At 36.0% G+C, this 72,089-nt stretch overlaps 2 protein-coding genes and 1 long non-coding RNA gene across 3 annotated transcripts in view; 2 read left to right on the top strand and 1 right to left on the bottom strand.

The window, feature by feature from the left end:
• The window catches only part of LOC123524002 (ATPase ASNA1 homolog), a 14,099-nt gene extending 12,211 nt beyond the window's left edge, over positions 1 to 1,888 (top strand). Inside the window, exon 8 of the mRNA XM_045301855.2 lies at positions 609 to 1,888. Within this exon, the coding sequence (XP_045157790.1) occupies positions 609 to 737 (129 nt within the window). The 3' untranslated portion in view covers positions 738 to 1,888. The remainder of the gene's footprint in view (positions 1 to 608) is intronic.
• A 2-nt stretch (positions 1,889 to 1,890) lies between these two features.
• LOC128555787 (uncharacterized) lies at positions 1,891 to 9,034 on the top strand. Its single transcript, XR_008370358.1, has 2 exons — positions 1,891 to 5,198; positions 6,186 to 9,034. It is a non-coding gene; the product is annotated as an uncharacterized LOC128555787 (long non-coding RNA).
• Positions 9,035 to 12,669: 3,635 nt separating this feature from the next.
• Positions 12,670 to 69,479, bottom strand: LOC123524003 (protein O-linked-mannose beta-1,2-N-acetylglucosaminyltransferase 1-like). Its single transcript, XM_053539839.1, has 20 exons — positions 69,343 to 69,479; positions 67,774 to 67,927; positions 51,638 to 51,731; positions 42,224 to 42,366; positions 37,103 to 37,168; positions 32,346 to 32,459; positions 31,358 to 31,484; positions 30,784 to 30,882; positions 30,107 to 30,237; positions 29,773 to 29,843; positions 28,975 to 29,050; positions 26,854 to 26,912; positions 25,672 to 25,744; positions 23,093 to 23,218; positions 21,848 to 22,038; positions 19,642 to 19,753; positions 19,180 to 19,251; positions 17,781 to 17,822; positions 17,236 to 17,303; positions 12,670 to 15,290 (listed from the first exon to the last, which is right to left on the bottom strand). The coding sequence occupies exons 2-20, from the start codon at positions 67,831 to 67,833 to the stop codon at positions 15,221 to 15,223; spliced, it is 1,794 nt and encodes a 597-aa protein (XP_053395814.1). The 5' UTR covers positions 67,834 to 67,927; positions 69,343 to 69,479; the 3' UTR covers positions 12,670 to 15,220.
• Between the last annotated feature and the right edge of the window lie 2,610 nt (positions 69,480 to 72,089).

Here is a 72,089-nt window from a genome sequence, read left to right as displayed (position 1 = left end):
GAGTGAAATATATCTGGTATTTTCACTGTGAAAATATCAAAATATAGTTTTCACTGGTATGAAACTATAAAATGGCTAAATTTAGTCAAAACATGAAATAAAAAGAAAGTTTGTTCATTTTACATGCGTGATGAAAAATATCTTTGACTCAGGAACACCATATCTTACATTTTCACTCGATGCTAGGCCACTTGTAAAAATATTACATCTGGTGTTCACTCGTGAAAGATATTTCAATCTTACACTGAAACAAACAAATATCCTCTCTTTCTTTTTATCTTGTTATGTGATTGTATCAAATTTGCCATTGTCTGGAAATAACGAGCATTGTCTAGTAGAGTTGAAATTGGCTTGAATACTGTTACCTACGTCAAGATTGTTGTTCAAATTGATCTGTTATTTTGTATTCAAGTATTCACTATTTTTCAGCCTCAGATGTATTCAGTAGAAAGTAGCCATGGTTTTTGGAGAGTTTTTCTTTTTTTCAAATTTACTTTAAAAGTTATGGAAATTTAAGATGTGGATAGTGTTGCATGTTCACAGACTTCTTCACAGTGACTGTGATATTATTAAAAGGGACTTGACTATCATTCAAAATTTATTTATAGATTGCAGACCTGTACGAGGATTTCAATGTGACAAAGCTACCATTGCAAGAAGACGAGGTCAGAGGAGTAGAAAAAATAAAGTCATTCTCAGAGCATTTGGTGAAACCATATAATCCAGACGAGACATGATGCAAGATTTAATTAAACATTTATGCTTTTAACATTCATGTTTCAGTTTGTAGGACCATCTAAAAATTCAAGTTCACATGTATGACCCAGTTTTGTCCTTTGGCCTACTGAAAATGTAATTTTCAGATTCATATTCTGCTTTGGGCATTCTAAAAATTCCATACATTATAGTCATTAACATGTGCTGATCAGTTAAAGCTCTATTGTGCGAAAACCACTGTTAGGGTTTTCAACCAGTATGGATCAAGATCAGCCTACACATCTTTGCAGTCTCATCTGGATCCATTATTTTTGCTCTTTTTTTTTTTTGGCATACAAGTGCTGAAATTTATGAACAGTATAGATGTTGGGATAAACACAAATAGTTTGTATGTGCATTTATCTGGATCCTTGCTGGCGTGGTCGAGTGGTTAGGGTCACTGACTAAATCACTTGCCCTTCGTCAATGTGGGTTCAAGCCTCACTCGGGGCATTGAATTCTTCATGTGAGGAAGCCATCCAGCTGGCTTACGGAAGGTTGGTGGTTCTACCCAGGTGCCCGCTCGTGATGAAATAATGCACGGAGGGGCACCTGGGGTCTTCCTCCACCATTAAATCTGGAAAGTAGCCATATGACCTATCATGTGTCGGTGCGACGTTAAATCCAACAAAAAAAAAAAAAATTGCTGAAAGTAAAGCCCTAAGGTTGGTTTTCGCACAGCTGTGCTCAATTATTATGTCTCCCACCACACAATGGTGTGGGAGACATATTGATTTACTCCAGTCTGTCTGTCTGTCACAAAGCTTGTCCGCACTCTAAGTCGAACATTTCTCATCCGATCTTCACCAAACTTCAACAAAATGTGTCTGCCAATAAGTGCTCGGCCAAGTTCAATAACTAGCCAAATCGGCCAAGGCACTTCGGAATTATGGCCCTTGAATTACCAAAAAACACTCAGATTTCTTGCACAGTTTTGCCCCCAAACCGGCGCCTATACTACTAGTTGTATAGGCGTCCTTTTGGTGTCAAGAAAGGGCATGCACATGTGGATTAAGTAAACAGTATATAAAGACTGACTTACTATTTAGATGATTAGGCAGTTGTGGGAGACATGCGCTTTTCTCAAAAGCATCTCTAGTTCATTTTGATTCTCAACTTTTAGATGGAGTCATTTTTAGCTCACCTGAGCAATGCTCAGGTGAGTTTTTCTGATCGCTCGATGTCCGGCGTCCGTCGTCTGTCGTCCGTCTGTCGTCTGTCTGTCGTCTGTCTGTCAACATTTAGCTTGTGTATGCGATAGAGGCTGTATTTTTCAATAAATCTTTATGAATATTGGTCAGAATGATAACCTTGATGAAATCTAGGCCGAGTTCGAAAATGGGTCATCTCGGGTCAAAAACTAGGTCACTAGGTCAAATCAAAGAAAAACCTTGTGTATGCGATAGAGGCTGAATTTTTCAATTCATCTTCATGAATATTGGTCAGAATGATAACCTTGATGAAATCTAGGCTGAGTTCGAAAATGGGTCATCTCGGGTGAAAAACTAGGTCACTAGGTCAAATCAAAGAAAAACCTTGTGTATGCGATAGAGGCTGTATTTTTCAATTGATCTTCATGAATAATGGTCAGAATGATTGCCTTGATGAAATCTAGGCCAAGTTCGAAAATGGGTCATCTCGGGTCAAAAACCAGGTCACTAGGTCAAATCAAAGAAAAACCTTGTGTATGCGCTAGAGGCTGTATTTTTCAATTGATTTTCATGAATGTTGGTCAGAATGATTGCCTTGATGAAATCTAGGCCGAGTTCGAAAATGGGTCATCTCGGGTCAAAAACTAGGTCACTAGGCCAAATCAAAGAAAAACCTTGTGTATGCGATAGAGGTGGTATTTTTCAATTGATCTTCATGAATTTTGGTCAGAATGATTACCTTGATAAAATCTAGGCCGAGTTTGAAAATGGGTCATCTGGGGTCAAAAACTAGGTCACTAGGTCAGATCAAGGAAAAACCTTGTGTATGCGATAGAGGCTGTATTTTTCAATTGATCTTCATGAATTTAGTCAGAATGATTACCTTGATGAAATTTAGACCAAGTTCGAAAATGGGTCATCTCGGGTGAAAAACTAGGTCACTAGGTCAAATCAAAGAAAAACCTTGTGTATGCGATAGAGGCTGTATTTTTCAACTGATCTTCATGAAATTTAGCCAGAATGATTACCTTGATAAAATATAGGACGAGTTTGAAAATGGGTCATCTGGGGTCAAAAACTAGGTCACTAGGTCAAATCGAAGAAAAACATTGTGTATGCAATAGAGGATGTATTTTTCAATTGATCTTCATGAAATTTTGTCAGAGTGATTGCCTTGATGAAATCTAGGTCGAGTTTGAATATGGGTTATCTGAGGTCAAAAACTAGGTCACTAGGTCAAATTAAAGAAAAATCTTGTGTATGCGATAGAGTTGTTTTTTTCAATTGATTTTTATGAAATTTGGTCAGGATGATTGCCTTGATGAAATCTAGGTCGAATTTGAATATGGGTCATCTGAGGTCAAAAACTAGGTCACTTGGTCAAATCAAAGAAAAAACTTGTGTATGTGATAGAGGCTGTATTTTTCAATTGATCTTCATGAAGTTTGGTCAGAATGATTGCCTTGATGAAATCTAGGTCGAGTTTGAACATGGGTCATCTAGGGTCAAAAACTAGGTCATATCTAAGAAAATGCTTGTTTTATCGCAAGAGATCAATTTTTTGGTCCAATCTTAATGAAAATTGGTCAGAATATTTGTTTCCATGAAATCACTAGGTCAAACATGTTTTACACTGTTATGGTGTGTTTCTTAGGTGAGCGACCTAGGGCCATCTTGGCCCTCTTGTTATTTATTTTTTTAGAATACTCGAAACATTTAACAAAAATAACTTGGCAAAATAGATACAAGTTTATGAAATGGGTAGTCAGACCAGAAGTTTCAGAGTGGATCGAATCAAACTGATAAAATAATTCTGTCTGCCTAGTCCATAAATGAAACTACAACATGTACTTTTATTCTGTCTGCCTAGTCCATAAACAAGGATTTTATGTGTTGCATTTATCAGATCATATGGTACAAAAATCATGGAGGTACTTCTAATCCTCCAATCCTATTTAATAATTATTTCCATGAAAATCAGTTATATATGGAATAATGTGAAAGAGTGCAAAAGTAATTTCAGAGTTGTGAACAAAATATTCTGGTCAATATATTGTTTTATGGACTGGGAATAAAGCTGGAAATTGATGCTGTTGAGAATTATTTATTTGTGAAATGTGTTCATTCATAGATCATTTAAAGTCTGTTATGTATTTGAATGTCATTGAATAAATTTGAAGTCTCAAGATTATAAGTCCTCAATTGAAATGCAAGTAATATGTATTAAAATTAAGAGAAATAAAACCCCTTTTAAAAGAAGTTTTCTCTAGTGTAAACCTGGGTGAGAATTGTAAAGCTGCTTGTGTTATTGTGCTGTTACTGTATACATGTATTGTAACAGCATTAAGGATTTTGAAATATCTTTCCATATTGATGAATGTGCAGATCACAGTTCTGTGCAGTCTCATCTCAAAGAGGTGGAAATGATTTTCCACATACATTTGTATGCTTATTTTAGAATAGTATATACTGCAAGGATAACATGATCAGAGCAGATTTTCCACCTAAAGGTCAAGTGGCAAAATCATTTGGTAAAAATAATTGCCTTACTGAAAAACAAAACCATTTATCTATAATCATGCATGTTTTCATATTCACCTACAGAAGTATACTTTCATGATTATTTTTGTAATGTGTGATAGACAGCATTAAAAATTTAAACAGGAAGTGCTGAACTCTGGTTTGATTCAAAAAGTCTGTAACAGGATTTTTCATGAATAATTTTTTTAGATTTGGATATAAGCTATATAGCATTCAGTCAAATGTCTCCAGATGTAGTAATAGGAACTTTTTATGCCCCCAAAGGGAGGCATATAGTTTTTAAACCGTCTGTCGGTCTGTCCGCAATTTTCGTGTCCGGTCCATATCTTTGTCATCGATGGATGGATTTTCACATAACTTGGCATGAATGTGTACCACAGTAAGATGACGTGTCACGCCCAAGACCCAGGTCCGTAGCTCAAAGGTCAAGGTCACACTTAGACGTTAAAGGTTACTGCATTGATGGGCGTGTCCGGTCCATATCTTTGTCATCCATGGATGGATTTTCAAATAACCTGGCATGAATGTGTACCACAGTAAGACGACATGTCGCGCGCAAGACCCAGGTCCGTAGCTCAAAGGTCAAGGACACACTTAGACGTTAAAGGTCATTTTTCATGATAGTGCATTGATGGGCGTGTCCGGTCCATATCTTTGTCATTCATGCATGGATTTTAAAATAACTATGCATGAATGTGTGGCACAGTAAGACGACAGGTCACGCGCAAGACCCAGCTCCGTAGGTCAAAGGTCCTAAACTCTAACATCAGCCATAACTATTCATTCAAAGTGCCATTGGGGGCATGTGTCATCCTATGGAGACAGCTCTTGTTAAATTTTAAGATGATTTTAACAGACAAAAGTTCAGTCTTCATTGGTACTTAAAAAGTTCAGTAAAATATTTTGTTGAATTTCAAGTGTTTGCAATAACTAATATATTGTAGTTTTCAAAGTAGAGTCAAAATTAATTTTTTATGCCCCCGAAGGAAGGCATATACTTTTTGAACAGTCTGTCAGTCTGTCGGTCTGTCTGTCCGCAATTTTCGTGTATGGTCCATATCTTTGTCATCGATGAATGGATTTTCAAATAACTTGGCATGAATGTGTACCACAGTAAGACGACATGTCACACGCAAGACCCAGGTCCGTAGCTCAAAAGTCAAGGTCACACTTAGACGTTAAAGGATAGTGCATTGATGGGCGTGTCCGGTCCATATCTTTGTCATCGATAGATATATTTTCAAATCACTTGGCATTAATATGTACCACAGTAAGACGATGTGTCGCGCACAAGACCCAGGTCCGTAGCTCAAAGATCAAGGTCACACTTAGACGTTAATTGATGGCATTGATGGGAGTGTCCGGTCCATATCTTTGTCATCCATGGATGGATTTTCAAATAAATTGGCATGAATGTGTACCACAGTAAGACGACGTGTCGCGCGCAAGACCCAGGTCCGTAGCTTAAAGGTCAAGGTCACACTTAGACGTTAAAGGATAGTGCATTGAAGGGCGAGTCCGGTCCATATCTTTGTCATCCATGGATGGATTTTCAAATAACTTGGTAGCTCAAAGGTCAAGGTCACACTTAGACGTTACAGGTCATTTTTCATGATAGTGCATTGATGGGCGTGTCTGGTCCATATCTTTGTCATTCATGCATGGATTTTAAAATAGCTACGCATGAATGTGTGGCACAGTAAGACGACGTGTCACGCACAAGACCCAGCTCCGTAGGTCCTAAACTCTAACATTGGCCATAACTATTCATTCAGAGTGCCATCGGGGGCATGTGTCATCCTATGGAGACAGCTCTTGTTTAATTTATTATTTTCTGAATCTAAACTTGCTGAAAGTTTCAATGTAAAATAGTCTATGAAAAAGAGTTTTAGGCATTAAATTTATATTTGATAACTTAAAAAGTTTAAAAAATCCTTACTGTAATGCTTGAAGTTCTTTAGAACAATGTAAATTATCAATTATGTTGTCCTATATTTTAAGATACATTAAGGGAAAACCTTGTTACTGAAAAGATGTATCAAACTCTAGTGTGTATTTATTAGTCCCCTACTGGTTGAAAACCAGTTTCGGGGACTATAGGAATGCGCTTTTCCGTCATTCCGTCCGTCCGTCTGTCCGTCCGTCTGTCCGTCCGTCCGTCCGTCCGCAATTTCGTGTCCGGTCCATAACTCTGTCATCCATGAAGGGATTTTAATATTACTTGGCACAAATGTTCCCCATGATGAGACGACGTGTCATGCGCAAAACCCGGACCCCTAGCTCAAAGGTCAAGGTCACAATTTGAGGTCAAAGGTCAACAGGGCTTTTTTCCTGTCCGGTCCATAACTCTCCCATCCATGAAGGGATTTTAATATTACTTGGCATAAATGTTCCCCATGATGAGACGACGTGTCATGCGCAAAACCCGAACCCCTAGCTCAAAGGTCAAGGTCACAGTTGGAGGTCAAAGGTCAACAGGGCTTTTTTCCTGTCCGGTCCATAACTCTCCCATCCATGAAGAGATTTTAATATTACTTGGCACAAATGTTCCCCATGAGAAGACGACGTGTCATGCGCAAAACCTAGACACCTAGCTTAAAGGTCAAGGTCACAATTTGAGGTCAAAGGTCAACAAGGCTTTTTTCCTGTCCGGTCCATAACTCTCCCATCTATGAAGGGATTTTAATATTACTTGGCACAAATGTACCTCATAATAAGACGATGTGTCATGCACAACTTTCAAACCCCTAGCTCAAAGGTCAAGGTCACACTTAGCAGTCAAATGTTAACATAGCATGAACAGGGTCTGTTTCGTGTCCGGTCCATAACTCTGACATTCATTAAGGAATTTTAATATCACTTAGCACAAGTGTTCCCCATGATGAGATGACGTGTCGTGCGCAAATCCCAGACCCCTAGCTCAAAGGTCAAGGTCACAATTGGGGGTCAAAGGTCAATAAGGTTTTTTCCCTGTCCGATCCAGAACTCTGTCATCCATCAAGGGATTACAATATTACTTGGCATAAATGTTTCCCATGATGAGACGACGTGTCATGCGCAACACCCAGTACCCTAGCTTAAAGGTCAAGGTCACACTTTGAGATCAAAGGTCAAGAGGATTTTTTTCCTGTCCGGTCTATAACTTTGTCATGCAAAGCAGGATTTAGATATCAGTTGGCACAAATATTCCCCTGGATGAGACAACATGTCATGTGCAAGAACCAGGTCCCTAGGTCTAAGGTCAAGGTCATATTTAGAGGTCAAAGGTCAAATTCAAGAATGACTTTGTACGGAACATTTCTTCTTCATGCATGGAGGGATTTTGATGTAACTTGGACCAAATGTTCACCACCATGAGGCACCCTTGTTTTTAGAATTACGTCCCTTTGTTGTTACTATAAATAGATTTTATTGTAACTTTTTTATTACTGGCGGTAGAGAAAAATCGAGACCACTTTTCTGTGGTACAGCATGCATGTTACATCCAATTGTTAGGTGTATTTTGACCTATCTCTACCTGGTAAAGAGTTTCTTGTGGACTTATATTATATAGATTTTTTTTTTTTTTTTTTTTTTTTTTTTAAAGATTAATTTCCCTTTGTTGTTACTATAAATAACTTACATGATAACATTTTTATAATCAGCCAAAAAAATTCAATATGAAAACAACTATAGGTTTTTATATATATAAATTTTAATCCAAGTGTTTTGTTATAGCATATTGTGTATATAGTACAATATTGTTTATACAACATTGACAGATATCAGTTCATTATGTTATACTGCAGTAGAGAAAATTAGGTGCCTTCCAGTAGGGGACTTTGTATTGCATGGCAATACTTCATTCACTTGTTTATATTATTGCAAACATAAATGAAATCATGTACACTGGTAGATTGTTGGTTGTTTATTGACCAGCACGTTGTTTTTTCGAAAATGAAATAAAAGTTTAGATTAAATATAATGCATTTTGTTCTACTTGTATTCTGTTGTTGAAAGTCGCTGACACAATTTTAGGTCAAAAAGCATTTTTCCAGCTTTTTGATAGTGGAGGAATACTCCCGATTTCTCTCCATGTATTATTTTAGGCACAGTTTACCTTTAACCTGCTAAATTTCTAAAATGGACTATCCATCATTCACTTTTGGCAGTACCAGATGTTCATTAAAGGGGTGTTCACTGAAAATTTACTGACTGAATAGCGAACAGTTCAGGCTGATCTTGGTCTGCACTGGTCGTAAAGGAAGAATTACTTGCCACCAGCAGGCTCAAGGTTAAAACCTGGAAAGGACCAACAACTTTCAGTCCTTTATACTGTACTCAATATTGTGTGTAAGCTGATTTATAGTTGCTGGCTGTAACTTGTAAGGGCAACTCTGCCAGAAGACCTTCGAAGTAATTATAGTGGGAGGTCACAGTATTAAAAACAAAAATAGCATGACAGATAAATATCTTTCCTTGTCACATAAAAGACTAGAGCTGTTAGTGCAAGAACTTGGCAATTTCAAAGATTTAGACAAGATTTGTAATATTAAACAAATTACTATACGACACTAACGGAAATAAAAATGAGTCAATCATGTATTCATCTATTTCAATTTTCTGTGTTGTCTGTTGCAGTTCTGCAGAATGTTTTATCATGCCCTAAAGATGCCTTAACTTTATCCCCTGCCAAAGGTGGAGGGATATAGTTTTGGCATTGTCCGTGCGTCCGTAGCCATATCTAGGAAGTGGTTGGGAATATTTAAATAAAACTTCATACACATGTTCATCACTGTGGGGTTATGAAGCCCTTCAAGTTTCAGTCAGATTGCCCAAGTAACACCAGAGTTATGGCCCTTAAAAGTTTCTAGTGTTAACTATATAGGATACTATAAATATGGCTATTTCTGCTTCATAACTTGGGATATATTTGACATAGAACTATGAAACTTAAACTGAATTTAGACCATCATAATATGGTATTGCACACACAATTTCATCAGGATCCTTATAGTAACTTCAGAGTTATTGCCCTTTAATTGGTTAAAAATCCACATATTTGTATATAACAAACTAACGAATTGGTAGAATTTCATTAAACTTCTTTCATTCTTTTCCATTAACATTTATTGTAAACATGTGAAGTTGTGTACCACCCCAAATATTTTCAAAGTCCATTGAGATATTGCTTTCATATTTTGCATACTTGTTTACCATCATGGCCCCAGTCTGTAAAAAGTAGGAGGCAACTCTATCAAGCATTTTGACTGAATTATGGCCCCTTTTCAACTTAGAATAAATATTAACGTTTGCGTACCACCCCAAATATTTTCAAAGTCCATTGAGATATTGCTTTCATATTTTGCATACTTGTTTACCATCATGATCCCAGTCTGTAAAAAGGAGGAGGCAACTCTATCAAGCATTTTGACTGAATTATGGCCCCTTTTCGACTTAGAATAAATGTTAAAGTTTGCATACCACCCCAAATATTTTCAAAGTCCATTGAGATATTGCTTTCATATTTTGCATTCTTGTTTACCATCATGACCCCAGTCTGTAAAAAGGAGGAGGCGACTCTATCAAGCATTTTGACTGAATTATGGCCCCTTTTCGACTTAGAATAAATGTTAAAGTTTGCATACCACCCCAAATATTTTCAAAGTCCATTGAGATATTGCTTTCATATTTTGCATTCTTGTTTACCATCATGACCCCAGTCTGTAAAAAGGAGGAGGTGACTCTATCAAGCATTTTGACTGAATTATGGCCCCTTTTCGACTAAGAATATTCTTATTGTAATGTTAAAGTTTTACTCATTGCTTATATTATACTATCAAGCACTGAGAATAGTCAAGCGCGCTGTCTGCTGACAGCTCTTGTTTATTTTCCATCAGTATTTATTATCAAATGTGAAGTTTTGTATGGTGTCCCCCCCCCACCCCCCCTACCCAAACCAAAAACGAGCTGTCTGTTGACAGCGCACTCAACTATTCGAAGCATTGATAGAAGTACAGGGTCAAAATATTACCTGAGATTTTCAGACAAAAGAAAAGGAATAGATAAGACAATGTACCAGGTCATGCATTTGTGAATTGGGATAAGCTTTGCACTCTAATGCAATGTGTGAGCATGTTGGTAAGCAAGTGTTCAAAGTGTCAAAGCCATATATCAAACATTTGATAGACAAAATATTGAATGGTATGCGAAACCTAACTAATTTCTATGTCCAGAAAAGGGCCATAACTAAGCTCAAGTCCTTGTCCTAGGTAAGACTATGAAGGTAAACAAGTGGTCAAAGTTTCAGAGCCAGTGACGAACAGGTTAGGCATAATATAGTCTGGTACGAAAAACTTCACTGAATTCCAAGTCCAACAAGAGCACCGCCTTGCGGGTGCTGACGCTCATCTGATTTTTTTTTGTGTAATAGAAATATTGTCCTACCCATGATTTTCTAAGTCTAAAAAGGGCCATCATTCTTGCAAAAAGCAGGATAGAGTTATGTTTCTTGATGTTCAGTGTCCACTTATGATGGTGAAAAACTGTTGCAAGTTTTAAAGCAATAGCTTTGATAGTTTATGAGAAAAGTTGACTTAAACATAATACTCAACCAAGAAAATGATTTTCTAAGTCCAAAAGGGGCAATAATTATTGCAAAAAGCAGGATGGAGTTATGTTGCTTGCTGTACAGGGTCAGCTTATGATGGTGAACAAGTGCTGCAAGTTTCAAAGCAATAGCTTTGATAGTTTAAGAGAAAAAGTTGACCTAAACATAAAACTTAACCAAGAAATCTGATATTTTCTAAGTCCAAAAAGGGCCATAAATCTTGCAAAAAGCAGGATGGAGTTATGTCTCTTGCTGTACAGGGTCAACTTATGATGGTGAACAAGTGTTGCAAGTTTTAAAGCAATAGCTTTGACAGTTTAGGAGAAAAGCTGACCTAAACATAAAACTTAACCAAGAAAACTGATTTTCTAAGTCCAAAAGGGGCAATAATTCTTGCAAAAAGCAAAATGGAGTTATGTTTCTTGATGTACAGGGTCTGCTTATGATGGTGAACAAGTATTCCAAGTTTCAAAGCAATAGCTTTGACAGTTTAGGAGAAAAGTTGACCTAAACATAAAACTTAACCAAGAAATCTGATATTTTCTAAGTACAAAAGGGGCCATAAATCTTGCAAAAATCAAGATGGAGTTATGTTTCTTGCTATACAGGGTCAGCTTATGATGGTGAACAAGTATTCCAAGTTTCAAAGCAATAGCTTTGATAGTTTAGGAGAAAAGCTGACCTAAACATAAAACTTAACCAGGCAACGCCGACACCGACGCCGACAACCGCTCAAGTGATGACAATAACTCATCATTTTTTTTCAAAAAATCAGATGAGCTAAAAAGGGCCATAATTTAGCCAAAATAGTTGACAGAGTTATGTACTCTTGCCTACAGATGGAAATCATGATGATAAACAAGTGTTCAAAGTTTCAAAGCCACAGGTCAAATGGTTTTGACAAAACATGGACTTGTAAGAAAACTGAACCAATTTCCAAGTCAAAAAAGGGCCATAATTCAGCCTAAATATTGGCAGAGTTATGTACTCTTGCCTACAGATATGATGATGAACAATTGTGCAAACTTTCAAAGCCACAGGTCAAATAGTTTTGACAAAACATGGACTTGTACACAAACTGTACCAATTTCCAAGTCCAAAAAGGGCCATAATTCAGTCAAAATAGTTGACAGAGTTTTGTACTCTTGCCTACAGATAGAGACTGTTATAATAAACAAGTGATAAAAGTTTCAAAACCTTACATTTACACAAAAAGTGAACTAGTACAAAAAACTTAACCGAGATTTTCTAATTTAAAGGGGCCATCATTCAGCCAAAATCCTTGATAGAGTTATGTACTCTTGCCTACAACTGGACATGGTGATGGTAAACAAGTGTTGAAAGTTTCAAAGCTTTATCTAAAAAGACTTTGTCAAAAAGTGGATTGGTACGAAAAACTTAACCAAGGTGTGAAGCCGACACCGACGCCGTGGCGAGTAGGATAGCTCTACTTATTCTTCAAATAGTCTAGCTAAAAAAAAACAAAAAAAAAAACTTTTTTTTTCATTCCATTTTCTTTAAATTTTTTCCTTGAGATTATTGAGATTATTTCCTTGAAGGTATATAAATCTAACATCTGAATGGTCCGGATCAAACCTGTTAATAATGACGATATGCATAACAAACAGTGTATAGTTTTGTCATAAAAAAGTTATATTAGGTTTAAATCATCTTTGTGTGTAACAATATAAAATATTTACGAACACATTAACATTTCAAATGTGTGATAAAAATATATAGTGTTAAAGCACCTATTTCTACAATCTTCTCCATTGTGTACAAATATAACAAAATGAACTTAAAAGTGTTGTGACCATGATGCAGATTATATATATTTAACTGGTGTAACATAAAGAACATAATATATGAATCTTTCCCACTTTTTACCTTCTTTGGGTTCTTTTACATGTAACTTAGAAACATATCGAACAAAAAATTTGGAATATTTTTTAAAAATATAAACTTTGCTTGAAGACAGCCACTTTCATATTTACTGAGACATTTATACAGACAATGCAAAACGTGGACAAAAACCAGCCTTGTGCAGTATATAAGCAGACAATGGAACAGCTAAAAAGCTACAGTAATTATCTGTGCTGAAATGTATCTATTTTCCAGTGAGAATAGACCTTGAACTGGCATACCATTCAAGATCAATACAATTTATCGTCAGTGGACTCAACAAGAAGCTATTACTAATACTTGTCTATCGTAAATAGCATTTACTCTTTGCATAAAATTTGTAAATTTCTAAATTATTTGAAATACACAATGCTACTGGCATGTGACTTAACTTTTCTGGCAAGAGTGAATTGTGCAAATACTGGCACCATTTTCAAGACAACATTTCAGGCACCAACAAACTCTAACAAGAGCACCGCCTTGCGGGTGCTGACGCTCATCTGATTTTTTTTGTGTAATAGAAATATTGTCCTACCCATGATTTTCTAAGTCTGAAAAGGGCCATCATTCTTGCAAAAAGCAGGATAGAGTTATGTTTCTTGATGTACAGTGTCCACTTATGATGGTGAAAAACTGTTGCAAGTTTTAAAGCAATAGCTTTGATAGTTTATGAGAAAAGTTGACTTAAACGTAATACTCAACCAAGAAAATGATTTTCTAAGTCCAAAAAGGGCAATAATTATTGCAAAAAGCAGGATGGAGTTATGTTGCTTGCTGTACAGGGTCAGCTTATGATGGTGAACAAGTGTTGCAAGTTTCAAAGCAATAGCTTTGATAGTTTAAGAGAAAAAGTTGACCTAAACATAAAACTTAACCAAGAAATCTGATATTTTCTAAGTCCAAAAGGGGCCATAAATCTTGCAAAAAGCAGGACGGAGTTATGTTTCTTGCTGTACAGGGTCAACTTATGATGGTGAACAAGTGTTGCAAGTTTTAAAGCAATAGCTTTGATAGTTTAGGATAAAAGCTGACCTAAACATAAAACTTAACCAAGAAAACTGATTTTCTAAGTCCAAAAGGGGCAATAAATCTTGCAAAAAGCAAGATGGAGTTATGTTTCTTGATGTACAGGGTCTGCTTATGATGGTGAACAAGCATTCCAAGTTTCAAAGCAATAGCTTTGATAGTTTAGGAGAAAAGTTGACCTAAACATAAAACTTAACCAAGAAATCTGATATTTTCTAAGTACAAAAGAGGCCATAAATCTTGCAAAAAGCAAGATGGAGTTATGTTTCTTGCTATACAGGGTCAGCTTATGATGGTGAACAAGTATTCCAAGTTTCAAAGCAATAGCTTTGATAGTTTAGGAGAAAAGCTGACCTAAACATAAAACTTAACCAGGCAACGCCGACGCCGACGCCGACAACCGCTCAAGTGATGACAATAACTCATCATTTTTTTTCAAAAAATCAGATGAGCTAAAAATTATAGTATGATACTGATCTTTTTGTAACTGTTATTTCTTTGGTTGATCAAGCATATAAATCACTATAAAAATCAAAAATAAGATTTTACTTTAAACTTTGGAAAAGAATCAGTAACCTTTCTAATTTTTAGTAAAAATGAAGCATTTTTGGCAAGCTTTTCTTTTTCTACAGAAATAAAAAAGAAAATGAATTATTATGCAAGAAGTTAAAAATAATATTTGTTCACTTAGTATCATAAACAGGATCTTTGGTCATTACCTGATTCTCCATTTCTATTTATTTCCTGAACAAATCATACAGAATAAATGAGCTGCGCCATGTGAAAACCAACATAGTGCGTTTGCAACCAGCATGGATCCAGACCAGCCTGCGCATCCGTGCAGTGTGGTCACAATCCATGCTGTTCGCTTTCAAAGCCTATTCGAATTAGAGAAACTGTTTGCGAACAGCACAGATCCTGTCCAGACTGCACGGATTCACAGGCTGGTCTGGATCCATGCTGGTCACAAACACACTATGTTGGTTTTCTCATGGCGCGGCTCAAATATCTTTACAAGCATGATTTAAAAATGTGACTGAAAGTTGTAACAGAAACCTACATTAATCTATACAAGACTTTCCACTAGAACACCTACAACCTGTTAAAAACTGTTAAATGGTGTATCACAATTATGGTACATGAATATAGACACAATGATAAATATTCAGAACAGATCTTGTATAAAAATATGTGAATCAAAGTTAAGATAAAATTATCACATGGTACAGAAGAAATTTAACAAACAGGATTTCCGTCAAGTCCCTTCTTTTTGCTTTTCTTTGCTTTCTAAGTCAATTGGTGTGATATCTGCAGGTTTCAATTCACTGAAATATAAAATCATTTAAATCAGCACCAGTATTGTTATGAGTAAATAACAAAGAATTACAGATTTTTAATAAGCATCTGTTAAAAAAAATGCCTGATCACTTATTCAAGTGGCCAAATAACTGTAAACTGTTCACAGGTTTGAAAAGACAAATTGTTTTACATGTGTTTTATGAATGAATATGGCTTCATCTTGTTGATATTGCAACTTTCTTAATTTTGACATACAGAATGCTTCTTATATAATGAAATTAAATCCTATACAATAACATTACTAATGCACATGATACATTTAAACTGCATAAATATGTGACACTACATTGGATCTTTAGACAATCAAAAAATATACCACAGGATGTGACAGTAATAGTATCAATTTAATATAAAACTAGAAATGTGTCCATGGGACACAGATGCCCCCACTACATGACAAAGGACACAAATTCTTTCCTAGGTCAGGGGCCATAACTCCTACAATACTGAATGAATCCGGACGCGAAACCCCAGGTGCACAACCGCAAATGCTGACCAACATTCCTTTATACTTTGGTGACTCTAGGTCAAATACGTTTGGAGCTACGCGCGACACAACATTAAAATGACCAATTTTTAACTAAGTCAAGGGCCATAACTCCTACACAACTGAATGAATCCGGACGCAAAACCCCAGGTGCACAACTGCACATGCTGACCAACATTCCTGTAAACTTTGGTGACTCTAGGTCAAATACTTTTGGAGCTACGTGCGACACAACATTAAAATGATCAATTTTTAACTAAGTCAGGGGCCATAACTCCTACACGACTGAGTGAATCCGGACGTGAAACCCCAGGTGCATAACTGTACATGCTGACCAACATTCCTGTAAGGTTTTGTGAATATTGGTCAAATACTTTTGGAGCTAGGCGCGACACAACATTAAAATGACCAATTTTTACAAAGTCAGGGGCCATAACTCCTACATGACTGAATGAATCCGGACGCAAAAGCCCAGGTGCACAACTACACGTGCTAACCAACATTCCTGTAAAGTTTTGTGACTCTACATCAAATACTTTGGGAGCTACGCGCGACACAACATTCTCGGAAGGACAGACGGATGGAGGACGGAGGACGGACAAGGGCAAATCTATATGCACCTCCCAAAAGTGGGGGCATAAAGAGTTGCATTATACCAGACAGTACATAAGTAAAATGTTAAATCCGTATTTACTTCTGCATACATGACCATACAAAAAGAGTTTTATCCTATTATTTCATTCTTCAACATGCAACAATTTCATGTTCTTCAATATCTTACAATTTTATGTTCTTCAATTTCATGTTCTTCAATATCTTACAATTCATGTTCAACCTCTTGCTATGAAAATCAACATCTTGCAGACAGAATATTTTATACATATTTCTACTCCTTTTTATACCTCATCAAACGAAGTTTCCGGATGATAACTTGAGAACGCTATGGGCCTAGGATCATGAAAGTTGATAGGGAGGTTGGTCATGACCAGCAGATGACCCCTATTGATTTTGAGCTCAGTAGGTCAATGGTCAAGGTCACAGTGACCCAAAACAGATAAACCATTTTCGAACGATAACTTAGAATGCTTGGGCCTAGGATCACGAAACTTAACAGGTAGGTTGATCATTAACTGCATATGACCCCTATTGATTTTGAGGTCAGCAAGTCAAAAGTCAAGGTCACACTGACCCAGAGCAGTAGAACTTTTTTTGCAGGGTTGACAAGATTTAAATCATTTTTGATACATAGGTGTAACATCATCAAATATAGGACAAGTTTGACTTTGACATTGGCTTACTTCTGTGGCAAGGCCATATTATGGGGTCACTCCCGTGACAGCTCTATTTTAAATTGGCAAGTCACATGGCTCAAAACTATGAGCACAAATTACAAATATCATAGAGCATTATGATGTACAACTTACGCATAAGGAGACGCAGGAACTCCCACTATGACTAGATGTTTCCCCTTTAAATATTGCCGCCACATACTCTGAAAAAAATATGATTTTGTAAAGTTCTGCATTTTACATAGGGATAATTTTTTTATAACTTTTACATGCATATGTTCTCTACTATAATTTTGCTAATGTATATTTACCGGTACAGTAATAAATTACCGATTAATCTCCAATTAAAATCAAGGGTTTTAGCCAAAGTATTTCAGTTTGGTACATGACGTCTTTATATTGTTTAGTTGTACAATGGGGATGAGTTTCAGTTATTTGTTTGATTTGTTGGATTTTATGACACACTGACAACACAGTTCTTGTAATATGGGCACTTTCTAGCTTTTAACAGTATTCCTCTGAGCATTATTTGAGACACTGTCAGGCACCCAGGCAGGACCATCAACCATCGGCAAGCTGGATAGCCTGCTCACAACGTGCTTCAGTTCAATACAGGTAAACATAAAAGAAATATTTGTGATAGTTTAGAATGTAAGTAATAAAGTTTTCTGTCATATTACCTTATGGAAACCTCTGACATCTAAATCCCAGAGCTTGTAACACTGAAAGAGTAAGAAGAATCAATTCATCATTTGACTGGTACTTATAAAAGCAATGTAACAAATTTATTTTTGCTTATTAATGAATATCCATTTCTAATACACACAAATATACAGATAAAACCTTTGAGACGTGCCATGAGAAATCCAACATAGTGGGTTTGCGACCAGCATGGATCCAGACCAGCCTGCGCATCCACACAGTCTGGTCAGGATCCATGCTGTTCACTTTCAAAGCCTATAGCAATTAGAGAAACTGTTAGCGAACAGCATGGATCCTGACCAGACTGCGCGGATGCGCAGGCTGGTCTGGATCCATGCTGGTCGCAAACCCACTATGTTGGTTTTCTCATGGCACGGCTCATTTCACATCATCCAAATGATCCAAATTAAGCTAAAGATAAAACACTGATTGTAGATGCAAACCAGAATATCTGGCTTGAGGGTAACTGCTTATGTGGTAACAAGGCATTTTCTTACAATATTTTACAAATAATAGTAAAAACAAAATCAAATAAATGGTTTTCATTCACAGGACCTTTTAGTAACATATTTATAAACAGTGTGAAACTTACATCCATAAAGGGAGATAACATATGTTGATATTATAAAAGCAAACATCAACACAAGGGTTCCATTTTCATTTTATCATCTAAAGCGAAATGTTATAATTTTCATTCTAATATGCTTGTCTCTGTTAAAACGCTCTTAAGCTAGAATAATGTCACGTTAACGTGCGGTGACGTCAGTTTTTGTTGCGACTAAGAAAGAGCACATCTGTATTTTAGTTTAAACAATATTTATTATTTTTAAGCAACATACACATAACATGTACAACAAATTTTTACATGTCAAATACATGGATTGGAAAACAAGCTGATAGCTTATGTAAATTCCTTTCCACCTGTATTTTAATCTACTGTTTTAGATTAAGGGCATATTAGAATCGAAATAGTTTATAGCAAAACCCTGTTTTAACACTATTTATACACTTGGGCAGCAATACGTCGTACAAATAATTTCACGAGGGCTTTCCCCTTGTGAAATTATTACACATGACGTATAACCACCCATCGTGCATAAATAGTATTAAAACACTCTTTTGCTATAAATTATTTTTTAATTAAATAACACTTAGAATTGAGTAATAAACAATATGGAACAAAGTGGAACTATCAATGCATTTCATTTATAAATGGTTTTTAAGTAAATGGTAAAAAACATCATACATTTATTTCATGAAAAATATCTTAATCTGCACTGAGTGCTATTTGGTATCCACTTGTAGAGAAATATGCTTACCACAGATATGAACTATCCTTAAATATTAAAATGTCAGTTGTAAAACCCTTTAAATTACCTTCGCTAATTGTTTCCAAGTCTCAAAATCTTGTGGACCCTTCATTTGTATATACATTACAAATGTCTCAACCTGTAAAAACACTGAGGTTTAGAAACTTGCTATCATGGTGGTGGTTTTCATTTATCGAGTATCAGTTATGGTATGTACAACTTTCGAGCAAAAAGACTGTAAAGTCTGATTGTCCCTATTTTTCCTACAGGAGTTAACTTGTGCTCCATCAAAAGCAGTCAACTTTTATAAATTGCATAATTTAAAACCATAATGTATTTACTTACAACTTCTGAATTTCAGAATATTTACCAATCAAAAGAAGTAAACCATCAACAATGTTAAGAACTTACAGACATAAAAAATTCAAAGTCAGAGCCACCCTATTAAAGGACTCTGCACAAAATATTCCCACAGAACTAACTATATTTTGAGGAAAACATGTCCCAAGAAAGCAATGTGTAAACTTACATCTGTATCTTGTGGTATAAAATCTTCAGCACATGGATCCTTGGAATGGTCTAATACTTCGGCACTTGATATTAAATTTCTAACAAGCTCTTCATATTTCTCACTTGTCATCCTGTATAAACAGAGATATTAATGTATATAAGATATAAAATATTTTGTGATTTCCAGACAACTCTTGCAATACAACCTACATAAAAGTTTCACTAACATACATTAGTGTATATACTTTTTTTTCTGTTTTGTTGAGAGTCAATAATTTATTTCAAGATTTTCAAGACAACAAACACAACAAAATATTTAAGTCTTTTTTTCAAAAACCAATATTATGTTCTACACATTAAAATTATATTTTATTTAAAGGAAAAATTAATGCAATGTTGCTCTATGCTAACTCTGTCTACTAGGTTTTCTTAAATCATTTATGGAATTAAAAATGATCAAAACTGGCTTCAAAACGATTAAGTTATGAACATTTCAATATCTATCAAAATGGTAGCCATTTTGTTTTCATGGCAACATGAAACTAAATGGCTGATTTAACTTATTTATATATTTTTGAACATATTCTACTGCTTTAACTCCAGAAACTTTTGAAACTAGAAAATGCTTTTGTAAAAAAGCGCATGTCTCCCCCAATGCAAAGTCCTATAGGCAAGAAGTCAATAGGGGTCAGGAGCGAAAGTCAAAGAGACACTGATGGTTGGCTGCAATAGGGATCATCTACTTGGCATGTCCAGTCATCCCGCTTAATTTCAACACTCTTGGCCTAGTGGTTCTTGAGTCATTGTTCAGGCTCCTGTGACCTTGACCTTTGATCAAGTGACCTCAAAATAAATAGGGATCATCTACTCTGCATGTCCAATCATCCTATTAAGTTTCAACATTGTAGGTCAAGTGGTTCTCAAGTTATTTCCAAAAAATGATTTTACATGAACAGGCCACTGTGACCTTGACCTTTAATAGACTGACCCCAAAATCAATAGGGGTCATCTACTCTGCATGTTCAATCATCATATGAAGTTTCAACATTCTGGGTCAAGTGGTTCTCAAGTTATTGATCGGAACTGGTTATCAATGTTCAGGCCTCTGTGACCCTGACCTTTAACGGAGTGACCCCAAAAACAATAGGGGTCATTTACTCTGCATGAACAATCATCCTATGAAGTTTCAACATTCTGGGTCGAGAGGTTCTCAAGTTATTGATTGGAAATGGTTTTCCATGTTCAGGCCCCTGTGGCCTTGACCTTTAACAGAGTGACCCTAAAATCGTTAGGGGTCATCTACTCGGCATGACCAATCATTCTATGAAGTTTCATCATTCTTGGTCAAGTGGTTCTCAAGTTACTGACCGGAAATGGTTTTCAATGTTCAGGCCCCTGTGTCCTTGACCTTTAATGGAGTGACCCCAAAATCGATAGGGGTCATCTATTTTGCATGTACAATCATCCTATGAAGTTTCAACATTCTGGGTCAAGTGGTTCTCTAGTTATTGATAGGAAATGGTTTTCCATGTTCAGGCCCCTGTGACCTTGACCTTTGATGGAGTGACCCCAAAATCAATAGCGGTCATCTACTCTTCATGACCAATCATCCTATGAAGTTGCAACATTCTGGGTCAAGTGGTTCCGTAGTTTTTGATTGGAAATGGTTTTCAATGTTCAGGCCCCTGTGACCTTGACCTTTGATGGAGTGACCCCAAAATCAATAGGGGTCATCTACTCTTCATGGCCAATCATCCTATGAAGTTTCAACATTCTTGGTCAAGTGGTTCTCTAGTTATTGATCGGAAATGGTTTTCAATGTTCAGGCCCCTGTGACCTTGACCTTTGATGGAGTGACATCAAAAACAATAGGGGTCGTCTACTCCAACAGCTCACAACCCTATGAAGTTTGAAGGTTCTAGGTCAAATGGTTCTCCAGTTATTGCTCGGAAATGAAGTGTGACGTACGGATGGACGGACGGACGGACAGGGCAAAAGCAATATGTCTCCTGGGGGAGACATAATTAATCCATCCACCTCTGATTCATGTGGGGAAGTTGGCAGTTACTTGCAGAGAGCAGGTTTGTACTGGTATAGAATCCAGGAACACTAGTTAGGTTAACTGCCCTCTCTTACATAACTGAAATACTGTTGAAAAATGGCATTCAACCCAAAACAAACAAACCTATTCAAAGTGAATAATTCATCAGTATGTAAAACCTCACCTGTCCACATCTTTTAACTTGACATTTGGTTTTGTCATGAGTTTATGAGACTGAAAATAAAGTTCTTGGAAGTATGGGTTGATGTTCAGGCCTTTCGAGCCAAAATGATATGTACGAGAAATATCTGGAATTATACACTCGCGAGATTTACGTATCACTTCATGCCGCATCCACATGTCCCAGTCCCAGTGCTGAAACACAAATATAGGAAGTTTAGAAAAAACTCTTCTGTAAGTATAACATTACCTTGAGTGACAAAGAGTTACTAAATACTTTTGAAAAAAAATATGACTTTACAAGGAGTGTTTCATATGTAACGCTATCAGATCCAAAAAATAGGTTATACTGAAAAACTGTCAATGTTTTCATTTCATACCTACAAAGTATTCCCCTTTTACTTTTTATACTAAATTTCACTCATTTTGTCCAAGTTTTGAATGCATTTTTATAATCTGATTCAGGTATACTGGACAAGCATTGGTAAACAGCAAATTGAAGTGCACGCAATAAGCCCTGCCCCCTTGTGGCCATGTGTTTTAATGAAATAGAATGGCTTAAGCAATTTTGATAGAAAGTCATGCAGAGATCATTTCTACAAAATAGTTATAACTAGCCGGAAGATATGCTCCGAACAAAGTTTTCATTCTTGTATCCTTTGACCTCTAAGTGTGACCTTGACCTTAGACCTAGGGACCTGGTTCTTGCGCATGACACTCTGTCTCATGATGGTGAACAATTGTGCCAACTTTCATCAAAATCCCTCCATGCATGTAGAAGATATGCTAACCCTAACCTAACCCTAACCCTATTTTTAGTAACAATGACCTTGACCTTGATCCCAGAAACCCCAAAACCAATCCCAAGCTACAACTTTATATAAGTTTTCTATACACCAAGTTTCATCATGATAGCTCATTCCTAAGTTAAGTTATTGACCGGAAACCCTTTTTCTATTTTAAGTAACAGTGACCTTGACCTTGACCCCAGAAACCCCTAAATCAATCCCAGCCTTTGTCTTGATATAAGCTACATACACACCAAGTTTTATTCAAATATCTTTACCGAAACAAAAGTTATTGACCGGAAACACCAGTTTGACGCCGCCGCCGCCACCGCCGCCGCCGCCGCCCGCCCGACTGACATCTACCCCAATCTAATAACTCAGGTTTTCGTTGAAAACCTGGTTAATAAAGGAGGAGTTAAGATATTTATATCCCATAATAGAAGACAATTTGTCCATCTTACCTTTTCAGGACCTGGCCATTGATGCTCTAGTTCATCAAACAGGGATTTCTTCATCATCCAGCCCAGACCTGGCATTGTCTCTATTCTATATAACAGGGCTGGATCCTTGCAGGAATGCTCATAGCCCTAGATCAATGCAAACAAACAAAATGACAATGCTTTTTTCTTTACTGCGGATGCGGGTAGATAAAAACTGACATTACATATACTGTTTTATATAAAAGTCTAGAAAGAAACAAGAGGGCCATGAAGGCCCTGTATCGCTCACCTGACCTATTGACCTGAAGATCAACAAGATTAACATTCTGACCAAGTTTCATTAAGATATGGTCATAAATGTGGCCTCTAAAGTGTTAACTAGCTATTCCTTTGATTTGACCCCGTGACCTAGTTTTTGACCCGACATGACCCAGATTCGAACTTGACCTAAAGATCATCAAGATTAACATTCTGACTAAGTTTCATGAAGAAACAGTCATAAATGTGGCCTCTAGAGTGTTAACAAGCTTTTCCTTTGATTTGATCCCGTGACCTAGTTTTTGACCCAACATGACCCAGATTCGAACTCGACCTAAAGATCATCAAGTTTAACATTCTGACTAAGTTTCATGAAGATACAGTCATAAATGTGGCCTCTAGAGAGTTAACAAGCTTTTCCTTTGATTTGACCCCGTGACCTAGTTTTTGACCCAACATGACCCAGATTTGAATCTGACCTAAAGATCATCAAGTTTAACATTCTGACTAAGTTTCATGAAGATATAGTCATAAATGTGGCCTCTAGAGTGTTAACAAGCTTTTCCTTTGATTTAACCTAGTGACCTAGTCTTTGATCCCAGCTGATCCAGATTTAAACTTGACCTAAAGATCACCAAGATAAACATTCTGACCAAGTTTCATTAAGATACGGTCATAAATGTGGCCTCTACAGTGTTAATTAGCTTTTCCTTTGATTTGACCGGGTGACCTAGTTTTTGATCCTACATGACCCAGATTCGAAACTGACCTTAGGATCATCAAGTTTAACATTCTGACCAAGTTTCATGAAGATATAGTCATAAATGCGGCATCTACATTGTTAAAAAGCTTTTCCTTTGATTTGACCTGGTGACCTAGATTTTGACCCCAGATGACCCAATATCAAACTCGTCCAAGACTTTATTAAGGATAACACTCTGACCAAGTTTCATTAATATTGGGTCAAAACTGTGACCTCTAGAGTGTTAACAAGCTTTTCCTTTGATCTGACCTGGTGACCTAGATTTTGACCCCAGATGACCCAATATCAAACTCGTCCAAGATTTTATTGAGGGTAACATTCTGACCAAGTTTCATTAAGATTGGGCCAAAATTCTGACCTCTAGAGTGTTAACAAGCTTTTCCTTTGATTTGACCTGGTGACCTAGTTTTTGACCCCAGATGACCCAATATCGAACTCGTCCAAGATTTTATCGAGGGTAACATTCTGACTAAGTTTCATAAAGATTGGGCCAAAAATGTGACCTCTAGAGTGTTAACAGTCAAATTGTTGACGACGGACGGATGGACGGACGGACGGACGGACGACGACGGACGCCGGACACAGGGTGATCACTAAAGCTCACCTTTGAGCACTTCGTGCTCAGGTGAGCTAAAAACAAGAGCATCACAATGCAGAGCAATATACACCTGAAGGTATGACCTTGACCTTGAAGCAAGCCATCCGAAATATGCGCTCTGCACGATGTCTCAATGTGGTGAACATTTGTGCCATGTTTCTTTAAAATCCTTCAAGCAGTTCAAGAGTTACAGAGCAGACACAAAACAAACTGATATGACCTTTGACCCCTAAGTGTGACTTTGACCTTGAAGTGTGCCATGCAAAACATGCACTCTGCACATCGTCTCAATGTGGTGAACATTTGTGTCAAGTTTCTTCGAAATCCTTCAAGGGGTTCAAGAGTTACAGAACGGACACGAAATTGCTAACTGATAGATGGACAACAGCATCATAACATAATATTCCCTTTGGGCACATAAAAAATATTCTGTTGACCAAAGTTATAATATTCTAGTATGCCAACCACTTCCTTCCCCTATACAATAAATGCCTTGAAAAACATGTCCACCAAGCATGACATTCTTTGGACTACATAAGTACACAAGTCAACATCGCAATCAAGAGCTAATTGTTAAATCCCGACAACATATGGTTTCAAAGTTGGTATTCCAAAATTTTGCAAGACCCTAACTTACTGAACCATGTTGTCAATTGAATACTATACCATTTTCAGTATTTTCTCATTTTACGTAAAACACACGATATGGAAATGCTTGAATCAGTCATCATTGTAATATCATAAAATGAAATATTAAAAGTTATTTACAATTTGAAGGAAAATTGTAGTCTAGTACTAGTAGCTAAAATGTCAGCCACTCAACCCAGACTTCACAGGTTCAAATCCAACTGGGGTCACAACCACCTTCACAATATGACATCAGTACTGGTTTTCCAGGAAAGAGACGAGTGACATTCAAATTAGCGTAAACCTTTTATCACAAATGAGAGTAAAGAAATTAATATTCGCTACAACATATACCTGATCATTCCAGGCTGATATACAGTACAATGTCTGGTCCTCCTCTAACAAATGCATAGTTTGATGAAAATAACTGAAAAGGTGAAATGTCAAACAAAGTTAAGTTTTGAAATATGAATACCTTAAAAATCCCAGGAGTATTTTAAATAACAGAGATTCAGAGTACATGTATAGCGTGTAGGTTGATAAATAGGACAACAGTGCTACTTTGCATAATAATAGCCCTTGCCCGTGATAATGGCCCTAGCCCCGTGATAATGGCCCTAACCCTGTGATAATGGCCCTAGCCCAATGATAGTGGTCCTGTCCGATGATAATGGCCTAGCCCCATGACAATGGCCCTGGCTCCGTGATAATGGCTCTAGCCCCGTAATAATGGCCCTGGCCCTGTGATAATAACTCTAGCCTCGTGATAACGGCCCTAGCCCGTGATAATGGCCCTAGCCCCGTGATAATGGCCCTGGCCCCATGATACGGCCCTAGCTCGTGACAATGGCCCTAGCCCGTGATAATGGCCCTAGCCCCATGATAATGGCCCTAGCCCCGTGATAATGGCCCTAGCCCCGTGATAATGGTCCTAGCGCATGGGCTTTTATCTTCTTTCAACACTTTTATCACTCAAAGACACCGCTTTCCCAAGTATTAACCTTTTTATTATATGTTTATCTATAACATAATAAGGAAAGTTAAATGTATCATTTTTATAGGTGTACTATCATCTTCTTACATAACAATTTTCAGCCTTAACAGGTTAGTAGGTTCGAGAGTTTCAGTTTTTATTTTATTTATTACAAGTAAATACATAAAAATTAAATACCTTAGCAGTTATATTTGTTGCTTACAGTATAGTTTATGACTAAAAATGAATAGTTTCATGAATGATATAATAATGAAGTTACGCTTCAGATATCAAGAGCACTATTTGTATCTTATCAAGTAATAAAAATCTGTAACTACAGAGAACACAACAATCTAAAACTGTATGCTGCACATAGTGTAGGTCTGTGGATGACGATATGTAGCAATTCTTGCACCAATACAACCATTGTAATCGATACCATTATTTTATGTTAATGTAATATGAAAATAGAATTTAATACAAAACAGCTGAATGCAATGTTCTGCAGAGTACTGAGCAAACAGTTGTATGTGTTTAAACTATACAACAAACATGTTACATACTTGAAGAAATCAGGTGAGACTTCGAGGTCCTCTTCTAAAATAATAATATGTTCTGCTTTCTACAACAGAAAAAAGCAAAACTTACATGTATTTCTCAAGCTAGCTCTTTATGACAATATATTAATTTTTCATTCACCGATTTCTTTTACTGTTAGTGAAGATAAATGAGCCGTGCCATGAGAAAACCAACATAGTGGGTGTGTGACCAGCATGGATCCAGACCAGCCTGCGCATCCACGCAGTCTGGTCAGGCTCCATGCTGTTCGCTTTTAAAGCCTATTGGAATTGGAGAAACTGTTAGCGAACAGCATGGATCCTGACCAGACTGCGCGGATGCGCAGGCTGGTCTGGATCCATGCTGGTCGCACACCCACTATGTTGGTTTTCTCATGGCGCGGCTCAAATGTTTAATCTTTAAAGATTTAAAGAATTTCATATAACAACATAAAAACTACTTTAAAGGCATATGCTATAATTTGGGGCAAAATTTTCCCCAAAAATAAATTTCTTCAAACTTTGGATATTGAAGGACAATCATCTAAGAAACAAAATTATGCAATAAAAATTATTGGTCACTGGTACTGAAAGCTTTGAAAACAACATTTTTTGGGAAAATCTCATATACAGCGAATTTTAACATACCGGTATGCCTTTAAGATCAGATAAAGGCACTGCTATCATAAATCTTTCTAAATAACTCTGTAGGCTGGTATTAGAAAATCTTATAAAAAATTCAAAATATCTTGAGCAGTTTATAGAATATCTTAGGAAGGAATGAATGAAAACAATTACATATACATTTTGCACATCTAACCAAAAACTCTTTCAACACAAAAACAAGAAGCAAGGTTTAAGTTGGGTTATAAATCACACAAAATGTTACAATTATGCTGTAACATGTGGACGGAGACATAAGCAAAGCCTGTTTCAAGCTTCTACCTCTTGAAAATTGCGTACATCTCACTAAAATAAACAGCAGAAATCATAGTGACCAAGTACTGATAAATCATTAAAATTAATGGACATGAAATTTTGTGGTTCCAGTTGGCAAACAGCTTTTTCATGGATTATATGAAGTTGTGGACTTAAACTTTAAACAAAACATGAATGAGAATTTTTGTTTGGACTAAATTTCATAAACTTACTCAACCAAAAATGCATAAAAAATAGTTCCCCTCAGGTATTAATTTTTTTGCAGTATGTCACTTTCATTTTCCAGTGATAAGCTAAAAACCAAACTATTCCACATGTCTATACAGATGAAATATCCTTAAACTCCAAATAATAACTTCCCTTTAAAAACCCAAGGCCCAAAAACCGTTTTTTCCCCAATTTTCCATTGGCCGGCGAGAAAACAAATGTTTTCGAAAAAAAGACCAATACCCTACACTCGACCGGATTTTAACATGTGTTTTCGAAACAGTTTTCCAATTTTTAAATATTTTAAACACCAGGTAACCCAAAATCGATTCGGAACCCTGAACCCCAATGGGATCATGGAAATGGAAAACTTGTTTTTTTTTTTTTCCTTTTTATTCACATTAACCAATTAAACATAATCATAGGGTTTCATTTTTTTTGTGAAACAAAAAACCAACTATAATTATACCCTCCACCACCCCCCCGAATTTTTTAATTTATAAAACAATATTTAAAATGGCTTAAAATATTTTTACTTTCGGGGTAGAAAAAAGTGTTGATTGAGACTTTTTATAATTTGGGAAGAAATTCTTTCCTCCTGGCTGAGGATGAATCACAAAAATACCTTGGTCACATTACGGTTGGAAAAAAGGAATCTTAAAAAATTTTCAAATCCCGTGAACCAATAAAACTTTACTATTTTTATTAATAAGGTTCTTAAAAGTACCATTTGATAAAACAATCTAACTTGCAAGTCAAATGTTAAAACTTTTCATTAAATTACTTCTAAAAGAAAGTGGTAAAATGTAAACATGACAACAATAATGTACTGAGTCTTATTTGAATAGCACATTCTCATCAAGGCAATGATTACTTGAAAACCTTAAATCTACATATTATGCTGGATTGACACCAACATCCCTGACCTTTTTATATAGAAGAGACTATGTTTTTTTTTTTTCAATTATTTAAACTGCATACCTCGTGAATTCCATCTATGAACACAATAATTTTATCAGCTGGAACACCTGGGGTCTGTAGAAGAGTTTTCAATGTTCTGAAAATATACCCAACAAAAAATATAACCCATTATAAATATAGCCCACAAAAATACGACCCAGAAAAACATATCCGGGGACCCATGAAAAATATAACCAACAAAAGCATACCCCACAAAAAAATATCCCCCACAAAAAACATACAGTGTACTTCATGAAAGATATATCCTACAAAATATGAAACCCACAAAAACAAGTGTAATTATTCAAGGTTAAATGAAAACATGAAATAAAGGTTTAAGTAGGCACTCAGTTTAACATTTCTAGTGGGACATTGTAATATTCATAGATTTTGTATTTAAAAACGCAAGTCAAGCTACAGAAAGATATTTTGTATACCTGTAACAGTAGCCTAAAATACTATATATATGCCATGAGAAAACCAACATAGTGGGTTTGCGACCAGCATGGATCCAGACCAGCCTGCGCATCCGCGCAGTCTGGTCAGGATCCATGCTGTTCGCTTTTAAAGCCTATTGGAATTGGAGAAACTGTTAGCGAACAGCATGGATCCTGACCAGACTGCACGGACGCGCAGGCTGGTCTGGATCCATGCTGGTCGCATACCCACTATGTTGGTTTTCCCATGGCACGGCTCAATATATATATTACATCTTATTTATGATAAAATTTAACAGGGCTTTAAAATAGTTTGGATTTGCATTCCATCATAAAATGTATTTGTTTGATTCTGATAAAAATCTTCCACAAGTAAAATTACCTGTATAAATACTGTGGCCTGTTACTCGCAATAACGGTAACTGGAACATCCAAAATTTGCCCATTCTCTAGCTGAAAGAAAAAAAAAGAAAGTTTACATTCTTACCTTTTGCAAATTTACTCCCAGCACTGTTACTATGTTACTATCATGTACATGATAAAATTGAAACTATGTTTTTTATAGTAAATAGGCCCACATTTGTTTTTATGTTTTTTTTATCTCTCATCTCTCTTAAGTTATCAAAAATCGATTTATATGAGGTATTTTCCATACTACTCCTCCAAAGTTTGACAACTATTTATTCAACAATTAAATAAAACAGAAAAAAACTCACTGTTTCTTGAGGAAACTCAAGTGGTTGTGGGTTATCACAGTGGCACACTGTACCGTAACCTTCATGTTTAGCACAGAACTGCCTACGTCTTGTAGTAATATCATTATTGGGCCAAGATTTACACTCAGTATCTGTAATACAAAGAAACAGTTTACCTTTCTGACCAGTAGACAATTTCAACAATATCTCTTACTAGTGGTATCACAATTAGTTTGTAACTGGTTTACTTTTTATGTCAAGAGGGATTTGAAAAATTTAGACTCCCAATAAATTTTCATACCGACACAATTTTAATCACATTCCTTTTCTACTTTGTCTTTGACTTACGCAGATTAATAATTTTGGGTGAAAAAAAAGAAAAATGTTTTAATAAATCATTTTAAAATCCTTTTAAACTTGTTTTTCAATGGTTCCAAATTTGAATTACTCTTCAAATCCCATGTTACCTATTGACAAGTATCTGAAAGAAGTAAACAGAAAAACTGTTCCTTTAAAAGAGCAAATAAAAATTCTTTATTTCGTTATTTCCTATTTTACACAAAAACAGTGCTCTTTTTTAAAGAAACTTTTCTGCTTGCATTAGACCTCTTTTCAAAGTTGTTCAACCAATACCTGTGCTGTTCTAAGTGAGTTCTGTCTCACTGGATCTAACAGCAATGCTGTTATAATGTACACACCTTCATTTGGAATCAGATCAACTGTGACTGACAATGAGACAGGTTCTCCCCAGGACTGAAGATCAGCAGCTCTAGAAAACATCTCTCCTATACCTTTCTCTGCAAATAAATATAAAAATAAAAGACATAAAGAAAAAGTGCAAATACAAAGATTAAAGTCAAACTTGCATTAGGGGCCACCTGTATTAAGCAGCCACATGCCTTAAGCAGTCAACAAGCTAACTTCCCAAATTGTCTTTTCATTCTAATTGCAACTTTTCTTAACCAGCCACTTGCCTTAAGCATCAATATCGTGCTGCTAACTTGGCTGGCTGCTTAACACAGGTTTTACTGTATATTAAAGACTCAAAGATGACAGGAAATCAAGTAAAAGTTTCATCTAAATTGCCTCATTCTGCAATTAATCAGGTACCAGAACAGCAAACTGATATATGTGAAGATACAGGAGTCACCCAGCTAATAAAATCCACATGAAAGAGTTATACTTTTTTGGAAAATCAATCCCGTTTCCATACCTTTTCAAATACCTTTGTTTCCTTTTCACTGAATTAGAAAAAGAAATTACACAACTCACTTTTTTCTTTTCGCTTAACAGTAACAAATGCCCACATGTCCCTCCAGTACAGAGTGTAGCTTACATCACTACCTAGTTCAGCCAGTCGATCTTTAGCCTGCTCCTTTAACTGGTAGGTTCCTTCATCCTGTAATCATAATTCAACAAAGTCTCAATTCAAAGTTGTATCAGGTGAGCTAAATAAATGAAATTATCTCATAACGCATTCATTGCTACTGAAAATATTTTTAATATCTGACAATAATGCTATGATTTCAGCATTAAATATTGTTGGAGGAAGAAACTGGTTTCTATTACATGTATCTACAAATTGTGTTGTAACAAATAGTAACAAAACTTTTCAGCAAATCCACATGCCCTGCTTTCTACATTTTTTTCAGTTTTATGTCACACAATGTATGCACTTGTCAATGGTACAGAACCCAATATGCATTGTCAGACATTATTCCAGGTATGTCACACAATGTATGCACTTGTCAATGGTACAGAACCCAATATGCATTGTCAGACATTATTCCAGGTATGGGCCTATAGCTGGGTAAAAACGATATACCATTCACAAACAGATTGGCTAGTATCCACACATGGAAAAGTTCTACATCACAAACGGGGTTTCAAATGCAAAGCAATTACAGGCAAGTAATTAGAAGTCAGCAAACACTCAAATTCAATGTCTTTGAGACTCTTAAATCCTCTTTCAGAGCAATAAAAAACTTTCTGAAAATGAATATGGCGACAAAAACATACTGTTTTAATCTCAAATTGTTTTCCATACAGAAAAGGTAATGCTTTATTTCTTGTCAAATTTGTATGATTTATTTATGAAAAGGCTGCTTTTAAATTCAAATTAAATTCAGTACATTATAATTTTAATTAATTATTTGTAAAAAATGACTGAAATCAAACAAGTAAAGTTTTAATGACATTAAACAGAAGTCTAAGTTTGCGGCCCTACTTGACCATGTTGACTAAGTCTTGATATACAAACCTTGATAGCAAACACCAGTATTCTACCAATAGAGACAGAGTCTAAGAACTGCAGCATGGACTCGTCCTCTTTCTGAAGATATGTGTCAAACACTCGTACTGCCATAACAGCAGCCTGAAAGTTGAGATAAAATAGTTCTAGGCAAGCTGAAAATGTGGTATTTATTTTATCTTAAAAACAAATTGATCCATTTATTGTTTTCTTCCAGTAATGTACATGTTTGAATGGCCATGATGGCCCTATATTGCTTACCTGAGTACAGTTGTTTGCTTGAACAAATTTCTTGGCTAAAGCTTTAAAAACAAGAAAATTAGGAGAGTGAGTCAAGATAAAGATTATGCAAAATGGTCCAACTCTTTTTGCTGTAGCTTAGAAGAAAGTAGGTCAGTAGGTCACACTGATGATCACAGAATGTCTGTTTAAAGATCGGCATGCAAAAATAGACACATCATCCAAATTTCAAAGCTGTATCTTAAAAAACAAGAAAGTAGGTCAGTAGGTCACATTCAAGGTTACCGAAAATCCATTTTAAGATCGGTGTGCAAAACTGTACATGTCATCCAAATTTCATGGCTGTATTTTAAACAAGAGGGTCATGATGACCCTGGATGGCTCACCTGAGTAATATGAGCTACATGTTTCAAATGTCAAACTGATGATTTTTAGAAATTTTTTGGAAGATTTTCCTATGTACAATCAAGTAACCCCTGGGGCGGGGCCAATTTTACCCCGGGTGTCATGATCTGAACTAAGTTTGTAGAAGTCTACTAGGCAATGTTACATATCAAATATCTAAGATCTAGGCCTTCTGGTTTATTTATGAAGATTTCCCTATGTACAATCAAGTAACCCCTGGGACTGGGTCAATTTGACCCTGGGAGTCAAGATTTGAACAAATTTTGTAGAGGTCCGCTAGGCAATGCTACATGTCAAATATCTAACCTCTAGGCCTTCTGGTTAATTTTTTAGAATATTTTCAAAAATTTTCTATGTACAATCAAGTAACCCCATGGGGCTGGGTCAATTTGACCCAGGGGGTCATGATTTGAAAATTTTTTGTAGAAGTCTACTAGGCAATGCTACATGTCAAATATCTAAGATCTAGGCCTTCTGGTTTATTTTTAGAAATTTTTTGAAGATTTTCCTATGTAAAATCAAGTGACCCCAGGGGCGGGGTCATGATTCGAATAAATTTTGTAGAGGTCTACTAGGCAATGCTACATGTTAAATATCTAAGCTCTAGGCCTTCTGGTTTATTTTTATAAAATTTTTGAAGATTTTCCTATGTAAAATCAAGGGGTCATGATTTGAACAAATTTTGTAGAGGTCCACTAGGCAATGCTACATGTCAAATATCTAAGCTCTAGGCCTCTAGGCCATGTGGTTTTGTAGAAGAGTGTGTGTGTTCGGGTTTAACGTCTTTTTCAACAGTTTTTCAGTCATATAAACGACGGTGTCTACTTGTAGCCGTGAGCGCAATGCCCAACTTTATAGTGCTGCCTCACTAGAATATCACGCCGTAGACACATGGCATGATACCCCACCCAGTCACATTATACTGACACCGGGCTGACCAGTCCTAGCACTATCCTCTTAATGCTGAGCGCTAAGCGAGGAAGCTACTAGTACCATTTTTTATGTCTTTGGTATGACGCGACCGGGGATTGAACCCACGACCTCCTGCACTCGAAGCGGACGCTCTACCACTAGGCTACCGAGGCGGTCTAGGTTTTGTAGAAGAAGATTTTCAAAGTTTTCCTTATACAAGTCTGTATAAACCATGTGACCCCAAGGGCGGGGCCATGTTTGACCCTAGGGGGATAATTTGAACTATCTTGGTAGAGGACCACTAGCTACATACCAAATATCAAAGCCCTAGGACCTGTGGTTTTGGTCAGGAAGATTTTCAATGTTTTTCCTTTTGGTTGCCATGGCAACTAGAATTCTGTATGGAATTCAATTCCTTGAACAAGACTTAAAGAAAACCATCCAAGGAACACCCCTGTGAAGTTTCATCAAAATTGGCCTGGTGGTTTAGGAGGAGATGTTGTTTAAAGGAAAGTGTGGCCGGACGCCGGACAGTGAGCAATCATAATAGCTCACCCTGAGCACTTTGTGCTCAGGTGAGCTAAAAACAAGAAAGTAGGTCAGTAGGTCAAGGTTACAGACAGGTGACCCCTAATTACTTGGGGTTTTCAGGTAATTATAATTAAACAGTCTAGGAAATATGATCTGATAATTTTTGAAGTATTTTTTCCTATATAACTCATATAACAAGTGACCCCTGGGGCAGGGCCTCTTTTTACCCCAGGGACATAATTTGAACAATCTTGTTACAGATCCAATAAGCAATGCTACATACCAAATATCAAAGCCCTAGGCCTTGAACTTTCAGACAAGAAGATTTTTTTTAAAAATTCCTATATAAGTCTATGTAAAACTTGGGACCCCTAGGGCAGGGCCTCTTTTCACCCCAGGGGCATAATTTGAACAATCTTGGTAGAGGACCACAAGGCAATGCTACGTACCAAATATCAAAGGCCTAGGTCTTGTGATTACAGACAAGAAGATTTTTAAAGTTTTTTCCTATATAAGTCTATGTAAAACTTGGGACACCCTGGGTGGGGCCTCTTTTCAACTCAGGGGCATAATTTGAATAATCTTGGTAGAGGACCACTAGGCAACAACACACCAAATATCAAAAGCCTAGGCTGTGCAGTTTCAGACAAGAAGATTTAAAAAAAAATTTCCTAAAAAAGACTATGTAAAACTTGGGACCCCCGGGGCTGGGCCTCTTTTCACCCCAGGGTAATAATTTGAACAATCTTGGTAGAGTACCACAAGGCAATGCTACATACCAAATATCAAAGGCCTAGGTCTTGTGGTTTCAGACAAGAAGATTTTTGAAGTTTTTTTCCTATATGTCTATGTAAAATTTGGGACCCCCGGGGCGGGGCCTCTTTTCACCTCAGCTGCATAATTTGTATAATCTTCATAGAGAACCATTAGATGATGTTATTTGCCAAATATAAAGGCTCTACGCCTTGCGGTTTTGGACAAGAAGATTTTCAAAGTTTTCCCTATATAAGTCTATGTAAACCACGTGACCCCCAGGGCGGGGCCATATTTGACCCTAGGGGGACAATTTGAACAATCTCGGTAGAGGACCACTAGATGATGCTACATCCCAAATATAAAAGCCCTATGACCTGTGGTTTTGGACAAGAAGATTTTTAAAGTTTTTCCTTTCGGTTGCCTTGGCAACCAGAGTTCAATATGTAATTGAATTTTTTAAATAATTTTTAAAGAAGACCATCCAAGGAACATCCCTGTGAAGTTTCATCAAAATTGGCCTGGCGGTTTAAGAGGAGATGTTGTTTAAAGGAAAGTGTGGACAACTGGACTGCGGATGGTGAACGATCACAATAGCTCACCCTGAGCCTTTGGCTCAGGTTAGCTAACAAGAGAGTCATGATGGCTATTGAGCACTCACCTGAGCATCACAACTTCCTTGAACAGTTTTGAGAGTCGTTAAATTATAAAATAACTGTGGGTAATGTTAGGGGCAGCTGGTGGGGTGATGATGACTTAAAAAGAGACAATAGTAAACAAGAGCTGTCTCCATAGGATGACATATGCCCCCGATGGCACTTTGAATGAGTAGTTATGGCCGATGTTAGAGTTTAGGACCTTGGACCTACGGAGCTGGGTCTTACGCGCGTCACGTCGTCTTACTGTGTCACACATTCATGCGTAGTTATTTTAAAATCCATGCATGAATGACAAAGATATGGACTGGACACGCCCATCAATGCACTATCATGAAAAATGACCTTTAACGTCTAAGTGTGACCTTGACCTTTGAGCTACGGACCTGGGTCTTGCGCGCGACACGTCGTCTTACTGTGGTACATATTCATGCCAAGTTATTTCAAAATCCATCCATGGTTGACAAAGATATGGACCGGACACGCCCATCAATGCACTATCCATTAATGTCTAAGTGTGACCTTGACCTTTGAGCTACGGACCTGGGTCTTGCGCGCGACATGTCGTCTTACTGTGGTACACATTCATGCCAAGTTATTTGAAAATCCATCCATCAATGACAAAGATATGGACCGGACACGCCCATCAATGCACTATCCTTTAATGTCTAAGTGTGACCTTGACCTTTGAGCTACGGACCTGGGTCTTGCGCGCGACACATCCTCTTACTGTGGTACACATTCATGCCAAGTTATTTGAAAATCCATCCATTGATGACAAAGATATGGACCGGACACGAAAATTGCGGACAGACTGACAGACCGACAGACCGACAGACTGACAGACCGACAGACGGACAGACGGTTCAAAAACTATATGCCTCCCTTCGGGGGCATAAAAAAAATATTTTGGGAGATAGGGGTTAATATGAGGATTAATGTTAGGGTGGAGAATTTCTGAAGAGAAGATCTGTTACGTTTTTCCTTTTGGTTGCCATGGCAACCAGAATTCCACATGGTGGACTTAGATTTGAAAGCATCTAAAAGTGGTCTACTTAAGGAACATTCCTGTTCAGTTCAGTTGAAATTTTCATAATGGCTAAGTAGGAGATTTCCTATAAAAAAATTGTGAACGATGGATGCACGACCGACAACAAAAGATGAGGGATGAATGACAGGCATCAAACAATCCTAAAAACTAAAAACTCAGCTGAAAAGTTTATACATCAAGATTTCTTTATTTCCAGTACAATACTCCTGAACACTTACAGTTGCTTGGTTCAGTACAAGAAGATGTATTCCTCTGTCCTCGTCAAACACGTCCTTCCTGTATACCTGTGTATAAAATAAACAGACACTATCCAGTCTGATCAATAACTGCGTAAGTGCCTAAGTGGCAAAAACCATATGATTCAATCATAAGTTTTAATCAACACAAAAATGAAATCTACCTCAGACAAATTCAATACGTTTATTCTATGAATTAATCATGAAAGCTAAAAGTTTTATCAACAGAAAAAATCAAATTTACCTCTGTCAGCAAAAATTCAGTATTCTAGGAATGTATAGTGTGTGCAAAAGCACATTAACATTTGCTAAGTTACAGTTTCAATGTTTTAACTGACACATGGTAAGTCAAAACTATGGACCTATTTTGTATTAAAATTGTTCCTATGAAATCCTGCAAATGTATTACAAAATTACCAGTCCAGAAATACATGTAGTCTGATTAATGAAAATGCCAAACTAATTCAAATACAGTGCATTGCAACACTTCTCGAACCAAATAAAATTAGTCTTAAAGGGTTAACCAAAGGAACTTATTCTGCATCAAGACTATGTTAAGTTTAGAGGGATTTCAGCTTTTCAATGGTGCTAGTTAAGAGGGCCTTCAGCTTTCCAGTGGTTCTGGTTTGGGTAGGTTTTGGCTTACTGAGATTTCAGCTTTTCAGTGGCTCTTGTTATTAGGGGTTTTAGTGATTCCAGTTTAGGGAGTTTCAACTTTTCAGTGACTCTTGTTACAGTTAAGAGGGATTTCAACTTTTCAGTGGCTCTTGTTAACAGGCTGGTAACATTGCCCGATCGGGCTTACAACATAAAAAGTGATATTTCTTGACAAATAATGAAGATATTTCTTTCAAACTTGGTCCATTTATTAAGCATTTATTAAGCATTACATATAATGCTTATCAAGATAGAAATAACTTTGTTGCCTTCAGTTCAGTTAGAATTACCTCCCTTTTTCAGATTTTTATGATGCATAATTTTTGAAGTCCAAACAAATTATGTTTCAATGCAATGTTTAAAACGGAAAAGGTTCAATGGCTTTCTATTGCTCCAAACTTGTGCGCCAATACCTTTATTCTATATATTTAGGGTAAATACTTTGTTTCTAGTGGAGATGTTTGAGCATTTTTTTTAGAACTTACATTTCTCTATAATGTTGTAAGTGAAAGCGGAGTAAAATGTATACATTCATGTACAAGCGCAATAATTTAGAGCATTAGAAAGCCATTTAACCCTTTTTTGTTTTAAACTTAGCATTAAAACATTTTTTTTGGACTTCAAAGATTATGCGTCATAAAAATCTGAAAAGGGGAAATAATTCTACCAAAACTGAAGGCAACCAAGTTTTTTTTATTCTAATTTGTATCATTAGTTATGCTTAATAAATGGACCAAGTTTGAAAGAAATATCTTCATTATTTTCAAGAAATATTACTTTTTGTGTCATAAGCCCGATCGGGCAATGTTACCAGCCTGGTTAAGAGGGGTTTCAACTTTTTAGTGACTCTAGTTAAGAGGGGTTTCAACTTTTCAGTGACTCTAGTTTAGAGGGGTTTCAACTTTTCAGTGACTCTAGTTAAGAGGGGTTTCAACTTTTTAGTGACTCTAGTTAAGAGGGGTTTCAACTTTTTAGTGATGTTTCAACTTTTAAGTGACTCTTGTTAAGAGGGGTTTCAACTTTTCAGTGACTCTAGTTAAGAGGGGTTTCAACTTTTTAGTGACTCTAGTTTAGAGGGGTTTCAACTTTTTAGTGACTCTAGTTAAGAGGGGTTTCAACTTTTCAGTGACTCTAGTTAAGAGGGGTTTCAACTTTTTAGTGACTCTAGTTAAGAGGGGTTTCAACTTTTTAGTGATGTTTCAACTTTTAAGTGACTCTTGTTAAGAGGGGTTTCAACTTTTCAGTGACTCTAGTTAAGAGGGGTTTCAACTTTTCAGTGACTCTTGTTAAGAGGGGTTTCAACTTTTCAGTGACTCTTGTTAAGAGGGGTTTCAACTTTTTAGTGACTCTTGTTAAGAGGGGTTTCAACTTTTCAGTGACTCTTGTTAAGAGGGGTTTCAACTTTTCAGTGACTCTTGTTAAGAGGGGTTTCAACTTTTCAGTGACTCTAGTTAAGAGGGGTTTCAACTTTTAAGTGACTCTAGTTAAGAGGGGTTTCAACTTTTTAGTGATGTTTCAACTTTTAAGTGACTCTTGTTAAGAGGGGTTTCAACTTTTCAGTGACTCTAGTTTAGAGGGGTTTCAACTTTTCAGTGACTCTAGTTAAGAGGGGTTTCAACTTTTCAGTGACTCTAGTTTAGAGGGGTTTCAACTTTTCAGTGACTCTAGTTAAGAGGGGTTTCAACTTTTCAGTGACTCTAGTTAAGAGGGGTTTCAACTTTTCAGTGACTCTAGTTTAGAGGGGTTTCAACTTTTCAGTGACTCTAGTTAAGAGGGGTTTCAACTTTTCAGTGACTCTAGTTTAGAGGGGTTTCAACTTTTCAGTGACTCTAGTTAAGAGGGGTTTCAACTTTTTAGTGACTCTAGTTAAGAGGGGTTTCAACTTTTTAGTGATGTTTCAACTTTTAAGTGACTCTTGTTAAGAGGGGTTTCAACTTTTCAGTGACTCTTGTTAAGAGGGGTTTCAACTTTTCAGTGACTCTTGTTAAGAGGGGTTTCAACTTTTCAGTGACTCTAGTTTAGAGGGGTTTCAACTTTTCAGTGACTCTAGTTAAGAGGGGTTTCAACTTTTTAGTGACCCTAGTTAAGAGGGGTTTCAACTTTTCAGTGACTCTAGTTTAGAGGGGTTTCAACTTTTCAGTGACTCTAGTTAAGAGGGGTTTCAACTTTTCAGTGACTCTAGTTTAGAGGGGTTTCAACTTTTCAGTGACTCTAGTTAAGAGGGGTTTCAACTTTTCAGTGATGTTTCAACTTTTAAGTGACTCTTGTTAAGAGGGGTTTCAACTTTTAAGTGACTCTAGTTAAGAGGGGTTTCAACTTTTCAGTGACTCTAGTTTAGAGGGGTTTCAACTTTTCAGTGACTCTAGTTTAGAGGGGTTTCAACTTTTCAGTGACTCTAGTTTAGAGGGGTTTCAACTTTTCAGTGACTCTAGTTTAGAGGGGTTTCAACTTTTCAGTGACTCTTGTTAAGAGGGGTTTCAACTTTTCAGTGACTCTTGTTAAGAGGGGTTTCAACTTTTCAGTGACTCTTGTTAAGAGGGGTTTCAACTTTTCAGTGACTCTTGTTAAGAGGGGTTTCAACTTTTAAGTGACTCTTGTTAAGAGGGGTTTCAACTTTTTAGTGATGTTTCAACTTTTAAGTGACTCTTGTTAAGAGGGGTTTTAACTTTTCAGTGACTCTAGTTTAGAGGGGTTTCAACTTTTCAGTGACTCTAGTTTAGAGGGGTTTCAACTTTTCAGTGACTCTAGTTTAGAGGGGTTTCAACTTTTCAGTGACTCTAGTTTAGAGGGGTTTCAACTTTTCAGTGACTCTAGTTAAGAGGGGTTTCAACTTTTCAGTGATGTTTCAACTTTTAAGTGACTCTTGTTAAGAGGGGTTTCAACTTTTCAGTGACTCTAGTTAAGAGGGGTTTCAACTTTTTAGTGATGTTTCAACTTTTAAGTGACTCTTGTTAAGAGGGGTTTCAACTTTTCAGTGACTCTAGTTTAGAGGGGTTTCAACTTTTCAGTGACTCTTGTTTAGAGGGGTTTCAACTTTTCAGTGACTCTAGTTAAGAGGGGTTTCAACTTTTCAGTGACTCTAGTTTAGAGGGGTTTCAACTTTTCAGTGACTCTAGTTAAGAGGGGTTTCAACTTTTTAGTGATGTTTCAACTTTTAAGTGACTCTTGTTAAGAGGGGTTTCAACTTTTCAGTGACTCTAGTTTAGAGGGGTTTCAACTTTTCAGTGACTCTAGTTTAGAGGGGTTTCAACTTTTCAGTGGTTCTAGTGTAGAGGGATTTCAACTTTTCAGTGATTCTTGTTAAGAGAGGTTTCAACTTTTTCGTGGTGTTTCAACTTTAAAGTGACTCTTGTTAAGAGAGGTTTCAACTTTTCAGTGGTTCTAGTGTAGAGGGATTTCAACTTTTCAGTGATTCTTGTTAAGAGAGGTTTCAACTTTTTCGTGGTGTTTCAACTTTTCAGTGACTCTAGTTTAGAGGGGTTTCAACTTTTCAGAGACTCTTGTTAAGAGAGGTTTCAACTTTTTCGTGGTGTTTCAACTTTAAAGTGACTCTTGTTAAGAGGGGTTTCAACTTTTTCGTGATGTTTCAACTTTTCAGTGACTCTAGTTTAGAGGGGTTTCAACTTTTCAAAGACTCTTGTTAAGAGAGGTTTCAACTTTTTCGTGGTGTTTCAACTTTAAAGTGACTCTTGTTAAGAGAGGTTTCAACTTTTTCGTGGTGTTTCAACTTTAAAGTGACTCTTGTTAAGAGGGGTTTCAACTTTTCAGTGGTTCTAGTGTAGAGGGATTTCAACTTTTCAGTGATTCTAGTTTAGAGGGGTTTCAACTTTTAAGGGGTTCTAGTGTAGGATTTCAACTTTTAAGTGATTCTAGCTTAGAGGGGTTTCAACTTTTCAGTGGTTCTAGTTTACAGGGATTTCAACTATTAAATGATTCTTGCTTAAAGAGGATTCAACTCTTAAGGGGTTCTAGTGTAGAGGGATTTCAACTTTTCAGTGATTCTAGTTTAAAAGGATTTAAACTTTTCAGTGGTTTTAGCTTTGAGGGGTTGTAACTTTTAAGGGGATTCTGGTGTAGAGGGATTTCAACTTTTCAGTGATTCTAGTTTAGAGGGATTTCAACTTTTCAGTGGTTCTAGTTTAGAGGGATTTCAACTTTTCAGTGATTCTTGTTTAGAGAGGATTCAACTCTTAAGGGGTTCTAGTGTAAAGGGATTTCAACTTTTCAGTGATTCTAGTTTAGAGGGGTTTCAACTTTTCAGTGATTCTAGTTTACAGGGGTTTCAACTTTTAAGGGGTTCCAGCTTAGAGAGGTTTCAAGTTTTCAGTGGTTTTAGTTTACAGTGGTTTCAGCTTTGCAATTGTTTCAGTTTACAGTGGTTTGTTTCAATGTAGTAAGCTTTAGAGCTAAATGCACTGAAAACTGTTTTATTTCAATACAACTTACAGATCTGCCATTTAGTTTCACCAGAACTCTCTCTTTACTTGATAAAACATCAATTTTTACTGAAGTTGCTTGTTCTGGTTCTTGTTCCATTTCATTAACACTACCATTTCCTACGTTCCGTCCAGTTGCCAAGCCACTATAATCTGTGAATGAAAACAACAACATACTGAAAATTGTATGTAAGCTTCATGACTTTCAAAACTACAGTCCAGCTTTGTTCCCATTATGCCCAAAACATTGTGCTAAATACTGGATATGAACATCTCAAGTTTACAGGGCTGACAATTTTAGTGGATGCTGCCCACCCACCCATAGCAGGGGTTCCCATAATAAACCCCTTTCACTAGCATATAAAAATCCTCAGTCATATTGCATTAACTTCTGGTAACTTTAAAAAAAGATGTTTTCTCTGAACATAGAAAATGTAAATGCACTCACTGATAACTATGAAGTTTTTTTTTTTAAGAAGTAATGTGCTTTTTTCAGTTACAGTCAATTAAATAGCCTGTCTAAATTGCTTTTACCTTTTTTATGCATTTCATGAATTTTCTTTTTTATTTAACTTAGACTGCTTAAATACATTCCTATACTCAAACTTAGTGTCTGGTCCTGGTACAGCCTATATTCATAAAAGGTTGGCTTTGTGTAAAATTTAGACAGCAGCCCATTTATTATGGTAATGTTTTACATAATGGAGACTGAAATATCTGTGAAGTACATATACTGGTATACCATCAACCAGTTAATGAACAAGAGCTGTCCAAAAGACAGCCAGTGCTCGACTATTCGAATCATTGTCCCAGAAGCAGGAATATTACTCTAAATGTTTAAATATCTATAGAGTTTCAATCCAGTATCTGCATTAGTTTTGGAGATAGTAACTTGCATGCAAAACTTTAACCAGAAGATTTAAGTTCAAAAGGCGACATGATTTGGCCAAAATGCATGTCATAGTTATGGGACCTGATGCAATCAACTAGTTTTATAACCCTGAAGACACATGTGAAGTTTCAATTTAATATCTGCATTTGTTCTGAAAATAGTAACTTGCACACAAAACTTTAACCAAAAGGGGGCATAATTTGCTCAAAATACACGTCAAAGTTATGGAACTTGACCCAGTGAGGTTGATAATTGATCTAAAATAAGAAAAAATAAGTTTCAAATCTATATGCTTTTAAGTAATAGCTATATGTACTTGCATGCAAAACTTTAACCAGGATTTTCTAAGTCCAAAAGGGGGCATAATTTGGCTAAAATGCATGTCAGAGTTATGGGCCTCAATGCTATCAACTTGTTTTAAAACTCCGAAGACACATGTGAAGTTTCAATTCAATATCTGCATTAGTTTTGGAGATAGAATCTTGCATAAGGCCAAAAGGGGGCATAATTTGCCTAAAATACATGTCAGTGTTATAGAACTTGACCCAGTGAGGTTGGTAATTGACCTAGAAAAAGAAAAATAAGTTTCAAAGCTATATATGCCTTTAAATGATAGCCATATGTACTTGCATGCAAAACTTTAACAAGGATTTTCTAAGTCCAAAAGGGGGCATGATTTGGCCAAAATGCATGTCAGAGTTATGGGACTTGATGCTATCACCTAGTTTCATAACCCCAAAGACACAAGTGAAGTTTCAATTCAATATCTGCATTAGTTTTGGAGATAGTAACTTGCATGTAAAACTTTAACCAGGATTTTCTAAGTCCAAAAGGGGGTATAATTTGGCCAAAATACATGTCAGAGTTATCGAACTTGACCCAGTGAGGTTGGCAATTGACCTACAAAAAGAAAAAATAAGTTTCAAAGCTATATGCCTTTAAATGATAGCCATATGTACTTGCATGCAAAACTTTAACCAAGGGGAGACGCCGACGCCAGGGTAAGTAGAATAGCTAGACAATTCTTTGAATAGTCGAGCTAAAAATAGAAACAATTTTCATTTAGAAAGAGACTCTTTGAGTTAATATATTGCAATAGCTGGTTTTTTAAGCTTGCCAATGCATTTGCAAGTGCTCACAAGGTGAAAAAAGCCTCTATGGGATCCAAAAGCTTTGGACTTTTTCATATTTTTTAAACAAAATTCCATATAATTTACATCGGTAAGTAGCGATTTTCATTAATATGCTAAACCAGTCTAAATACGTCTCTGAATGACAACAGGCTACGTCATTCTGAGCTATTTTTAGAAAATAATGCTGTTGAAAATGAAATTGGGATTCCAACATAATTGTGATTAGTATTTGTTGACTTTAAACTCGTAACGTTCAATTCTGTTTTTACTTTGCATCCCATTTATGCAATGGCCTTCAAAAATTTGCATCCATACCAATTTTATTGTGTATTAAGATACATTTACATTGTAAACGTGAGCACTGTTCAACATTTAAGTTCGAACACATATGACTAAACGTTTCATAAAATACCCTGCACCATGATAACTATATTTCAGTGTAAATCACACCTTGCTTGAACATATAAAATTTGCAAACTGAAAATCAAAAACTTTGATCAGTTCACATCTTTTAAAACCCTATTCAACTGTTTTATTATTATTATTATACCAGATTTATATAGCGCCCTTTTCATGATCAATTTCACGTTCAAAGGCGCTTTACATCATTCAAATGCAGCCACACAATGCATCCTCTACTAGTACAGACAAGAGCGATGTGACCAGAGGGACAGAGTGAGACAAAGCCCCCACGACAGAGAGATCTGAAATCAGATACCGGCTTGTCCGGCTAACTTAGCCTAGCTCGTTGCGAATAGACAGCCTGGTTCTTTAACGTGCCCAGTGTATAGCACTGATACACGCAACTGTTTTCAACTTTGTATGTTTTTACACAACCTGAAAGATTTGGAAATATATCAGGGTTATCACTTTATCAATAGTATACAATACATGATACTGAGAAACAGAAGATATTACATGAGTGTTTTTTCTTACTGAGTTTATTGAACGAGTTGAATAAGATAACTAGAAAAGCGCATGTCTCCACCAATGCATAGTAGTAATAGGCAAGAAGTCAATAGGGGACAGTAGCAAAAGTCCAAACGACACCGATGGTTGGCTGCAATAGGGACCATCTACTTGGCATGACCTATCATCCCAAGAAGTTTCAACCTTTTGGGCCTAGTGGTTCTCAGGTTATGGATTAGAAACAGTTTTCCATGTTCTGGCCCCTGTGACCTTGACCACTGATCAGGTGACCCCAAAATCAATACGGATTATCTAATATGTATGTCCAATCATCCTATGACGTTTCAACATTCTGGGCCAACTGGTTCTCAAGTTACTGATCGGAAAGAGCTTTCCATGTTCAGGCCCCTGTGACCTTGACCTTTGCTCAAGTGACCCCAAAATCAATAGGCTTCATCCATTCTGTTAGTCCTATCATCCTATGAAGTTTGAAGGTTCTGGGACAAATGGTGCTCAAGTTATTGATCAGAAACGGTTTTCCAATGTCTGGCTCCTGTGACCTTGAACTTTGATCAAGTGACCCAAAAAATCAATAGGGGTCATCTACTTTGTAAGCCCTATCACCCAATGAAGTTTGAAGGTTTTAGGTCAAATAGTACTCTACATTTCCAATCATCCTATGAAGTTTCAACATTCTGGGTTAAGTGGTTCTCAAGCTATTGATCAGAAACGGTTTTCCATGCTCAAGCCCCATGACCTTGACCTTTGATGGAGTAACCCCAAAAATAATAGGGGTCATCTACTTTGTAAGCCCTACCACCCAATGAAGTTTGAAGGTTTGAGGTCAAATGGTTCTGCAGTTATTGATCAGAAAAAGATTTCCATGTTCTGGTCCCTGTGACCTTGACCTTTAATAGAAAGACCCCAAAATCAATAGGGGTCATCTACCCTGCAAATCCAATCATCCTATGAAGTTTCAACATTCTGGGTCAGGTGGTTCTCAAGTTATTGATAGAAAATGGTTTTCCATGTTCAGGCCTCTGCAACCTTGACCTCTAACAGAGTGACCCCAAAATCAATAGGAGTCATCTACTCTTCATGTCCAATCATCCTATGAAGTTTCAACATTCTAGGTCAAGTGGTTCTCAAGTTATTGATAGGAAATGGTTTTCCATGTTCAGGTCCCTGCGACCTTGACCTTTAACAAAGTGACCCCAAAATCAATACGGGTCATCTATTCTGCATGTCCAATCATCCTATTAAGTTTCAACATTCAGGGTCAAGTGGTTCTCAAGTTATTGATCAGAAATGGTTTTCCATATTCAGTCCAACCATGTCATACATACGATTAAATGTTATTTAGTATTTTTCTAACAATCACACTGGTTATTTTCATAAGACAATGTCGTATCAAAGAACATGATTTCAAAATTGCTAATAAAATCTTACATGATGACAGTACATTGCATACATCTTTATCACAGCCATGAGACAATCCAACTATCTTCAAAACTAAATTCCACAAACCAACATACAAAATCTTCAAAACTAGCGTATAAATCCACATCGTAACTTCCGTAACAAAAAAATTGTACAAAACAGCTTCTCCTTTTTCATGTTTACCTAAACCACATTAATAGGAGTAAGGACAAAGTATGTATGTAATACTGACCCTATATATGGCTAAGCTCTTAATTAATCCATAACAACATCTGATTGTAACAGCTGTTAAACAGGACAGCAACAAGCTTGTATACATAATGTACATAATGTTGTACATTGTACTAAAATTGTAAATTTCACAATAATGCCCAATAAAAAATTTCTCAAGCATATTGTCAAATTTCTAGCTTAAATACTTGTAACTTTTAAATGCTTTCTTGTTTTTTTTCAAATGTAGTAAAAGTAAACACACCCACTGATAACAATTAAGTTTTTTAAAGGGGTATGTGCTTTTTTTAGTAACAGACAGTTACAAACTTTTAATACCCTGTCCAAACTGTCTTGCCCATTTTTGCATTTTCATCTTTGTCATAATCTATTTCATTCAATGGAGGCCATTTTCACCCAAAGTCACACATATTTCTTTGCTTTTTCTTCACAATTCAACTCTTGTCACAATCAGCTCTTACTTTCTTTCATTTGGTTTAACAATCCACTGATTTGCCCTAACAATTTTTTAGTTATACAACAGCAGTCACTAAACTTAGCCAGTCTTTTATTTCATGCCAGGACTCACTTTTCTCAGCAACTTACAACTTCCCCACATAATCAGAAAAGTTACTGTCATTCCTTGTTAATTTCATGTTACATAACTCTGTTCAAGTACTCTTCATTTGGAAACAACGTAAAGTAACGTCATTGTGACGTCATGACGTCATGATTTGCTTAGCAACGATATATGACAATCATGTCTGTTTGCATGTATGATATGGAGTAATAATAAAGTGTAGTTCATCTAATAGAGGTGTTGGTGTAGATTTCTAGTATTAACAAGTGGTAGCAGAGCGTACCAAAGGATCCTTGGTGAAAATCGGCGTAGTGTGGCGTAATTCTGGCGTTTTAGAGAGTAAAAATTTGTGTATTGTGGTGTACAATTGGCGTTTCAGCGAGTGAATTTTAGTGTTTTGAGGTGAAATTTTGGAGTAACATTAGAGAATTAAGCAGGGAGTTCAACATGACAACTAGGATAAGCCCCCCATTATTTGGAAAAGGAAAGAACTATGAAAGATTTAAGCAAGAACTTTTAGCATGGAAAGAAATAACAGATCTAAGTAAACAAAAACAAGGTATTGCTGTGGCATTAACACTTCCTGAGGATGACGAGTCACAAATTAGAGAGAAAGTGTTTGATCAGCTTCAACTAGATGAATTGAAAGGATACGATGGATTAAGTGTTTTAATTCATTTCTTGGATCAGCATCTTGCTAAAGATGATCTCACGGATAGCCTTGAAAAATTTGAGGATTTTGAAGACTTTAAAAGATTAGAAGGTCAATCTATAAATGAATTTGTGGCTATGTTTGACTCGAAGTATAGAAAGATAGAAAAGAAGAATATGACACTGCCCACAGAAATACTGGCCTTTAAGCTTCTCAGAAAGGCTAATATTTCGAAGGAAGAAAGGTTATTAGTTCTAACTGGTATGAATTATGAGAACAAGAAGACTCTTTACGAGGAAGCCAAAAAGTCACTGAAAAAGTTCAAGGGCAATGAAAACGAATCATTGCACAACCAGGCAAGTAGTACAAAGTTAGAACCAGCATTACTGGCTGCCAACGAAGAGGCCCTGCTGGCAGCTGGGTATTCGAAATTACGGGGCGCCTATCGGGGGAATTACGGTGGTGGAAGAGGAAGAGGCTGGTATCGAGGGAAACAAGGAAACTATAATTCGAGGGATAATCAGAGAGGGGAGTTCGCCACAGAAAATGAGAAGAAGGGATTAATAAAGAAAATTAACCCCAAAGGACCTGATGGACGACCATTGATATGCAAATCGTGTGGCTCTTATAGACATTTGCTGCCTGCATGTCCTGATAGCTGGGAAAATATGAAGAGTGTCCATGCTGTTGAGGAAGACCATGCTGTATTATTTACTGGATATGATAGAAACGAGATTAGACGTCTGGGTGTTGATGCTCAAAACTGTGCAGTCTTGGACAGTGCTTGTAGCAGTACAGTATGTGGAAGCAGTTGGATGGACAATTATGTTGGTTCTTTGGACAAAACAGACAGAGAGAAGGTGTTGAAATCAGAAGGTCAGAGAGTGTTTAAATTTGGAGGGGGTACATGCCTGAAATCTAAAGGTGAGTTCAGCATACCTGCTGTTGTTGCTGGAAAAGCGGTGACCATAAAAACTGATGTCGTAGAGTCTGATATTCCTTTACTACTATCACGTACGGCAATGAAGAAAGCAGCAATAAAAATGGATCTAGAAAATGATACGGCAACAATTATGGGGCAGGAGGTAGCTTTAAACTTAACAACATCAGGTCATTACTGCATTCCAATAGATAAAACAGTGGAAGTTTCAGTAGAAAAAGTGTGTGCAGTCAAACTAGAAAATTTGAATGCCCAGGAGAGATACAAAACTCTACTTAAACTGCACAGACAATTCGCACATCCTGCGAAGAAAAGGTTAGTAGCACTTCTGAAGGATGCTGGAATATGGGAAGATGATTATGAAGAAGAGTACTTGAACAGAGTTATGTAACATGAAATTAACATTCATTATATTTTGAAGAACAGGGATGAAAATAGAAATGTCACAGAGGCAAAAATGGCAGAGTTACAGAAATTTAAACAATTCAACACATATGAGGAGGTAAACGACTGTGGACAAAATACTTTATCAACCAGATGGGTCATAACTTCGAAGAATGAACAGACAAAAGCTCGTCTAGTTGTTAGGGGCTTCGAAGAAGATTTCTCAATGCAAAGTGACAGTCCAACAGTAGGTAAAGGAACTATGAGAATGTTTCTTGCTAATACTTCCATTAACAACTGGATTGTTAAGACCACAGATATTAAATCGGCATTTCTACAAGGTCAGGAGTTAAAGAGAGATGTATACATAAGGCCACCAAAGGAGTGTGAAAATGCTGAAGGAGTTGTCTGGAAGTTACGTCATGGGTTATATGGACTTAAAGATGGTGCAAGACAGTTTTATCTGAGTGTGAAGGAAGAACTACTGAGACTTGGGTGTCAAATTTCTAAAATGGATCCTGCAATGTTCAGTTTGCATACAAATGGAAAGTTGAATGGTATTGTTTGTTGTCATGTTGATGATTTTTTGCATGCTGGAGATGAATACCTGGAGAAAGTAATGACTAGTCTGAGAAAAAGATTTGTAGCAGGTAAAGTAGAGGAAAGCAGTTTTGATTATATTGGATTTAGAGTCATACAACAATCCAGAGAAATTTGCCTAGACCAATGTAAGTATGTAGGAAATATAAAGAGTCAAAATTTAGATTCAAAACGGCTCCAACACAAAGAAGATATACTTACAGCTGAAGAACAGTCAATCTATAGACAAATTATTGGTCAGATAAACTGGGCTGTACAGGGAACTAGACCAGACATGGCATTTGAACTTATAGATTTAAGTACCAAATTAAAGCAAGCAACCGTTGGTGATTGTTAAGGGCAGTAAAAGTAGTCAACAGACTGAAAGATGTAAGATCTTTCCTTTCATTCCCAAGACTTAGCAGCAATGTCAGTGATTGGAGAATTGTGGTGTTCACAGATGCCTCTCTATGTAACATCAGTGATGGGACTGGAAGTACTGCGGCTTTTGTTATATGGTTAGCTGACACACAGGGAAGATGTTGCCCATTAGATTGGCATACAAACAAGATTAAACGAGTTGTTCGATCGACAATTGCTGCTGAAGCGCTAAGTTTACAAGAAGGACTTGAAAGTGGCTATTACTACAGACAAATGCTGGAGGACATTATGAAGCTTCAACGTAAAACTATACCAATAATAGCTTATGTGGACAATAAGAGTGTCATTGATGCTGTGCATTCCACCAAGTTAGTTGATGACAAGTGTCTGCGGGTCGACATAGCAGCCATTAGTGAATCCCTGTCCAGAAGAGAAGTTAATGAGATACGGTGGTGCCCGGGAAAACATCATCTCGCCGACTGCATGACCAAACGAGGAGCTTCTGGCTACAGTCTGCTGGAAGTATTCCATGGAGGGCGATTTTCAGAAGAATTTAAGATATAGACTATTTTCATTTTTCTCATTAATTTACATTTCAATTATTTTCTCAAGACGTTTTCTGACAATTTAAAATTCTCATAAACCAAGAAGAAAAGAAAAGAAAATATAATGAATGTTAATTTCATGTTACATAACTCTGTTCAAGTACTCTTCATTTGGAAACAACGTAAAGTAACGTCATTGTGACGTCATGACGTCATGATTTGCTTAGCAACGATATATGACAATCATGTCTGTTTGCATGTATGATATGGAGTAATAATAAAGTGTAGTTCATCTAATAGAGGTGTTGGTGTAGATTTCTAGTATTAACATTCCTCACCAGAAAGAAACAGGACAGACTCAGCACTTCATTATACAATTATCGACTTTTTCATAGGTTGATATCAGGATTTATCAACCCTCAAAAAGTTATATTCATCTCGCCTTGATATCAACTTATGAAAAAGTCGATAATTGTTTTATTACATGAATAAATGTATAGTCAGTCTTGTTATTACAACTGTATCTTTAATAAAGAAATAAAGAACAAATTTAGACCAAATCAGGTTGATATTGGTTTTCCAAGCACCTACTTCAATCTATTTTTATTTTCGTACTATTTATAACCCAAGATAAGTTGATATGATATGTACTCATTACTTTTCGAACTGTTTTCAGCCAATCAGAGAAACAGTAGAATACAGTCATGTAATAATCAGTTACATTCACTCTGCATCTCAGCTGAGGTGAAAAATTTAACATCAATGTGCATATTATTTACCCGATTGTTTGGAATACTGCAGTTTGCTGTTGGTCTCCAAGATGAATGAAATGTTGATCATCACAGACACCATTAACATCACTAACAGGACACTCTGTAACAAGATAAACAAAATGTTACTATACATGATAAAAAATGATGACCATCACTGACCTGATCAACATCACTGACAGGACATTCTGTAACAAGATATAACTATACATGATAAAGAAATGTTGACAATCACTGACCCAATCAACATCTCTAACAGAACACTCTGAAACAAGATATAACTATACATGATTAAGAAATATTGACAATCACTGACCCAATCAACATCACTAACAGAACACTCTGAAACAAGATATAACTATACATGATAAAATATTGACAATCACTGACCCAATCAACATCACTAACAGAACACTCTGAAACAAGATATAATACATGATTAAGAAATGTTGACAATCACTGACCCAATCAACATCACTAACAGAACACTCTGTAACAAGATATAACTAGACATGATAAAGAAATGTTGATAATCACTGACCCAATCAACATCACTAACATGATGCTGTAACATGATATAACTACACATGATAAAGAAATATTGACAATCACTGACCCAATCAACATCACTAACAAAACACTCTGAAACAAGATATAACTATACATGATAAAGAAATGTTGACAATCACTGACCCAATCAACATCTCTAACAGAACACTCTGAAACAAGATATAACTATACATGATAAAATATTGACAATCACTGACCCAATCAACATCACTAACAGAACACTCTGAAACAAGATATAACTAGACATGATAAAGAAATGTTGACAATCACTGACCCAATCAACATCTCTAACAGAACACTCTGTAACAAGATATAACTAGACATGATAAAGAAATGTTGACAATCACAGACCCAATCAACATCACTTACATGATGCTGTAACAAGATATAACCATACATGATAAAATATTGACAATCACTGACCCAATCAACATCACTAACATGATGCTGTAACAAGATATAACCATACATGATAAAATATTGACAATCACTGACCCAATCAACATCACTAACATGATGCTGTAACAAGATATAACTATACATGATAAAATACTGACAATCACTGACCCAATCAACATTACTAACATAATGCTGTAACAAAATGTCTACAATTCATGATTTAAATAAATGCTGATCACCACAAATATCACAAACAGGATATTCTATAACAAGATATTCACCATTCACGATGATAAAACAAATGGTGCTCATCATCAACATCACCAACAGGACAAAAGTAAACATCAATTCCACACTCCATTTATAATTCCAAAAAATAATGTCTTCATTTGAGCAACAGTTATATCTTCCTCTAACACTAAATATAAACAATTGGAGATGTTCATGGAGGTTTAGGTTTGGGGCCGGGGTTAAAATCAACATGAAAGAAAACAAGAGAACCATACCTTGATCTTCCTAATGGTTGATGTTTTCATCACTAATATAGTTAACAAAATGTTTTATATCACTTGTCCATACTCTTTACACTTTACAAGACTAAAAGTATCATGACAGTCATTGTAAAACAAAATAATATCTCTATCTTTTTAAATGTCTGATGCTTTAATCACTAATATAGCTCTTTTATTTCACTAATTCATTATTCCCTTTATGTTAGAGGAATAAAAGTATCATAACGAAACAACCACCACCTTTTCAATGTCAGTGCAATCCATAGTATTTTATATTTCACATCCCATCTCTGCAGTAGAAATTAGTTTGTTTTTTTTCTCATTTTTTTTTTTTTAACAAACTTTTTTTGGAGCTTTATGATATTTTATGGTTACACTGCAGTAGATAAAGGAATGAAAACGTGAAAAAAAACATAAAAAAACATAAGTTATTCAAATATTTGTTAATTTCGCATTGACTGAACAGTCAGTGATGCAAATAAGTTATACACATAATTTATATCAAATCTTTAACACAATCTTTTACCTTTGACTTCCTTGTCATATCTGCTAATAGACACCTTTTATAACAAAAATTATCTTAAACATTTAATAAACAACATATTTTGCTTTCCTTTATACAAGGGATTTATTAATAAGAAAAGCAGGTATTTTATCTACTGTTGTATGAAAACGAATGTTAAGTGTCTACACTGTCACTTCTACCCTCCAGCAAACTTATAACTAAACAAATGGCTGAAAAAGTAGATTTCAATCTATTAGCCTGTATCAGTGTACTTTTTTCTTTGTGTAGTAATAATGGGGGTCCCTAATTGTGTATTATCTATGACAACAATCCTATGAGCATAAATGGTTACACCCACTTTCTAAAACATAATTTCTGTTTGATTATTCATGCAGTTTGTTTAATAGCGCATTAATCTGATTTCCAGAAAAAAAAGAAGAAATATATTGGGTGGTGCATAATCTGCATGACTGAAATCACTGTGTCCAACCGTTACTCTGAGAAATCAGATCAGTGAGCTAACATCTAGGATCAAAATGAGCTGATTTAACAATTTCTTTATGACATTTAGAACTTTTTGTCAAGGATGACATACAGCACAAGATGTTCTTCCAACACTACAGAATACTCATTGCTATCTTATAACTGTAAATTGTTGAACATCACTTCTATAAAATTTCATGACTTCAACTGTAAAAGATTTAAGATATATGCAACAAACTTTTATAGGCCCTTTTCTGACAGTCAAGGGCCACAACAATAGCCTGGCTACAGAATGATAATTCTAAAAGGTTTAATGACTCTAGGTCAAGTATTTTTTGAGATATAGCAATTATGCGACACAAATTTGAGGCCCTTTAAAAACATTTTGACTATGTCATGGGCCATAACTCTTGTCTAGCAAAGTAATGTCCCAAACAAAACACTGGGTGTATAACGTCTCATGCTGACGAACATTCCTATAATGTTTCATGACTCCAAGTCAAACGTTTTGAGAAACATGTGATTCAAACTCCTTGGCCCTTTAAAGCATATTTGAGTTTGAAATATCTTTGACACAAATTTTAATGGATGGACAAAAGCAACACTTAGCAGCCTCAAAAATATTTTTCTTGGGTGATGGAAGATGGGACATTGGGGGCATAAAACACTGATAAAAGTTGCCTAGAATTAATTAGTTAGCCAGAAAAGTAAGATTGCACTTATTTTTATATAAATCATTAACTTTATGAAAATTAAGTTACTTCATGATGCCAAAAGTCTGCTATACGTCTAAGAAAGAGTTAAGGCAGAAAAGTTTCTATATGTTAGTTATGACAAAGGAGTAGTAGTAGACAAGCAACCTGCTGTACCAATAAGGAGAAGCCATTATCTGCTTTTGGGTTTAAAGTCACATCAACATAGTTCAGGCCAATAAGGAGAAGCAACACATTGAATGCCTCAGATGGAGAAATTATGGAAGACAAATGATAACAAAATCAGTTTTTGAATGATAAATTAGACTCGCTTCTATCGTACAGTCACAATATTACAGATTTTTTAATATTTTTAATATTTTAATCATGGATGTGCAGGCTGATCTTGGTCTGCACTGGTCACAAAGGCAGAATCACTTGCTGCAAGCAGGTTAAGTGTTCAATAGGGAGAGTGCAGATCTACGGATCTCGGAGTCATGAGTACAAGCCCTGGTTCAGGCATAATGTTCTTTGTGACGATTTGATAAAAGATATTGAGTCTGAAATCATTCATCCTCCACCTCAGATTCATGTGGGGAGGTTGGCTGTTACTTGCAGAGAACAGGTCTGTACTGGTACAGAATCCAGAACACTGGTTAGGTTAACTGCCCGACGTAACATAACTGAAATACTGTTGAACAAGAAATCACAGAGTGATCTTGGCGCCCATAAATGTGCCATTTTCGAGTGTTCCAAATTTCAAGACTTACTGACTAGCTCAAGGTCAAATTTCATTTCCATACACAACACTGTGCATGTGGTCCAAATTCGAAAGCTGTAGCTTGAGAAATGTGAAAGTAGGTCACTAGGTCAATGTCAAGGTCAAAGTTTGTTTCGGTACACAATCCTATGCATGTGGTCTAAATTTGAAGCCTGTAGCTACAGAAATGTGAAAGTAGGTCACTAGGTCAATCTTAAGGTCAAAGTTCATTTCGGTACACAAAATTATGCAAGTGGTCCAAATTTGAAGGCTGTAGCTTGAGAAATGTAAAAGTAGGTCACTAGGTCAAAATCAAGGTCAAATTCTATTTCGGAATACAAAACTATGCATGTGGTCCAAATTTGAAGCCTGTACCTTCAAAAATGTGAAAATAGGTCACTAGGTCAATGTAAAGGTCAAAGTTCATTTCGGTACACAAAACTATGCATGTGGTCCAAATTTGAAGGCTATAGCTTGAGAAATGTGAAAGTAGGTCACTAGGTCAAAATCAAGGTCAAATTTTATTTCGGAATACAAAACTATGCATGTGGTCCAAATTTGAAGCCTGTACCTTAAAAATGTGAAAGTAGGTCACTAGGTCAATGTAAAGGTCAAAGTTCATTTCGGTACACAAAACTATGCATGTGGTCCAAATTTGAAGGCTGTAGCTTGAGAAATGTAAAAGTAGGTCACTAGGTCAAAATCAAGGTCAAATTTTATTTTGGAATATAAAACTATGCATGTGGTCCAAATTTGAAGCCTGTACCTTCAAAAATGTGAATATAGGTCATTAGGTCAATGTGAAGGTCAAAGTTTTTTTCAGTACACAAAATTATGCATGTGGTCCAAATTTGAAGGCTGTAGCTTGAGAAATGTGAAAGTAGGTCACTAGGTCAAAATCAATGTCAAATTTCATTTTGAAACACGGAACTATGCATATGGTCCAAATTTGACGCCTGTACCTTCAAAAATGTGGAAGTAGGTCACTAGGTCAAAATCAAGGTCAAAGTTTTTTCCAGTGCACAAAACTATGCATGTGGTCCAAATCTGAAGGATGTAGCTACAGAGATGTGAAAGTAGGTCACTAGGTCAAAATCAAGGTCAACTCATGTCAAGGTTCATCTTGCCACTCAAAAATATACATGTGGTCCAAATTTGAAGGATGTAGCTACAGAGATGTGAAAGTAGGTCACTAGGTCAAAATCAAGGTCAACTCATGTCAAGGTTCATCTTGCCACTCAAAAATATACATGTGGTCCAAATTTGAAGGCTGTAGCTACAGAAATGTGAAAGTAGGTCACTAGGTCAAAATCAAGGTCAACTCATGTCAAGGTTCATCTTGCCACTCAAAAATATACAAGTGGTCCAAATTTGAATGTTGTAGTTACTGACAAGAACATTTTAAAAGCTTTTCCCTATATAAGTCTATATGAACCATGTGACCACCGGGGCGGGGCCATTTTTGACCCTAGGGGGATAATTTGAACAAACTTGGTAGAGAACCACTAGATGATGCTACATTACAAGTATCAAAGCCCTATGCTTTGTGGTTTGGACAAGAAGATTTTCAAAGTTTTTCCTTATATAAATCTATGTAAACCATATGACCCCCAGGGCGGGGCCACATTTGACCCTAGGGGTATAATTTGAACAATCTTAGTTGAAGACCACTAGATGATGTCACATATAAAATATCAAAGCCCTAGGCCCTGTGGTTTTGGACAAGAGGTTATTCAAAGTTTTTCCCTATATAAGTCTATATAAACCATGTGACCCCCAGGGCAGGGCCATATTTGACCCTAGAGAAATAATTTGAATCATCTTGGTAGAGGACCACTAGATGATGCTTCAAACCAAATATCAAAGCCCTAGGCTCTGTGGTTTTGGACATGAAGGTTTTCAAAGCTTTTCCCTATATAAATCTATGTAAAATATAGAAATAAACAAAGGGCCGTAACTCACTCATAAATTGTTGAACCAGTCTGATTTACAGGGGGACACAACTAGGGTACCAATACATCATTCTGACAAAGTTTGGTCAAAATCCCCCCAGTAGTTTCTGAGGAGATGCGATAACGATAAACTGTTAACGGATGGACGGAATGACGGACGGACGGACCACGGACGCAGAGTGATTTTAATAGCCCACCATCTGTTGATGGTGTGCTAAAAATGGTGTTAAACCCAAAACAAACAAACATTTCAAACAAACTGATCATAAGATTTCCATAAATGATAATGATATCTGAAATATGAAATATACCGTATATACTCGCGTATAAGGCGCCCTCGCTTATAAGACGCATCCTGATATTGGACTATCGATCGGGGAGGTTTTGCACTGACCCTCGTATAAGACGCAGTCATATTTTTATACAAACTACATCAGAAATTTGTAGAGATGCATTATTTTCCCCAACATTCTATGATTTGCAATAGAAAATAGCAGAAAATGGACAATTTTATTGTAAAAATGCAGAATTTAAATGAATTAGTAACAGCGGAAAAAGGTTAAAGAAAGGCCGAAATTTTGACAATATTCGCCGATTTTATTTTTAAAAGAACTTGCAGACTTGTTTTATATTATGTTAAATAAAATAAATTATTTTAAAATCAATTTCGTGTGCAAAAATGCAATGTAGTAACTTCAAAACGGCGAAATGACGTCTAGAAAACGGCGGAAAATTGACGATTTTAGCCGATTTTATTTTTGAAGGAACTTGAAAATCTGTTTCATAATATGTAGAATAAAATAAAGTATTCTAAAATCCACTTTCCTTGGTAATAATATGCACAAAATATCTCCGAAACGGGAGAAATTACGTCTAGAAATGTGACGATATTCGCCCATTTTACTCATAATGCTTAGAAACGCTGAATGTTCGGCCATGTTTCCATAACAGTAACATAGAATGTTTAGGAAAATAATGTATTTCTTGCAATTATTCGAGGATATGCAATTTTTAAATTGCTTTCAAAGGATCTCCAATACATGTTTAGGATTTTTCATTCAAACATGCGCTGCATACAATGAGAAAATTAATGAGGATAAAATATCCTCACCAATTTTCCCAAAGTAATTAACGCAAGTTCGAAAAAGCAAACAAACAAAGCATATATATCGATTGATTACTGATAAGATAGCAAAAAAGGTGGCGAGATTAGGTTAGATGTACTTTTATGGCAGTAAATCTGACACATTTGTCAATCAAATATGGATATGCCCACTTTGAAATGTTATCCAATCATATTCCAGTTCCGAGTAGCTAGACATCTCTACTGTACCTTCATTTGACTAGAGGGCAGAATTAAAATAATTGCAGCCGACTATTCTATGAAGTCGCCAATTAACATCAATCAGTGTTTATGATACATCTATTTCTATACATGTGTTTATTTAACAGTTTGCACCTTCAGATGATTTATAATGGGTGCGTTTTAACAGTTTACACTTGCAACAATTATTATTATTAGGTACCGTATCATATGCAATTGGGGATAATTAACTTTTAATAACTCTCTGTTTGCGGGCGGTGAAAAAGTATTTTCTTTGCTCAATTATATCAGTCATTTCCAATTTAAGTAAAGCTAATTCGTCAGATTTTCTGAAAGAATTTTTTATTTTAAAAGAAAAAAAAAATACATTTGTAAATAAAAAATACTTCAGATATTAAACTACCAAATCGTAAAGTAAGTAAATAATAGATCGTTATTGAGGACCAAAACACGGTGTGTGTCCGTTTAGATTTTAATACCGATATGCAATGGCTGACGAAAAACGTAAGTAGCGGGTTGCAGACTCGGAAAAAAATACATTTATAAATAAAATATACTTTCGATATTAATCTATCAAATCGTAAAATAGGTAAATAATAAATCTTAATAGCGGACCGAAATACGGTACGTGTCCGTAAAGTGTTTAGCACTGCTATGCGCAATGGCTGCCGAAAAACGAAAGTACATGTCTGCAGATGCGGAAATGAGATGTCCTGAGCTGTAAACTCGGGACTTTTTTTAAATTTTCACTTAATTTTCTTGTAGTATGCGCTTATAAGACGCATGCCCTTCTAGGAAACGAAGATATGATCCCCAAAACTGCGTCTTATACGCGAATATAGACGGTAGACTTGCTACAATGACAGCTTCAAAAATCAAAAAATGATGTATCATAGTCTAGGAGCTGGCCTAATAGAACTCCAGGTCACTGACTTTAAACCACTTGCCCATCATAAAACCTTGCTTTGAATTCTTCATGAAAGAAGCAATGAAGCTAGCTTACAGAAGCTAGGACGTTCTACCAAAATGACTCATTACTGAAATAATGCCCAGAGGGGCACCTGGGGTGTTCCTCCACACCCAAAAGATGGAAAAGTCACCATATAACTTAAATTAAGTTGATTTGACTCCAAACCCAACAAAAACAAGGGAAGTCCAGTACAAAAACTCATCTTGTACAAAATCAAGCTCAGTCTTGAAACTGATCATGTTATATTTTCTGGTCATTTGGGATCATTAAGTCTATTCAATAGATGTGTAATAGAGGTCTGCCCAAGCCAGTGATAGGGGGGCATGCGAGGTGTTGCACATTTCATTACCTCTCATGAACAGGCTCAATCAAACAGAGTCTGCTATTATTCTGCTTGGGTGCATTCTATGCTTCCAAAGGATCTTTTAACAGATTTTATTATGTTTCAACAGCACTAAGACTTCTACAATATATTTACAAAAAAAAAATCTGTTCTGACAACTTCTGTTCAAAATGACAAGTAGGAAGTTATCCAACATGACTGTTTATGCTTTTATTAAGAAATGTTCATATCTACTGCACTAGTTCATTGTATATTAAATATACATAATTTCTGTGAACCCCTTTTATTACATAATAAGTATACAGAAACTGTTCATGCTCCAATTACATGACAATCATATCTTCAAACGATCATTTCAATAACAGTTTTATGTCAGATACATAATGTTTTTAAGTATTTTACTTTACAATAGTATTTTAAATGGCAGAACACATAAATATGTATTCTTCTCTTGCCAAAATCCTTACTTGGGGTTGTCATGATGAAACTTTAGAGTTTTGGAACTGAGCTTGTGTTTGTGGAAGTGGTTATGCTAACATTCTTTTGAAAGGCAGACATTATAATGATTATATGGTTTCCCTTTGCCTTATGTAAAATAATGTTTTGTCATTTCCTTTCCAAAATTATCATAAAAGAATATTTTATTTGTTTTGTTATTCTTTGGCAGGTAAAACCTGTTCAGGTTTATAGTCTGTGAGAATTTTTAGCTCAACTATTCATAGAATAGTAGAGCTATTGGACTCGCCCATGCGTCGGCGTCCGCATCCCGATTTGGTTAAGTTTTTGTAGGTAAGCTGGTATCTCAGCAACCACTTGTGGGAATTGGTTAAAACTTAACACACTTATTCATTGTGATAAACTGACTTACATTGCACAGGTTCCATAACTCTATTTTGCTTTTTTACAAAATTATGCCCCTTTTTTGACTTAGAAATTTTTGGTTATAATAAGGTTTTGTATGTAAGCTGGTATCTCAGTACTCACTAATGGGAATGGATTGAAACTTCACACACTTGTTCACTGTCATGATCTGACATGCACAAAGTAGGTCCCATAACTCTATTTTGCTTTTTTACAAAATTATGCCCCTTTTTCAACATAGAAATTTTTGGTTAAGTTTTTGTATGTAAGCCTATTTTGCTTTTTTTTACTAAATTATGCCCCTTTTTCGACTTCCTTATTCATTCGACAAGGCTGTTGAATAGTCGAGCGTTGCTGTCCTCCGACAGCTCTTGTTTTATATGACCTTGCTCTACAGAGCTTTTACAAGGGACTGTTTAAAGATGAGAGAAAAGACCCATTTCTACAGTTATTCCTGCCTTTATCCCTACTAACACACTGTTTTAGCAGGCTAAAGAAACATTGTTTGGAGATAGAGCCTAAAATTTTCAATGACAGAAATACATTAAATAAAATTTGATTCCTAAGTCCTTTGAATAATCAACAAGAGCTGTCGGAGGACAGCGACGCTTGACTATTCAACAGCCTTGTCGATTGAATGAATACGAAAGTCGAAAAAGGGGAATAATTTAGTAACAAAGCAAAACAGGGTTATGGAACCTGCATAGTGCTTATCAGCTCATGACAGTGGACAAGTGTGTGAAGTTTCAATCCATTCCCATTAGTGGGTACTGAGATACCAGCTTACATATAAGAATTTAACCCAAAACTCCTAAGTTGAAAATAGGGCATAATTTTGTAAAATGCAAAGTTGAGTTATTGACCCTTTGCACTGCATGTCATATCATGACAGTGAACAAGTGTGTGAAGTTTCAATCCTTTCCCATTAGTGGATACTGAGATACCAGCTTACATACAAAAACTTAACCAAAAATTTCTATGTTGAAAAAGGGGCATAATTTTGTAAAAAAAGCAAAAAAAAAGTTACGGGACCTGCTTTGTGCATGTCAGATCATGACAGTGAACAAGTGTGTGAAGTTTCAATCCATTCCAATTAGTGAGTACTGAGATACCAGCTTACATACAAAACCTTAACCAAAAATTTCTAAGTCAAAAAAGCGGCATAATTTTGTAAAAAAGCAAAATAGAGTTATGGAACCTGTGCAATGTAAGTCAGTTTATCACAGTGAATAAGTGTGTGAAGTTTCAATCCATTCCCACAAGTGGTTGCTGAGATACCAGCTTACATACAAAAACTTAACCAAATCGGGACAAGGACGCCGACACGGACGCAGATGCTGATGCGGACGCGGACGCATGGGCAAGTCCAATAGCTCTACTATTCTATGAATAGTCGAGCTAAAAATGATTTTTAAAACGTGAAATTTATGATAGTTTTGTTAATATCAATAACAGAAGTTTTAGTATTTAAGTAATGATCAGCAAAGAATGACAACTCTTGCCTTAGGGCATTAGGTTATATTGTAGTAATTCGGTCAAATATGTGCTTCCGTGGTGTAGTCGAAAGAAGTCCCTAATAAATAGATACTAATTTTTCCATTTTTTGCACATTTGCGCGTAAATCGGGAGCCAAATGGGCATTACTTCACTTGTGGAATGAATTTTACATGAAATAGGACACTTTTCATGCTTATATATTGCATGTTTCGAGTTGTTTACTTGAAAACGGAAGTAGGGTGTTTATTCTGCGGACCACTTTTTGCAATGCGGCAATATGAGGGTACCTGACTTCAGTTGACTTGCATTTCACTGCATACTATTCAACACCCCTTTTTCTTTTCGTTTTCTTGAAGCAAATGTTTTCTTGAAGCAAATATATGGATACATTGTGGAAAATAGGTCTACAACAGAGTGAAAATCTAGAAACTGTAACAAAATTGTTCTGAAGTAGCTGAAATTTATACGAAACAAAGAAGAATTTCTTTTATTGGTATATAGCCATTACTTATAAGCAGAGATTCTATAAAATTACTTGCAGTTAGAAAATTGAGTGGAAAATGAAAATGGTTTAAGACACAATATCATACCCTTTTGCACAACAAAAACATTTAGGATTTAGTCATATGTGTTTGACTTGCCCTTTAAAACCCACTTCATATGATTTTGTCAGCTTACTTATGGTATCTACAAAATTAACTTTTATTTATTTATTTATTTATTTATTTACCGACCACTTGGATATGGCTCCGGATGGATGGCAAGACAGACAGACAAAGCTAAAACTATATCACTCCGCCTTAGGCGAGGGACAACAAGTCGCTAAAAAGTGAAGCACCAGTAAATAGTTTAAAGTGCAGAATAATAATACAGTTTTGCTTGTATCAAAATGTCACAATAGAAGCACTTTTGTAATACAGAACAGGTAGGATAAGTAAATGTGCAGTCATATCGATCTCTATTTCCAATGCCAACATTGTTTTCATGAATAATTTACAGTAACTGATTGAAAATATGCAAGACAGTGCTGTTTTGGTTTATAAATGAACTGCTGGAAACACTACCTGTATTAATCAATGCTTTATAGTGATTAATGTAATGAAGTAAATTATGTATGTTTATAACATTTATATATTATTTATAACGGAGATATAGTGAAAATGCATCAAAATTAACATCTAATTCTAAGTAAAAAGGGGGCATAATTCATGAAAAATTGCTGCTAGAGTTATGGACCTTGTGTCATATGATGTGGGTGATGATGTGGAACAACTATTTCATGTTTGAATCAAATCCATTTTGTAATAACTGAGATAGAGTGAAAGTGCATCAAAACTTTAACCTGAAATTCTAAGTAAAAAGGGTGGGGGGGGGGGGGGACAATTAATGAAATATTGTTGTGAGAGTTATGACCCTTGTGCCATATGATATCTATTTAACAAAAAATTCCTAAGTTGAAAATGGGGCATAATTTTGTAAAATGCGAAGTAGAGTTATTGACCCTTTGCACTACATGTCATATCATGACAGTGAACAAGTGTGTGAAGTTTCAATGCTTTCCCATTAGTGGATACTAATAGACACCAGCTTACATACAAAAACTTAACCAAAAACTGTTAAGTCGAAAAAGGGGCATAATTTGGAAAAAAAAGTGAATAGAGTTATGGGACCTGCTTTGTGCATATCAGATCATAACAGTGAACAAGTGTGTGAAGTTTCAATCCATTCCAATTAGTGACTACTGAGGTACCAGCTTACATACAAAACCAAAAATTTCTAAGTCGAAAAAGGGGCATAATTTTGTAAGAAAGCAAAATAGAGTTATGGAACCTGTGCAATGTAAGTCAGTTTATCAGTAAGTAAGTGTGTGAAGTTTCAATCATTACCACAAGTGGTTACTGAGATACCAGCTTACATACAGAACTTAAACCAAAAATTTCTCTGTCAAAAACGGGGAATAATTTTGTAAACAAGAGGGCCATGAAGGCCTGACCTACAGTGTTCCAGATAAGCTGCGTATCGGCGTATTTTACGCATAAAAATCAACTAAAAACGCACATGATTTCATTTTGATGCGTACATTATACGTACATGACTTTGAACTTACGCACGACATTAAAACTTGAAGCGTACCTTAATTATATTTAAATGAAAACATGTTGAAAACAGCTGATCACTACTTCCGTATAAACAATGCGACGGGTAACCACTATTAACTTCGCTAAAACGTTCTACCTGTCTTAGAAACCATAAACTAGTCTACTTGAACATCTGCATCGTCTAGGCGCTCTAGAAATTTTATGTATTTACTTACCAAAATCAAGCGTTTGATCGTTGTATTAAAACGAAAGTAGGCACATTATTTTTTATCATGGCTTCCGAAGCAAAACAGAGAAAAATTGATAATTTTTTTGTGGTTAAAACACCTCTACCGACTAAGAGCTTTGTGCAACCAATAATCGAAGACATTATTTCTGCCGTTTTAAAAAATAAAAAGTCGCATGTGGCTGTCACAGAATCTACCATTGAAAGTTGGAAAAAATCGTACCCTTGGATAAAACTCACTGAAAAGGACAGTTTATGGTGTTGTTATAATGTCTGTCTTTGTCTCTATAGTAACGGTAAGTATTGTTAAAATTACCCTTTATCCGAGTTTGGAATTTTGAGTTTACCCCCATCTTCTGAAAAGTGAGGGTAATTACCCATGGGGTCAAAAAATTATCTGGAACACTGACCTAGGAATCATCAAGATTAACATTCTGACCAAATTTCATTAAGATATGGTCATAAATATGTCCTCTAGAGTGTTAACTAGCTTTTTCTTTGATTTGACCTGGTGAACTAGTTTTTGACCCTACATGACCCAGATTCAAACTGGACCTTGAGATCATTAAGATTAAAATTCTGACCAAGTTTCATGAAGATAAAGTCATAAATGTGGCCTCTACAGTGTTAACAAGCTTTTCCTTTAATTTGACCTGGTAAGCTAGTTTTTGACCCCAGATGACCCAATATCGAACTCGTCCAAGATTTTATTGAGGGTAACATTCGGACCAAGTTTCATTAAGATTGGGCCAAAATTGTGATCTCTAGAGTGTTAACTAGCTTTTCCTTTGATCTGACCTAGTGACCTAGTTTTTGACCCCATCTGACCTAGATTTGAACTTCACTTATATATCATCAAGATTAACATTCTGACCAAGTTTCATTAAGATATGGTCATAAATGTGGCATAATAAAGTGGGGCATAATTTTGTAAGAAAGCAAAATAGAGTTATGGAACCTGTGCAATGTAAGTCAGTTTATCAGTAAGTAAGTGTGTGAAGTTTCAATCATTCCCACAAGTGGTTACTGAGATACCAGCTTACATACAAAACTTTAACCAAAAATTTCTCTGTCAAAAACGGGGAATAATTTTGTAAACAAGAGGGCCATGAAGGCCTGACCTAGGAATCATCAAGATTAACATTCTGACCAAATTTCATTAAGATATGGTCATAAATATGTCCTCTAGAGTGTTAACTAGCTTTTTCTTTGATTTGACCTGGTGCCCTTGTATTTGACCCTACTAAACCCAGATTCAAACTGGACTTTGAGATCATCAAGATTAACATTCTGACCAAATTGCATGAAGATACAGTCATAAATGTGGCCTCTACAGTGTTAACAAGCTTTTCCTTTGATTTGACCTGGTGACCTAGTTTTTGACCCCAGATGACCCAATATCCAAGTTTTCCTAGATTTTATTGAGAGTAACATTCGGACCAAGTTTCATTAAGATTGGGCCAAAATTGCGACCTCTAGAGTGTTAACAAGCTTTTCCTTTGATTTGACCTGGTGACCTAGTTTTTGAACCCGGATGACCCGATATCGAACCCATCCAAGATTTTATTGAGGGTAACATTCTGACCAAGTTTCATGAAGATTGGGCCAAAATTGTGACCTCTAGAGTGTTAACAAGCTTGTCCTTTGATTTGACCTGGTGACCTAGTTTTTGACCCCAGATGACCCAATATCGAACTCGTTCAAGATTTTATTGAGGGAAACATTCGGACCAAGTTTCATTAAGATTGGGCCAAATTTGTGACCTCTAGAGTGTTAACAGTCAAATTGTTGACAACGACGACGGACGGACGACGGACACAGGGAGATCACAAAAGCTCACCTTGAGCACTTTGTGCTCAGGTGAGCTAAAAAGCAAAATAGAGTTATGGAACCTGTACAATGTATGTCAGTTTATCACAGTGAATAAGTGTGTGAAGTTTCAATCCATTCCCACAAGTGGTTACTGAGATACCAGCTTACATACAAAACCTTAACCAAATCAGGATGCGGACGCCGACACCGACGCGTACGCCAACGCACGGGTGAGTCCAATAGCTCTACTATTCTATGAATAGTCGAGCTAAAAATTGGATAGTAATAAATATTTAGCAATGACAGGAGCACGTCTTGCTCTATCATCAGTGGCATTATTTTCTGAATATCAGCAAAAAAAGGAATTTTCAAACTCAAAATTGTTTAACCTATTTTGATCCTAAATCTTAACTGATCATATTTTTACAAAGTAACGACACAGTGGATATTTTAGATAGCACATTGACTTTTACTACTTTTTTAACCAATTATCCTCAGTCAGTATTATTTAAGGCAAGTCAATAAATTAAATATTAACCTAATATAAACGTTGTCTATAACTGTAAAACAGAAAACCTCTCTTAAACAACAACCTCGGAACAGTGAAGTAATTTGTTTGTTTGCTTTGTTGAGCTTAAAATCACACAGACTCATTTTGATCATATGGCGACTTTCCAGCTTTGATGGTGGAGAAAGACCCCAGAGGCCTCTCCGTGCATTACTTCATCACGGGCAGGCACCTGGGTAGAACCAACGACCTTCCGTAAGCCAGCTTGATGGATAGAATTCAACTCCCTATAATGATATCCAAAGTAGGTTGCTTAACAACAGCTTTACATGTTAACTCTTATAAACCATAATCATTGCATATTAACCCTTACCCTGCTAAATTTCTAATATGGACTGGTACATCTTTCGATTTGGGCAATACCATTTATTATTTGAAGGGGTGTTTAAAAATTTACTGACTGAATAGCGAACAGTGCAGACCATGATCAGACTGCACGGATGTGCAGGCTGATCTTGGTCTGCACTGTTCGCAAAGGCAGAATCACTTGCCGCCAGCAGGCTAAAGGTTAAGGACCAATGCTGTTTGAACAAAGTAATATTTATACAGCAGGAAAAAGATGAAAAATATACCTTGCTTATTTTGCCAAAGCATTTTCTTCGGTTGAGGAGATTTCTCAGTGACATAATCATTAGAGTTGTTCCCCTTTAACCATGTAATGTCGGTATAGTGCTCACAGTGTTATCCATCTTCTTCCATATAAAATCATGTGCTCCTCCATGTGCTCTGGAAAATATACAATACAACACAATTTTTAAAGTGATATATTTACTATAAAGCTAACTCACGTACATGTCACTTACACAGATAATTAAATTTGTACTACATTGTAGTAACAAGTGAATTAAACAAGCTTGCCATAATTTTAAAGCCAGACACTTTAATGTACTAGTATTCAAAAACAATTGTTAAATAGAAAAAAAAAATTCAAGCTTTTAAATGATAAAGTTGTATACTTAATAAGTTAATATACATTGTGCTATGTGTATTATTTTTTCACCTGGCTCATATAAAGTGTCAATCAAGTTTAAAAAGAATGCAAATATTGCACATGTATATATTAACATCCAAAATAGAAATTAAGGTTAAGTTTAAATATAATGCGAAAGTATAAATCCTTTTTTGCCACCTGAAACTGCATTTAACTAAATGGTGGACACTGGTTTAATTTAGAAAGCCTATGTAGTAAAGAGCAAATACTGTCACTGCAAATATTTTAACCTCCCAAGTAAAAAGTCATGGTCAATATTTTCATAAAGTCTTTTCTTTAATTGTATATAATCTATTACATAAACATATGTTAATAAAAGTAAAACTTGGAAAAGCAAGGAAGCAATAAGTGTCCCTTTGTACTGACTATAATTCATGTTTTCTATTCTACTGTTATACTGTTAACTTTAAATATTACCGGTAGATTTAATAGCTCGTTAGTTACTGACTACAGTTTTTCACTGTGTTTTCAGCCATGACTGCACTTTGAAATATGGACTATTCTTGTTTAGTGAATGGGTGGTTTTGTTATTAGTAAGAACAATACGAAGTTGGGGATTGAAACAGGTCAATAAAAAAATAGTCTTGTTAGTGACTGTTTGTGGTCATTTTGCTGAGAATGAGACAGAGAATGAATTTCAGGCAATAATAAGCACGTTTTGAATTTCCGGTGAATGACAAAAAACAAAGAATATTCAGTTCTTTCCAAAAATCCTTATGTTATGACTCAACCAAATAGTTTCTTTTTTCCATCAGAAAGGAACAACAATTTATCTCTTACTAAGTTACTATCGAGGTTTGGTACCTTTATTACAGACAATAAACAATAGAAATTCTTATGTGACTTCATTGAGTTCAACAAAGCAATTTCAAGCACAAATATTGATGTGGAATGTAAAGTAAGTTACACACTACAGTGAGTGTCCTACCAAGGTACTTACAAAAAACAATGCATATGCAGAATGCAGAGATAAAAATATTTTTGACAGATCGTGAAAACTAATGTCAAATTTTGTCAGGTGTATGATGACTCGTGACCTAATTAAAAATTTGCTGTTATTTCTACCTTGCAGTTTGATTTTCTTAAAATGGCTTTTCTATATTGTAGCTTACAACTCATAAATCAAAACAATAAATGAATATATTGTTACCTTACTATCGTTTTGTCTACCCAAATCACCTAAGAATTTCTATTGTTTCAGTCAATTGTCACTAATTAGAGCAACTCACAGTGTTGCAATCCTACAAAAGGCATCCCTTATTTTCACATAAATATTGAGCATTTATCTAATGAGCACTTGTATTGGAAACACAATTTCAACCAATTGTGTATTGCAATAATGCTAAAATATCTCAGCCGTGACATGTCCTTAATAAAGCTAGTAAGGTTGATAACACCTTTGATGTATTTTCAGCAAAGGACAAAATGATATTTATCTTATCTGATGTTAATATAGCTAGGTATACTGCCAAAGTTTGTTTAAATATACTGCAGGGAAAGGACAACCGTAAATAGCTTTAGCTTTCTGTCCAATTCCCTTAACACATTAATTTTGCTGTATATTATTCATGTAATGACTTATAAATAAAGTATGTTTAAACCAAATATACTGCAATGTAGTAACTGCAGCTTTGTAAGTAATGTCAAATATTCTATATTAGATCAGGGGAGACAAATACTTTAGTATACCATTTTTTAAAGGCACAGTTGTGCAACATTGCCAGTACCAAAGACAAATCCGAACATGTGGATTAGCAGATGTATCTTGGATTATGTTGTAAAATATAACAATGGTTAATTAAGAGAAATGTATCTTAAGCATTTTACACATTATCTTCTCTGTACTGATAATGGAAGTACACATATAATGTACTGGTTTTGCATACATGTAGGAACTGCATTGACAATTTTTACTTCTTTACTCAATTGAGCTAGTACATACATGTAGGCACACATGCACAAACACACACAAATACATATGTTGGCCGCTTTAAGGGAAAGTCTCTATATATGGATTCTGTACCAGTACAAAATTGTTCTCCACAAGTAACTGCCAACTTCCTGACATTGATCAGAATATTTTATATTTCAAGTTTTGTGTTTAGCATCATTTGTCAGCATTATTTAAGTTATGTAATGGCAAGCAGTAGAAAATCTCAAAATTTGCGCATATTCATTTCAACAGGCTGACTAGTCACATTGCCCGATCGGGCTTAAAAGCCAAATCGATCTATTATTGCTTAAATTATTTAATTGTTTGGAGCATTTATTTCACAACGGCCTGGGAAGTGAACACACTGCTCTGGATTCAGGCCTTCAGTAGACATTTGTATCTTTTGAAGGGGGCTCACTACATATTTTTCATTTTGGACACATTTTGGATAAAAACAAGGGTTTTTAGTAGTCAAACTAATCTGACGTACACAGTTTTATATTGTGACAGGTCAAACTGCGGCGGCTGCAAATGTCAGAAATTAATCACAGGTCTGAAGGACCTGAGAATCGTCTACTGACTGATGTAGTGGAAAGAATCATGTTAAGGTGTATGGGGGCAATGATAGCTCAGAATGTTGAAGTATGTCAGACTATCAAAATTTATTCTGATATATTTGGACGACTACTCTTCTGAAAAGTCATATTGGACAAGCCGATATATATTTACAGTATTAAATGTACTCAACAATGTTAAAATAACTTCAACTTTCATCTGTTCTTCTTTTTCTTATCAAGTAGAAAGAACAAGCAAATTCAGTGAATTTACATCCCCTACCAAATAAATTGTTTTGTGAATGACACAAGTATAGTAATATTATATTATTTTATTCAATTCATTTCTTAAAATCAATATGAAAAGGCACTCATGTGATATCATTTAGTACTGGTCACTTCAAAAACAAAATTTGAATTAATATGCATTCATTTTTACACCATACTTATTATTCCACCTGCACATCACAGCTGTAGGCTGAGGTGTACTTGTTTCATTTAGTCTGTCTGTCTGTAGATATAAAAAAATCATTCATATAAGAAATCCTGGATTTGTGTAGCAGGTGTATGCATCTTATTTAAAATTTCGCCACATTTAGGTGTAAACATTAATGCCACCAGTGCCATACAAATAAAATATGTACAATGTAGTGTAATTTTTCTTCAAGGTCAATTTAAAAATTGCAAAACATTTTGGTGCCACCTGCTAGATTTAGACTGAGGGAGATAGATCCCAGATGGGTTTCCGAAATAAAAGAAAACTTGAGGCAGAATCCATCGCAGCCAGTGACAACGATTCCAATCCTTCTTGATCCAAAGGTATGACTTATTAATTACAACAATAAGAATATGAGCCGTGCCATGAGAAAACCAACATAGTGGCTTTGCGACCAGCATGGATCTAGACCAGCCTGTGCATCCGCGCAGTCTGGTCAGGATACATGCTGTTCGCCAACAGTTTCTCTAATTCCAATAGGCTTTGAAAGCAAACAGCATGGGTCTAGTCTGAATCCATGCTGGTCGCAAAGCCACTATGTTGGTTTTCTCATGGCCTGGCTCATATATTAAAGTAAAAAGAATATAGTAAATTTGTTAGACACTTTATATTTCAGGAATTAATTAAGATAAATAATGAAATTACAGCACTGAAATAAACAATGTTCAGTTTGTCTGTGTATGGGGAACGACATCTTGTAAAATCAGATAAAGGATTGAATTGAAATTTCCTAAAGAACTGATGATTAACATAAATGAACAAACTGGCTTGATGTATGGTTATGACAGATGGTCAATGCATCTTAAATTGGTACTGAACTTCATATAAACCTGCATTTAGTTCAGAAATAAGATGTCAGCAGGTAATAAATCCTTAGAATTACTAAACTGACTTCCAAGCTGTTTTTAGCTCAA

This window comes from Mercenaria mercenaria, chromosome 3, assembly GCF_021730395.1.
Source record: "Mercenaria mercenaria strain notata chromosome 3, MADL_Memer_1, whole genome shotgun sequence".
In the NCBI taxonomy this organism is placed as follows: domain Eukaryota; kingdom Metazoa; phylum Mollusca; class Bivalvia; order Venerida; family Veneridae; genus Mercenaria; species Mercenaria mercenaria.
Note: the sequence above shows the minus strand (reverse complement) of the source record. Positions and strands in the feature narration are given on the sequence as shown.

Coding starts and splice junctions, on each gene's coding strand:
- LOC123524003 (XM_053539839.1), bottom strand. CDS start 67,833: ATGATTATGTCACTGAGAAATCTCCTCAACCGAAGAAAATGCTTTGGC. Junction 42,367..51,637: donor GCAGTATTCCAAACAATCGG/GTAAATAATATG, acceptor TTTCATTCACAG/ATTATAGTGGCTTGGCAACT. Junction 29,051..29,772: donor AGGCCACAGTATTTATACAG/GTAATTTTACTT, acceptor GTATATTTTCAG/AACATTGAAAACTCTTCTAC.